The sequence below is a fragment of the Caloenas nicobarica genome, chromosome Z (genome assembly GCF_036013445.1).
Source record: "Caloenas nicobarica isolate bCalNic1 chromosome Z, bCalNic1.hap1, whole genome shotgun sequence".
In the NCBI taxonomy this organism is placed as follows: domain Eukaryota; kingdom Metazoa; phylum Chordata; class Aves; order Columbiformes; family Columbidae; genus Caloenas; species Caloenas nicobarica.
The window spans coordinates 6,611,285-6,683,373 of record NC_088284.1 but is presented as its reverse complement, the minus strand read 5'-3'; positions in this window follow the sequence as shown (position 1 = coordinate 6,683,373).

The window sequence follows — 72,089 nt, the reverse complement described above, 5'->3', positions numbered from 1 at the left end:
ACATGTTAAAAAAGAAAAAAAAAAAAAAAAAGGAGAAGGAAGAAATCCTATACATCCTAATGCCAAGGCCATTAATGTGAGGAAGCAAGTTAACTCCCTGACATCATTTGGAAACAGAAAAGCTGTGTTTTGTTTTGTTTTGTTTTCCCAAAAGACAGATCTTAGAAGGATATATCCATTACACTGCTGAACTTAATATCATTCAGCATAAAATATAGCTAGTATGGCTGACGAAAAACAACAAAGCAGATTCTTAGTCTTCCTTCTTTTTTTTCTCCTAAACAGCACATTATTTCTTTTTACTACTTCATTAAAGGCATAAAAAGAACAATACAAATTCCTACAGCTGGAAAATCAGAATTAGCTAGAGAAAGAAACAAAAATTTCACATTAACTATGTTTTACTGTATCACACTTTGACAATATTATACAGACTTTAGACAGACAACCTTGGATAAGTTCATAACCTCCCCTTCAGAATCAATCTGAACAGACACTAAAATAAGAGAAATAACCATGCCATAACAATGACTTTATGAAAGGGATTACATAGTATCAACAGTCATAACTCCATCTCCTTGAGAATGACAGTTTCAATCTTTCAGAAGTAGTAGTAGTAATGCTGGAGTAACACTTGGGTATTGTAATATACAGAAATAACGCTAAAAAATAAATTTGTCTTAAGGAAAGGCGGTAAGCTATCCGTGATCTGAAACTTCTAAAAACTGTTCTCAAGCATCCTACATATGTTGACTTTACCTGTTCTGAAGCTGCTTTAAGAAAGCGAAAGCAGCTGATAGTCAGCTCTATCCAGTTTATCCATCTACAACGTGTGCTGGGCATGCAATGTCTGACTTTATATGTTGGATTTTTTTATGGAATTTTACACTGCTCTTTACAATGATGGTTGTTTTTTCTTAAAGGAGCTGCAGGTGTATAGATACACATTGGATGATAGTAATTTCTTTCATACTCAACATAAAAGTATACTTTAGTGGCTTTTTATGTAAAGTTCCCATCAGAATTACATGTAGTCTTCTGTTTTTTTCAACAATAACTGTGACAAGCTTCTGTGGTGGACGGTATGCCAAAGATATTTTCAGTAATAGTGGTCAAGACAAATAACAATCAAGAATACACTTACTTTGCAGAACTAAACTTGTCTTTCGGCTATTCCAGGGCTTAGTAAAAGCAATGCTCTAGATGAAAATGGCAGATAACTAGACTACAGAAGATTAAGGCTGGAAGCATTTGCCATACCAAAGTAAAGCTTGAGTTCAGCTTTGAGTTCCTGGATGGATGCCAGACAAATGTCCATAATAACACTTCATGCCTGCAAATAGTAATAACATTGAATGAATTAACATATGTTAAATGAACTCCACTGAGTATGAAATAAAAAAATTATCTGAAGAAGCAATCAGTTATGATGCACAGTCCATCATTCCTACATCCAAACCAATTAATCCCAGGTTAAGGTCAAGGATTTGGTCCTAATTCTCATAACTCTCCATAGAATTTGTCTGAACTAGCACAGATACCCTCTTGAGCTGTGTAAGCATAACACAATAAAATCAGACGAGATGGAGTTATCCAGGTTAGACAAGAGTTTGAGACAAATATGCCTTGATAGTTACCAAAGGGATCTGAAAAGAGCATTAATTTTCATCTTTTCGGGACACAAAAAGAAAGCTCTGAGTTCAGCATTTTAGCTTTCCCTACTGAAACGAAAGTAAATTAAAAACATACAATCAAACAGAATAAAAACATCCTGATCAACATGAACAGTTGGAAGGAGAAATAGAAAAGTCTCTTTACAAGTATGTGAAACTCTCAGGTGGTGAGAGTGTTAGAATGGGTTCCATCATTTGTTCTCCCAACACAAACAATGCACCTCGGTTTTCTGTCTAGGCCCCCATCTCCCTGTCTAGCTAGATGTATGTGTGAGATTACCACAGCCTGTCTGATTATGTATTGGGAAACAGACACAAAAAGAGAGATACGTAACTAAGTTTTCCTTCACCATATCCACAGTAACTTCAAGGCTTGCTCTGCTGGATGAAGATAGGGCAGAATAAAAAGGAACTAAGAACATCTAAAGAAGCAATCTCTAAGATGGAAGTAAAATGAAGCAGCAGAGGAAAATCAAAGACTGTCATATGAATCAGGTAATGAGAATAATTCAAGGTAATTACTTCCTATGCCTATCTAAAAACCCCACCAAATATTAGAGTGATTATTTATCATTTTCGTTATACTGATGGTATAGGATATGACTGAAATCAAAGTCTTTTTGTGCTGACTACTTTTGAGCATACAGGTCAGATTCATCTCTCTGAGTTTTGGAAGTCTGAAGTAATCTGACCTATTTAAACAAGCCATTTTAGGATGAAATGAACAGCCCTGAGGAGTAAGCAAAAATGCATGTATTTCTTACCTACTTATAAAAAGAGTTTAGAATGACTAGTTCACATTGAAATGTCTAATTTAGATGTCTTAACCTGAGACAAATTCTTCCCATTCTTTTCAACTAAGTTTATCACTCTGAAAAACATGCACCTCATCTAAGCTAGTTGCCTAGAATTCCTCCATAGTCAACGGAGAAAAATAAGTACTTCCTGAGGGAAATTAATTCCACATTATTTGGACATCTTTCTTTTGAGAGGACTCTCAAAAGAAGCTCTCTCTGGAGGACTCTCTCCTCCAGAAGTGTTTCTAGCCACAGAAGAAGCCAAGTTGACTGGCTAAAGGCCTTCTAAATTTTAGATGAAGTGGGTGGCATAGATCAGAATCTTACTGAAAGCACAGTGTCTTTTCCAAAGACATTGCAATTATATAAAGTAACAAAGTCAGGGACATTTACTGTTGACTTCAGTAGAGGATGGATTTTGCTCTAATGGCTGGTTATAAGCCAGATAGGGAAACATAAAGTAAGAGTGAAAGAACAATAAAAGTGAGTGAGAGAGGAAATATAAGAAATAACTTTTCCAAACCCTGTGAGAAATAAACACATTTACAGCTATTTTATGCACAGTTAAATTGAGATACAACTAAGTTTAGTTCCAAAAACTAAGTCAGAGTGACAGAAAGGGTAAAGGGCTCCAGAAATTCTGGAACAACTGCACCTTGGCTGCTGGGTGGAGAGAACTCCATCTTGTGAGAGTTACAGCCCACAGGAATGGGTACTGGAAAATGCTACAATTTGATAATACTCTGGGGAAAAAAAAAATCATGCATGATAAGATTTTTGTCTGACAGAACTCAGCAAATGGATGTTCTTAGCTCAATTATTCAAATGTACATTAATTTTAGCCTTGAATCTGATTCAGCTTTTATTTAATTTGCTGATAAATTCTGATACTAAATTGATAAAAGCTGCGTAATTTTTTTTTTTTTATTGTTCAGGTGGATGAGAATTAGATTATTTTCCTTTTTAGTCTTTATTTTTCCTTTATTTCCCCTCCATTGAATCATTCTCACAAGCTGCTTATTGAAATCCAAGCCAAATAGCTGCTGCTCCGTTCTCATGATAAGGTAGTGTATGTTCTTTCTGAGTTAAAAATTTAACAGGGCAGGTAAGCACGGTACTGTCTTTGTTTCTGCTAGAGCATGAAAGAGAGAGGTGTGCTGCAGTTTCCCCCATACATACGTATTAGCCACCCTTTTCTTCTCTTTTCAATTTACAATTCAAACGAGTGCAGGTTTGAGAAGAAGATACGATTTGAAGCCAGCAAGACTCACCCCTCAGGAATTTTCAATACTGTAATATGAATGAAAAGCTGGTCTGATGAATGACAGTCACACACAGGAATCACACATCCAGCATCTGTACACACGCATGTGAATACAGACACGTAATGCCAGTCACTGCCAAAAAGGAGGCATGATTCTCCTGCAGGTCTTCTCAGAAATAAAAAATAATCTCACAACAGCTTTACTTTTTGTGTCTTCCACATTATAAATCTGCTGAAATGAATGACACTGTAACACTGTGGAGTATCTGACATTCCTACCATTAAATTTTGGTAATCACCTGATAAATCTCCTGTAAAATATAGCTGTGTTTCTAAAAATTATGTTGGCTTAAAAAATCCCTCATTTTTCCACCCTTCACCTTTCTTATTTGAATATGTATTTAAGGATGCAGGTTTTTTTTTTTCATGTGGTTTTAGAGATTTAAGTGAAGACTCTCATTATGATCACAGAACAATTCTCTGTACTATGAGGCTTCAGTCAACAAATAAAACTTTTTCTTTTTTTTTTCCTGTATTCACTTTATTCCAAGTGCTGGGGCTGAGAAATACAAACAAATAGAGGAAAAACAAACAGACAAAAAATAAAACAAAACCAGAACATTAAAATAAACAAACACACAAAAAACTCACACCAAAACATTAAAAAACAAAACAAAAAAACCCCACAAAACTAAAACCAAAGCAAAACAAACCAGACCAAACCAAACCAGGCCAGACAAAAACCTCAACCCAACCCAACCCAAACAGACTACCATCCAAGTATTACCCACTTAAAATAAAATGCAAACAGCTGGAAACAGATTCTCAGCAAAGTCAGTGCAATGTTTGCATAGAGAAGGTGAAGTCAGCTCTGCAGATTTCTTGGAGCAGACCTCCCATCCGTGTAAACTGACACAGCTCCACCAAAGTCACTTTACACCAAATTAAATCTTCTTCTTTATTTTGCTGTATCTGTCTTCACACTGCAGTGTTGCTGCCTGCATGGCCCAGTGGCAAAAAACAGCAAGAGTCGCCTTGCAGACGTTTTTATATATTTGCAGGTCAATGCCAAGTGCCTTTAGAGGTCTGAAAGAACAGCCCACAACTATAGGTTACTTTTTCTTTCCTTATGGGCAATAAATTCCAACACACAGTTCTCTGCCATGCAAACAAATAATAATAAAAAAGGGAGAGAACAATTTTCAGTTCTCTGCTGTGTGGGTAATAGCTCTAAGATCAGGCCACTAGAGTTTTTCAGAAAAAGAAGGGAAAGAAAGGTCTTCCAAGTCTTTCCAAAGCTGACCACTGTGTTAGGACATAACGCAGGCAGGTAAAGCTGAACATTTCTTTGAAGCTCTTCCCAACATAAATAGTTGTACATTTAAAGCAATTTCCAGCTAATATTTTTTCTTTCCTTTCTTCCTCAACTCTGATAAAAACAGGTTTGTTTTACTTAGCAATAAATGTTGTAACCTGCTTCCCCTTCTCCTTCTCTTCCACTTTCCCCTTCTGATTTCTCTTTTCAGTTTTGCTTTTCCTTTCTCCTCTTTTCTTCTTTCCCTTTTTGCTCTTCCTCTGTTAAAATAAAAAAATTGTCTTATGGGCAAAGGAGAAAAATATGAAGATACAAACTTAGTATAGTTGAAATATGAACAGTCTAATCCAAGAATCATTGTTAGTCAACACCATATTATTACAGAAAATAAAGAATAATAATAGGCTTAAAACTGTAACACACACACACACACACTTAGTTTGTACCCCTTGCCCTGCTGTTATGCTCACCTTTCCCTTACTCCTCTGTGTCCAAAAGTTGATTTTTTTTTCTGGTGATGGCAGGGGATTACGCTGAGTTGCCAGCATCTGGAGTCCTTTGCCAGGATGAATATCATGCTAATGATATTCTCCCTGCAGGATCCACTTGAGGTCACTTTAACATGCTTCCAGACATGCTTTTTGCACCTTGCTTTTTCTTCATTGGTCTGCACCTCCACATTACACCCTAACGTGCTATACACATTCCCTTTTCTGAATGTTGGATAATATTTCTTTGTTGTCTTTGTTACCCCTCCAACTAGTTTCATCCAGCTCCAGGTCTGTGTTTCTTTAACTGACCATGGATGAGTTGTTTATAGCTGTGGGGTCTCCAGTCCAGCCTGTGACCCACCTATTATCACCCTGCGCCTGCACTTCTCTGAACTACACTCCGGGTTCCCATTTTTCAAGGCTTCTGCTACAACACCAGATCTGTATTCACTGTGTCATGGTGTTAAAAGTCACAAACATCTCCTTATATGTACAGTAACTGCTTATTGTTGCCATCCATATATAGCTGTGGTTGTACCAAACAAAGATAAACAAAAGTAAAACAAATGAGTCATACTGACCTTTTAATCAGAAAAAAAAAATAAAAAGGCAGTTACAGCTAAACCAGATTTAAACAAAAGTGCATGCAGGTCACAAAGGTTCAGCTAGTGCAAGCTTGGAAAAGTCTCAGACCTGAAGCCTTGTAAGCTCCTGCAACAGTCTGTGGCTTGATTCTAACAAGGGCAATAGTGTAACACAGCAACAGAAGCTTCCAGACTGAGGGACCACTATGGTCAAGCACCCGCCCCTTGGTTAACAGACAGGGCCCTTGACCAATAAAACACATTGGTTGAAGGAAGTTTCTGGACCATTACCATAATTGACCACAGGTCAGATTATGCCCGGGTATAAATAGAGCCTGTGGGAGACCTCTGTTGAGTTGGTCTTGGTTAGAGGAGGGGATGGGTGGTGGGAGGTGTTCCTGAGATGGTCCATCTGAGGAACGTTTCTTGAGGACTGAGGTAACTTAATCACCTGATAAGCAATCTTCTGGGTACTCCTGAGAGTCCTCACTTTGTAACAGAGTGGGAAGATGACCACTTTGAATTGTCACTGTAGAGTTTTGTGATCTGATCCCCTTGAGTTTGAGTTAGCTGTATAGTAATTGACTCCTGACTGAAATCCAAACCCATGTGTTATTTTTTGTTGGAGTGCTGAATAATTTTGGATAAACCCCTTTTGTAGTTGGTTTTCTGCTAAACATTTCTGGTTAGAATAAAGTCTTTTTGGAGCTTGTTGCCTGCCTAAATTGATTTTTGGAGTGCCTCCATGACACATGGTTAAAGAGTAACACCCCTTCTTCTAATTCCTCATCACTCTTCCTTCATATCCGTTTTTTTTCTTCTTTACCTTCCAATTTGTCCTCCTTTCTACCTGTTTCTCTTCTGCTTTTCTTCTTAATTTTCCTTTTTCAAAATTATTTTGCCTTTCCCTTTCTTTCTGATCTTGGATCTTAAAAATAATTACTGCAACATTTACATTCCAGCAAGCTCTCCCTATATTTCGTGTGCAGCTTTTAAACCTCCACATCGTTCTCTAGCTTCCCAAGACCAGCCTGCTAAAAAGGCAATGGTTTTAAAATATAGCAGACACACTAGCAAGGAATCCATGTGTATTCTACTGGCATTTCCTTTCTTTTGCATCTCAAAGAAGAAATAAAAATTAGCAGGTTTGTTAAATAGCTCCCTACTTTTGTAAAGTCCTGCAGTGAAAAATGGTGTTTCTCTAAGAAAAATTGAAAGCCAAATCTTGGCATACAGGCTAGTTTCTCAAATCCCTCATCTCTGGTCAATAGAGAATGGATTATATGGGTGACTAAGAACATGGGCAAGAAAGGTGATTAGTCTCTAATGACATTTTTTTAGTAACATTACTTAAAATAGCTTAAAAAACATTACATAAATATCACACTTAGTCCCTGCCATGACCAGAGAGAATGTGAAGGGAATTACTTAAGGTCCTGTGAACACTGAACAAAGACCAGGCAGATTGGAAGATCACAAAACTGTTAAAATTGGTGTAAGTAGAAATGAAGGATACTGAATAAAATTCAGTTACATTTCATAAAATACTGCAAAATAGAGAAGATTAAATTTGATTGCGCACACACTGCTACATATACAGAAAGATCTTAATGATAAAAGTGTCATATAATTTTTAAATACCGTTCCAGGGACATTTGAAGTTTGAGGATAAACGCGGTGACCTAATAATATTTTTTGTCTAGTTATAACTTAAATGCCAACTTGTCTTCTTGAATTAAAGCTGTTCTTCTGCTTTTCAGATCAGAGGAAAACTTCACATCGAATGTAGTTGATATCAGGATAGCTTTATGAGTATTTAAATTTTCATATCTTTAAGTATTATGAGTATTAATTATCTGCTCAGGCCATATGTAACAGACAGGGAATTTTGTGTACATAAATTCAAAAAACAGATATATGTGCCCTGCTTTGCAAGATACTGATAATCAGCTCTAAACTCCTGATTTTTGCCTATAGGTCAATCCGCTAGATGTTAGCAAATTAACAGAATGGAAGCATGTATGACACAAAAATAATGAGATTTTGCAACCAATGGGGGATGATAAGGTTTTGAAAAGTGACTGAAAAGTAGAGAGTAGTGCCAAACTGTATTGCTTAAACTTGCAGGCTGTTTGTTAGCTTCAATCTATATGAGCTATTTCAATTCTATCTTAAGCATGTGAGTTTTTCTTATTGTATTCCTAGCTACAGTAAGAGTAGAGATTGTCCTTAGGTTGATGATACTATGGAGTATGGTGAGCTGAAACTTATTTGTGGTGGGAAAAGTCATGTGTTTGTGCATCACTGTGTCTTTCTTGGAATTTCTACATCCTCAATCTAATTTTTTAAAGTTCCTCTGTGCAACTCAACATAGATCCTATGTCAGAAAATTCACATTATAACATCACTCTTCAACTCTATATTCTACATATAATTTTTACCAATTACACATGTGTGTTACCCTTTATTGTGATGTCAGAGCAAATATCAAGCAGTGATAGTCATGTTAATCCACTGTCACAACTGGACTTCTGCACACCTGTGTAGATCCAATGTTTTGCAATAGGTTTACTTTCAAAGGAGCTGTCTGCTAGTCTATGACTCAGAGTGTTCTTCACCACTTGTAGCTTTAAAGAAACTATTCATAAATGTTGAAGAGTGGGAAAATCACTGTATGTGTCCCTGGCTAGACTGTGGTTTGATTGTGATCATCTTACCTTTTTTTCCCTGATATCAACTGCCTTTTCTGTCAAATTATATTTAGATTTCCAAATTACCACTTCTATACCCAATTTCCCAACAGCAAGAACAACAAATCCATCATCAAAAAAGTGTCATTTTCCTCCAATTATATTAGAAATTTCATTAAAAGATACTATTTCTCCCTACAAAAATTCACTAATTAACTCGTTGGACTATCACTGATATAATAGTATCACTATAACTGGCACGTCCTCTTACATTGTTCCAGCTCAGTAGTCTTCTTATTATTCCATCTGTAGAATTTTTGCATGCTCTTAAATATTTACTTCATTTCTCCTCAGCAATTACAGTCTGAAGTGATCCCTGTTTACTTTATTTCTTATATATGCTAGATACGAACATTTCCCCTGTTTTGTTTTTAATCTAGGGATAAGAGAAAGTGAGACAGAATTACGAATATGTATGAAATAGGAAAGCAAAGCAGGGTGGGGGGAACCCAAATATATATTAAAACAACAACAAAAACGACAACAAACGCTTGCAAATTCTACACTGCAGTAAATTCTCACTGTTCAACATATCCATTTACTTTTATCAGACTGAAAAACTCCAGATGCTGCATTTGGAAATTATGGACCATGTTAATTCCTCAAACCTCTTTACTGGCTTGATTCAGGTCATACTATTAACAGATTTGGCCTGAGTTCCTCAAAGTTTTGTAGAAACATATTTGAAAGCTGATATTTTTTGCAGTTACCCTCAGTCATCACCCAGGATTTATCATGCCCGACTACCATGCCTCTCACTGCCATCATGAAGGGAATAGGTGGAGAAGGACATTTCATTATGGTTAGTTTATCTCTACAGGCAGGATGCTTCTGAGAACAGAAGAGAAAGTGTGCTCCATCTCAGCAGTAGTCTGATAAAACCCTTGTCATCTGCAGTTTACCTTTCAGAATTTTTTCTTATTTGGGAGCATTTAATCTAAATCATCACTCTTTGGGCAGTCCTGTTTGAATCATAATCTTCTCTGATACCACTATCAGTGGAAATGGTGCTGTCAACTTTTATGTCAATGCTGGGGCTGTAGTTTTTTGACAGTAATGTTCCTTGATATAACACTCTGTTAAACCTGGTGTAAGCTCCTGCTTGGTGCTGTCTCAGAGTCCTGTGCTAACCATGCATGTGGAAGGCTGAGAAATAACAGCGTTGTCCACACCACATTTGTTGGATCTGGTAACAGGTCTTATGCTTATTTAAAAGAACAGCAATGCACCTAGCCATACTTTCAAATAAGAAAATAAAATTCACTGATATCAGAGGTGGTTTGGGAGGAGGGGAGAGGAATGGAATTGCTCAGTCATCAAATTTCAGTTTTGAATTTATAGGCAAATGTGCACTTGAAGTTAAGCCTGCAGAGGTCATCCCTGCTTGTCTCATAAACAGCATATAATTTTCCTACGTTTTACAGAAAATTAAAGTACTTCCATAATTTAAAACAAACAAACAAAAAACAAACAAAAAACCACACCAAAAACCCAGGCAAAACTGTCCCCAAAATTATGGCTTGTCATCAGGAGAGATTAGGAGGATCAAGAACATTACCAATGAACTATTTTCTAACCTTCAACATAGTTCTTCCTTTTAAGGGCAAGAAGAAAAAAATCATATGTATATTTGCCAATTCCATGTGAAGTTTTAATATGTGAACTGTGAAATCTGTGAAATGCCAGATGTAAAACACAAAGTGGAACAAATGCAGAAAAGGGCTACTTAGAAGGTCAAGGGAATGGAGAAGCTTTCTTAGCAGTCTAGAAAATGTGGTTCCTTGAGCCTTCCAAAATGAAAGAGAAATGAGAGAGGATTAGATTGCTATCTAAAATAACATCAGGGAATTTTTTAATGGGAACAGGAGAGAAGGAAAGCACCTATTTAAGCTAATGGGCAATGTTTGCACAAGATAAAATGGATATGAAGTGCTGAAAATAAATTTAAACTAGAAACTGGAAGAATATTTTCACTCATTAGAGAAATTATGTTCTGTGAAAACCTACCAACCAGAGATCTAGGCGCAAAATGCCCTCATCTTTTTTAATATGGAAAGTGAAAGACTTCATTCTACATAGTATTTGCCATAGCAGAGAAATTTAGAACTTCACTTTTCTCTTCCCAGTTCTGTAATTATCTGAAAAGGATGGGAAGATTCACTAGTCTGTTTATTCATCTCAGTTTTGAAAATAATATTTGCCGTAGCAAGTAAATTGAATATACAGTTAAGTGACACAACATTTTTTCAAAAGGTTTAGTAGTACTCCTGAGGGTGGCATGGACTTCTGGCCTACTAGAAGAATAAATCAAACACAGATATGATATAAAGGCAAAAGAAACGTGCTTGCAAAGGTAGAATGTATGCTGTAGCAGTTCAAGTCTAGCAATTTTCACTGATTGGTTCCAGCTTTAAGGGTTGGGGTGTTTTTTGGGAAATTAGGCAAGCTCAGAGTAAAGGGAAGAAACATTATATCTTTTACAACATGCTGAGTAATAAAGTGATGTAATTCCCTGTTTATTAAAGGAGAGTGAATCTTTGTTGTAAGAACTATTTGAATAAAGTTATACAAATTATGAAACTGTCTACACTACTAGTTAAAAGATGATCTTCTTGACTTAATCTGAACTTACCCTTTCTTCAACCAAATAGCATCCCTCTATTAGCTGTGCAGGAATTTCTAAAAGACATCTGATGAACTCTGTAAATAATCAGTAGATTGCCATCATGACCCAGAATGTTTTTATTACCGTAATAGTCTCATTTTTTCAGGGTCAAACTGGAGTCCTTACTTGATGACGAGAACAATCAACCTGATAGATTTATATTCAATATAAGAAGTGTCGCTAGTCCTCAACTTGTGGAGACACTGCTCTCATGCACATGTCAGTAAATTTTAAAACACTTCTTAACTAGAATTCTAAAATTGTGGCAAAATTTGTCAGGTGGTTTTATTTTGTATGCCTCCTTTGGATGCAAGTATCTCAAGTTTAACATTCTTTTGTTGTGTAAAAAAACCAGGTGTCATATTGTAAACATTAATGAGCAATTAATGTATTTCATGGCCTGGGATGATCATGGATTCTCATTTACTTCTCTTGTCCCCCATTTAAAATACTGCTGTAAGTTTCACCTGAATAAAGTGTTGGCTTATGTGGTCTTTGATCATCACTTGATGTCAAGTCATCAATTTATTCCATAGTGGTCCTGCAGGATTATGGATCTCCATGTTTCAATAGTCTTATATGCAGCACATGCAAATCTATTTCAAACGGGCTTCCTCTATGAGTTGTTCTTATGTTCTCTGAGAATACTGCACACAGCTTATGGTGACTGTATTCCGTGTATGAAATATGATGTGCTACAAGCTTCAGTTCTAAGGCGTGGCTTGCCTTGCCACGTATCTCAGGAGAATCACTACATTGGTTTATCAATCAATGACTGCAAGCTATATCTTAGAGAACATTTTTAGTAGCTAGCTGCATTTTAATATTGCCTCAGAATGATGTTAATATTTGCAACACTTGGCCACATAGTTCCAGTGTAATATGCCTACTTACCCTCAGCAAGTCTGTGGATGACACCAAGCTGAGTGGCGCAGCTGACACACCTGAGGGACAGGATGCCATCCAGAGGGACCCGGACAAGCTTAAGAAGTGAGCCCATGCAAACTTCATGAGGTTCAACACGGCCAAGTGCAAGGTCCTGCACCTGGGTCAGGGCAACCCCCAGTATCAGTCCAGGCTGGAGGATGAAGGGATGGAGAGCAGCCCTGCTGAGGAGGCCTTGGGGGTGCTGGTGGATGAAAGACTGGACATGAGCTGGCAATGTGTGCTTGCAGCCCATTAGGCAAATCATATCTTGGGCTGCATCCAAAAGATCGTGGCCAGCAGGCTGAGGGAGGTGATTCTGCCCCTCTGCTCCGCTCTGGTGAGACCCCCCTGCAGGGCTGGTCCAGCTCTGGGGTTCTCAGCACAGGACACACATGGACCTGCTGGAGAGGGGCCAGAGGAGCCCCAGAAATGATCCGAGGCTGGACCAGCTCTGCTGGGAGGACAGGCTGAGAGAGTTGGGGATGATCAGTCTGGCGAAGGGAAGGCACTGGGAAGAACTTACTGTGGCCTTTCGGTACTTAAAAGGGGCCTGTAAGAAAGATGAGGACAGATATTTTAGCAGAGCCTGTTACAATAGGACAGGGGGTGATGGTTTCAAACTAAAAGAGAGGAGATTCAGGCTAGATATGAGCAAGAAATATTTTACAGTGAGGGTGGTGAAACACTGGAGCATGTTGCCAAGAGAGGTGGTAGATGCCTAGGAAGATGTCTAGGAAGAATCAGATTCAAATTGTTGGAAATAAGTCTGACAGTTTTTTTCTTTGTAAATTCTGAAAGACTTTGGATGTGATCATATTACAGCTCCAGATACCTTCCTCTTCTATAGTGCTTTTGTCACTCCATGTTCTGTGGTATTTTTTTTTTAATTAAAAAAAAAAAAAAGTTTCCTGAAGAAATAAGGGACTCACAGTTCTGATTCCTATATGTATATGATTTCTCCTCATATCCCTCCCAAAAGCTTTTGACATGTTTCCACTTACAGGTAAATTTGATAAGGAAAGCTAGGCCTAAAAATTAATTCCTAGAATTTCACTGATAATAAATGTCTGGATAGAAAACAGAAAATCCCTATAAAGTGTCACTGAATATGACCTCACTTCTTTGTAGACAGTAAAGAACCTGTAGAGAAGAAAGCTTTATGAATTCCACAGTTCTGGGAACGTTGTGTCTCTGGTAAATTGGTCATATGGAATGCATTGCAGTACTGGATGGCACTGAGGTCTCTCTTTCATTTTGTGACCTCAGGAACGAGACATCACCGGTTCCCAGGGGAGATTGCTGCTGTCCAGCCATATCTGGCATGTGATGGTCATGGACCAAAAGGAAGGTTCTGATGCTGTGCTGAAAATGAGTGAAATACACGCCTCTCTAGGAGGGAGAGTGAGACAGGCAATTAGGTGAGTCTCACTTCTCTGCACACACAAAATCTTTGAAATGGCTAAGTTATATTGAAGAAACAACACTTTTTAATGTGGTAATCTTAAATATTTCTTGAGTTACTTGTGGATACCTGAATTTTAAGTTCTGTACAAGAAATATTCATTTTGTCTTCATATTTGTTAGTTCACGTTAAAAATAGTAACAGCAATAAGTTAGTACAATGGGCTTTTTGGTTGAGGAAAATAATACTCATTGAACTCTGTCAGCAAATGTTGTGTTGTTTTTACCAGTGTTACAAGACTATTTAATTTCCAAAATTTCCTCCCTCTGGACAAGGTCATATGGCCAGCTCTCTACCTAGCCTCAAATCTCATTTCCATGTTTGTGCATAACTTCATTGAGATGAAATAGTGGAGGTAAAGATCCTGAGGGAAATGAGGAAAGCAACTAGCAGAATAATGAATGACTCTTGCCTTCAGGAGACCAGACTTTGGCTTGTTCAGGGTACTGTTTGTGAGATCTCATGGGACGATGCCCTGAAGGGCAGAAGCGTGGGATAGCTCATCAAGGACAAAATCAGAGCAAGAGAAAGATCTATTCCAATGTGAAGAATGTTGAGCAGCTCTGGCAAGAGGATGAACTTGGTTAACTGAGTGCAAACATAAAAAAATCAGTGGGAAGAAGGTGAAAACCACTATGGACCACCAGAAGGAATATAGAAATTTTGCCTGAGCATGCAGTGATGAAATTAGGGAATTACAAGTTCACCTGGAGTTGAAATTGGTAATACATATGAAAAACAACAAGAAAGACTTCTATTCACACATTAACAGCAGAAGAAAGACGAAAGAAAATTTGTGTCCGCTGCTGGAAGAGATCAGTGACAAAGTGGCAAAGGACATGAAAGAAGGTCAGTGCCTTCTTTTGATCAGTCTGTGGTGGTACAGTCTGCGTTCCAGCTCTGCAGAGCCCATGCCTAGAAGGAGAGTTTAAAGTTTTGCAACACTATACACTATATGGAAGGACCAAGCTGTAAATCACTTAGGCAAACTTGACATACACAGATCCGTGGAAGCAGATGGGACACACCTAAAGGTCCTGAGAAAGCTGTAAATTCCTTTTATGGCAATTTCCATTTCAACTGAAGCAAGTCGTAGATTCATAGAATGAGTTGGAAAGGACCCACAAGAATCATCGAGTCCAACTCCTGTCCCTGCACAGGACAACTCCACAGTTCACACCATGTGTCTGAAAACGTTGTCCGGTCTCTTCTTGAACACTGTCAGGTTGGGGCCGTGACACCTCCCTGGGGAGCCTGTTCCAGTGTCCAGCACCCTCTGGGTGAAGAACCTTTTCCTAATGTCCAACTTAAACTTCCCCTGGCACATCTTCCTGCCATTCCCTTGGGTTCTGTCGTTGGTCACTAAAGAGAAGAGTTCAGCGCCTGCCCCTGTTCCTCCCCTTGTGAGGAAGCTGTAACCGCCATGAGCTCTCTCCTCAGTCTCCTCTTATCCAGGCTGAACAAGCCAAGTGACTTTAGCTGCTCCTCATACGGCTTTCTCTCCAAACTCTTAACCAACTACATAGCCCTCTTCTGGACACTCTGCATAGCTTTGTATCTTTTTTATCCTGTGTTGCCCAGAACTGCACACAGCGCTCCAGGTGAGGCCGCCCCAGCGCAGAGCAGAGCGGGACAATCCCCTCCCTGCCCGGCTGGCCCTGCTGTGCTGGATGCACCAGGACACGGGTCCCTCTTGGCTGCCAGGGACACTGTTGGCTCACGTTCAACTTGCCGTCAACCAGAACCCTCAGATCCTGTTTCCGCAGAGCTGCTTTCCAGCATCTCGTCCCCGAGTCCGTATGTAGAGCCAGGGTTGCCGTGTCCCAGGTGCAAAACCTAGCACTTCCCCTTGTTGAACTTCATGTGGTTGGTGATTGCCCAGTTCTCCAATTTATACACATCCCTCTGCAGGGCATTTCTGCTCTCAAGAGTGTCAACAGCTCCCCCCACTTTTGTGTCGTGAGCACACTTACTAAGCAATCCCTCAAGTCCAGTCTATAAGAGGTGCTTCGAAATGCATGATCTCTTGGCAAAAGCCCAATGAAATGTTTCATTTCATTAAAAAATGACTTCTTATCACCATTGGCACCCCTTGTCTCATTCAGAAACAGTTTTATTAAACTGTTTAGAAAAAGGAACAAACAAGCAACACAGAACAATGGATGCTGAAGGGTCCCCTAGGTGTCTTCTTGTCCCACGCCCCTCCTCAACATAGGTGACATAGAGCAGATTGCTCAGGTCCATGCTGAGAAGTCTTCTGAGTATCTGCGAAGATGGAAGCCCCACACATTCTTCCTGGTGCTGTGCATCTTGTTGTTTCTGAGGGGCTTGGGGCCGCTTCCGCAGAGATGATTTGTCACGTTCCCTGCCTTGGCAGGCAGAGGAGCTGGGCTACTTGATGGAGCAGACTGAGCTGGAGTGTGGAGGTAGCAGCAGGACCCAGCAGGGACACGGCTCTCCTGGCCCTTGAATGGGAAGGTCTTCAGCACCCACAGCCTGGCTGGGGTTCAAAGGGGCTTGGACAGTCCTGCCCCGGTGCTGGAACGGCTCCCAGTTTTTATTGGTCTCTCCTTCCAGGGAGCCTAAAGGCAGAGCTCACCTCATCAGCTCCAGCCTGACGACGAGGTAGTCACGTTCAGGGGTGGGGTGGTACTGCCCTAGAGCCTGCCGAGCCATGGCGTCGTGGGCGACTAGAGTTAAAATGCGCCTTGCTGCACCGTCCCTCCCCTGGGGCGCCCTTCTCTCTGCTGCAGGCCTGCTGTTGGTGGGCCTTGGGCGCAGGTTGTAGCGCTGCTGGGGGGATCTGCTCTGCACCCTGGTCCTGGCCGCATTCCGCTGCTGGCGGGCGGACGAGCCGACGGCATACTCCTGGTAGTCATCGTCGGCTCTTACCGTGTGCAGGACTCGGTCAAAAGGCTCCCTGCAGAGCGGGCACGTAGCTGTCGTGCTTGCCCAGCGCCGGATGCAGCGAAAGCAGAAGCGGTGGAAGCAGGTGGGCACACAGGCTGCGTTGCGTATGGTGCCCAGGCAGATGGTGCACCGGGCATCTGCCGCTGTCTGCGACTGCCCTGCCTGCTGCATCTGCCCAGGGGCAGGCATCACTGCAGAGCCGCTCTGCTCCACAGCCTCTTTGCCACTTGATGGCCTGTCCTGCCAAGAAAGACATGCAGAGTTCCTGAGCTGTAGTCGCATTTTGAACACGATAGCAAAGCAAGCAGGAGAAAGTAGTGACAGATGGGAGGTGAGGGCCTCCCGTAGGACCTCCTTGAGGGCTGGAAAGCAGCGTCAACAGCACCTTCAGCAAGGTGGGTCAGCCAACTGCAAAAGCTGCCTCCACAGTTGCCTCGGCTGACCCAGACATGTTGCTGCCCAGCGCAAGACCCCGCAGAGCCCTGCGCTCTCTCCAGACCGCCACCACCAGCTCAGCCAGCCCAGGGTACCTGCAGGTTCTCAGGGTCCTGACAGCCTCCTTGTGCCAACAGCCTCAGGACAGCCGCTGTGCAGGACTGCAGCAACCGCACCAACCAAAACACTTCTCAGAGGCACCCTCCAAGGGGAAGACCAGAGCCCTGTTGGAGCTTGCACGTCACACGTGTGAACTCACGGGATCTCTGGACCAAATGCCGTGTGACAGAGCCTGCGTTGCTACTGAGGAGCAGTGAGGTCACAGCAATCAAAGGCTCTACCCAGCGACATCACAAGGGTTTCCAGGGCTGCCTCTCAACTGCTGCCCATGCAGGGATGCAGACACCAGAAAGCAGGGAAAGCCTGCTCTGTAGGGCATTTGCCATCTTCTCATGGTCTCGTGGGGGTGGTTTATCCTCAGGCTGGAAAGGTGCTGTGGTGCGAGGCTTGTGGCCCTGAGCATTAAAGCCCAGCAATGGGCAGCGCAGCAAAATGCAGGCAAGGGAACCCTGGTAACCTCATTGGTGCAAGAAGAGTGCCCTGAGTAGGTTCTCCCAAGGGCTGTCACAGGAGAAGGACTCGTCTCCTGCAGTGCTGTGGGAAAGCTCCATGCAGAGATCCCAGAATGGCTGGGTTTAGAAGGGACCTCTGGACATGACCTTGTGGAAGCCCCTGCTCAAGCGCGCCAGTTCCCGATGACTCTCACAGTAAACAAGTGTTTCCTGATCTCTAGGAGGAAACTCCTGTGTTCCAGTTTGTGCCCAGTGTCTCTTGCTTTGTCACAGAGCAACACTGTGAAGACGGTTACTGCATCTTTTTGCACCCTCTTTTCAGGCATTAATGCTCACTGAGAAGTCCCTTTGCTCGAAGTGCTCAGCGGTTGGACTAGATGATCCTTGTAGGTCTGTTATCACTGAATGTTTTCTATTTCATGCTCCTCTACTGCAAAGAGTTGTAGTTCTCTCAGCCTTTCCTCCAATGGGAAATGTTCCAGCCCTGTCATCATCTCCGTGGCTCTTTGCTGGGCTCTCTCCAGTCCACCACTGTGTCTCTCATACTGGGGAGCCCAGCACTGGCCACAGTACTCCAGCCGTCGCCCCCCTAGTGCTGAGTAGAGGGAAGAATTACGTCCTTTGACCTGAGGTCCCACAGCCCTCCTCATGCAGGCAGCGACACCATGATCCTTTGTTGCCCCAAGGGCACATTGCTGGGTCATGGTCTTTTTGGCTTACCATGCTTCCCTTAGAGATATTTCTGCAAATGTTCTGTCCAGTCTGTCAGTCCCCTGCATTTTTTTGGTGCATGGCTTTATTGCTCCCCAGATGTCAGTCTCTGCAATTTCCTTTCATTAACCTTCATGAGTTTCTGACAGCCCATTTCTCCAGCCTGTTGAGACGCCTCTGTATGGCAGCAAGTACCTCTGGTGTATCAGCCACTCTTTCAGGTTTTGCAAAGTTTCTGCCTCATCAGCTAGATAAATAAAGAAGATCTACCCCAGCATACACAGCTAGTGACTTTCTTCTAAGTACACTTAGTTCTACTGATCACCACCTTCTGACTTCTAACTGGACTTTGTTCCACTGAACGGCCTGGCTACTCAGCCACTTTTCCATCCACCTCACTGGCTTTTCATGCAGCCCATATTTCCCCAGCTTCTCTATGGGGACCTTGTGGGAGAAAGTTTTCAAATCTTTATGGAATTCAAGTTGCAGCACCCTTGGTGGGTCCATGCTGACTTCTCCTTTTGTCTTTACTGTCCTTCATGGGCCTGGAAAGGGTTTCTATGATAAACTAATCTATCACCTTCCCAAGATGAACAGCCTGACCATCTATAATCTGTGGGCCCTCCTTCTTGCCCTTTTTGAAAATAGGAGTGACTTCTGCTTTATTCCAATCCTTAGGTATCTCTCCCAACTGCCATGATCATTCAGTGAGTATCAGGTGGCCTCACAATTACTTAATCCTGGTCTCTCAGCACTTGTGGGTTCATTGTTTCAGGGCCCATGTATTTATGTTTGTTTAGTTTGTTTAAGTATTCTGTAACATGACCCTCTTTTACCAAGGGTAAGTCTTCATTGCTCCAGACTTCTGTCACTATCATTCTATCATTCCTCCTGTGCTGTTGTTGTTTCTGTCACTGAATGATGATGTTTGTGTGTTAATTCCATCCCTGTCCTTTCTATGAGTCTCACTAGACTGAACTCTATGCTCTAGAATTTTATGATTTTGCTATGAAATGAGACCCCACTCATATTTTCTTTTTTTTTTTAATTATTATTGCTCCAGCATATTCAGGGGGATTGTTTTGCTAACATTCCAAGCAAACATTTACTTACTTATTGAACATGTAATTCTCCCTCTAGCTTCCATGATAGGCAGTTAAGACTTTCTGATTAGCAGGTATTTTCAGCCGATTTCATATCTGAGAAATCTGCACATTTCCATTCAGTCACACTTACACCATTGTCTCTACAGTGAGAAGCAAGCAGAGGCTTGGAGACCTGTTCCATTCAACGAAGACCATATGAGATATTTTCATGTGGGGCGAGTAATTATGTATGCTGGAATTTGGGCTGGTCTTTTATGACATCTCTTCCCCTTTAACAAAAAAGTACCATTGAAGTTTAAATCCCTAGATTGTCATAAACTACACTAATATTCTTTCCAATGAGTTTACTGTCATAAGCATTTGAAGAGAAGGTCCATTTTAAAAGAATATTCATGAAAAACGTATTCTGAATACATAATTGGGAGAAATGTGACAGCAATTGTTAGAGTTACACTTACTAATTAGAGAAAATACAAAATAGCATGTGATTTATGTGTTCCATCAAAACTGAACTAGGATTTCTGATATTGTGTATTCACAATGAATTTTGCTTGTGTTCAGTATACAGACCAAGCTTCAATTGCTGAAATCACTCACCGAATCATCAGGATGGAACAGATGCAAGAAAATTGTAATCATCTTGATGAGAAACAGTAAAAAAAAATTAAAAAGATACAGGCACTGGATCAATTATTCACTGCAAATAACACACTTGGCTACCATGATCATTATAACCCCTTCACATCCTGTTACTCTACACTCCATTATTTCTGCTTACCCCTATGGAGCCTGCCCTTTTACCTTCCTGACACTCCCCCCTTTTCTAGCTGTCAAACAGTGTGTTTCATTCCCCATTTAAAGGATTTCTTATTTCTCCTTTGTGTGCTGCCTGTTTCCTGCCATCTCTATCTCTTCTTCTTGCAGCTCCATCAGAGTAGTGGCTTTCATGCCTAAAATGGTGGGGGAAACGCTGGTTTAAAGACCATCTGATTTCTATTCACAGGGACACTATTGAAAACCAAACTGGTTTCTTAAAGGTCCTACTGAAGCGCAGAAAACTGTTCTTTTTATTCCCCTCCTCCTTTTAAGCTGAGGGATTTTTTTAAAATTTTTTCCAAAGTCTTCAGACTGGTTCTTGAAACCTCTGCTGACAAGCAGGAGCCCTGCATGGCTTCCATAATGAATAGCACTAAATAATTTTTAACGAATCCTTTCTTTATCAGCAGAGCTCAGCACAAGAGAGGATTATGCACGGTGAATTTGATATAGAGGACACAAAGGTACTGGCTTATGGGCTAGTTGTTAATTTGTTGGGGCTTATTAATGATATTTCTTCAATTTACCATTCAGCTGTCTAGCATGCCTTTGCCACTCATATACTGGAGAACCTAAATATCATCCTTTCTATTGCTGTGAGGTGAGGCAGTGTCACTCTTTCTGTTTTAAATTTATCCCACGAATTCAAGTGTCTTGGCCAAAATTGGGCAGGAAAGAAATCTCATAGCAAAGAAAGAGGAAAAAAACCCAAAGTGTCTCACAATCTATGCCAGTACTTTAAGTATTAGATCCCTTGTCTTCACAAAGCACAGAAGAGCTTTCTCTACTGCAGGACTCTAGATTTCATAATCTCTTAAATTGCTTCATGCTCTTAATGCATAAATTTACTTCTTAAGGATTACTGTCACTGGGGAGGAAGGTGAAGGCAAAGGCATATAAAAAGTTTGTGTTGAACTCAGATTAAATGTTAACATTCTGATTGGTAGTTCCCATAGATTCCTGCCTATTTGCCAGTGAAGTAAGTGCATATATATTCTACCTATAACTTAAATCCAGATTTGTGCCGTTTTCATCAAAAGGTGTTACACATACGGTTGTTCATATGGTCTGTGGTAGAGCCTGAACCAGCCATCATTTGGGAGCATGGCAGTGGTACAAAATCCAGTTCCATCTCCAAAACCATGAAGGTTCCTTTGGTGTTCAGATCAGATAGACCTGGTTTAGGACAGGATCCTCAGCAGCCTCAGCTCTGGAACAAGGTCTTACGTGATGATGTTCAGGATGATTTATGCTGGGAATGTGACCAAAGAACTTTTGCTTTGAATGTTAATCCATTCTTCCTTGGCCCAGTGATCACCTCAGGACACATTAAAGGTATTTAAGCCACATGCCAAAAGGATAGATTTCATGGTACTGTGAGACTGCATCACCAGCTTGCAGTTTAACAAGTTGAAAGCATTTGTGCTCTTTATTTATCCAGTCTTCTCAGCCTGTATACTCAGACTGGCTTATCTCTGTAAAGAAAATAAGTCTGAAATGAGAATGTAGAAACACAGAAACTGCTATGAACCTGCATGGAAAGAGTGGAAGAAGAAACAGGTAATGACACCCTTGCAGTAGAAGAGGAGCAGGAACCATTCATTGGATTTTCCTTTCCATGAAGTGATAGCTGGGACTTATTTTGCTTTCATTGGCTTCAGATAGAAAACAAAAATTGTGTCTATCCTGTGCTCTTGTGTTAATGTTGGCAAATGTACCTTACTATCTAAAAGCAGCAGAAATACTAGGGCTTCCAGGTTTGCTTGCATTAAATAGACATTGTGCATGTTATATAGTTATCTAATTTTAATAGAAAATGTAAAAGAAAATAAAAAGCATCTATGTACTTTGCAGATTTTGGTTCACTAAAGCCTGTGAAAGTATGTCTAATTTAGGCATGAAAACCATTGCATTAAAATCAGTAGAGGATGGTTGACTAGAATGTTGGCCTGATGCCTCCAGTGTTGTTTTCATCTTTCTTTCTACAGAAATAATGAATTCTGTATCCTACGTTTGGGAAAATTACAAAGTTCTATAATATTTTCTGACTTCTAATTTCCTTGTATGAGAGAATTTCCTTATGGAACAGTCCTATTTGTAGACAGCTCAAATGTTTTGAGAAATACTTCTGAAATGTTTCTACGTATTATAAACAAAGATATATAAAACTTCCATTGACAGAAGCTAACTCATTTTAAAATTAACTAAGACCACTTCTATAATTTGGCATTAAATTGCAGATCCCTGTCTGAGAAATGTGATGAATCTGTAAAGAACTCCACCTAAGACCTTTTCAGAAAAAAAAAAAAAAAAAAAGACATGCCCAGTAGGACTAGCCAGGAAATTCCTTCTGAAGGTGTCATCCCATGTGGGAAAAATGGAAACACCAAATACAACCTTTTGTAGGCATCTTTGGAGTTCAGGCTACCACCCTGAAGCTCACACAATACAGAGACAGAAAAGGAGCTTCTTCATTCACTCAGTACAAAGTACTCTACTGTTTCCAAGGGGAAAATAGCCAGACTCTTAGAGAGAAGGAAATAAAAAATCTGGATGAGCTTGTCATTGATCCCCAGATCTTACTGCAGTACAAACACCAAAGGAAAAATAAGAAAGAAAAAGAATAGTTGGCTTCACTGAATATACAACTAGTACTGAGCTTTGGCACAGTGAGTCGAATATCACATGAACAACAAAACATTCTTGGCCAGCTGTACGAAGTAAATCCAAACCCATGGTGACAATTTTAGAGAACGAGTTATTTTGTAGGGCCCAAGAAGACAAAACCTAAGTAAACATTTTTCATCTCTGTGGATACCTTGTTTGTTAAATAGGTAGCTAGATACTAATATCTCATTTGCAAAATCCTCTCCTTACAGCTCCGATTCCCGCTCAGGGACACAGTCATAAAAAGACACAGGTAGGCTGGTTTTTCGTGGGACTATTCTACCCCTCCTACAGTCTGGAGAACAGAGCCACTCAAGGGGTTAAATGGCTGCACTGAAGGTCACACAAAGTGAAATCCAGCGGGCAGAAGGCTTTCTTCATCCTGTACGTACCACTCAATCCCTGTGCTGACATGTTTAAAGGGATCTTCAGGGAGGTGAAGTTAGCCACTGCGTCTAGGCATGAATACGTCAATGACAGCAGGAGGACTGACTGTTTTCATCTCCTTTCTAATCGCCAGGGCACAGCCACCGGTTCGCACACACAGGAGCACCTGCATCGCTTCCTTATCAATGTTCCGATCACGTGAGTCTTAAATCTGCTGGAATGACAGCTCAAGGCTGATGTACGAAATCGTAGTTAAGAAACCAGCAGATGAGGGAGAGAATGGCTCTTCTTTGGGTGTATATATATATATATATATATATATATATATATATTTCTTCTGTTTGTAAAAATTGTGTTTGCTGTTCTAAATTGCTGGCTGAGCAGCATGAGTGTTGCAGCAAATTAGGGTTTTACATAAAAAAACCCAGGTCAGTCTAGTCCTCCATTAAATAAAATTAGAGATTTCTTTTCTTAAAATACATAGAGAGAGAGAGGTAGATAAAGAAAGTGTCTGGACTCGTACTTTATATCAGTTGTCTGGTGATGGCGACAGGTGCATTTGTCAGGCCCCAGGGAGCAACTCTGTTAGATTCACTTTATTAATTGAGCAAATTACGTGTTTTAGGAGATCCATCCTCCCTCTTCCTAGCCCCCCTCCTTTTTCTTTGACATTCTATGGTTAAGGCAAGGAAGGGAAAATAAACTTTCTCTTGGCTTTATCAAGTTATAATTAGGCATGAGTGGAGTGGAAGGATCTAACAGTAATGCAGAGGGCGCATAACACTGACAAGGTCAATTATCTCCTGATAAGTCCTGTAGCAGCAAATATTAACAACATGAATAATATTAATTAAATGTGATTTTGTTGAGTTTTCGTTCCCATTTTAAAATTTTCTTCCATGTGATGCAGACAGAACACCGATGCAAGTGAGAGGCTCATTGATTAAATGGCCTCCAGCCCTATGGGATTTCTTACTAGTGTGAGGGTCCTTACAGTATTTGCCTCTTATCAAGATCTTTAGGATGAAGAATGCAGCAAGCAGGAATGGAAAGCTGGGGAAACCTTGTTTCTCTAGGATTTTTGATGTTTTCTGTGTTAAAGTGATTTCAGCATATCCCAATCCCTGAAAGTCAGTGACAGAGCAGTGGAACAGTGTTGGGTTCAAATATCCCAAGATTTTCCAGAACTGTAGGTGTATCATACATCGGGAAGTGAGGCTGCAAAGAATGGCTGAAGTCACTGAGTCAGAATTCCTGACTGGCACAATCATTAAGATCTTCACAGGAAACTGCAGCTCATCCAACAGTTAATGATATTGCTAGAGGATTTTTTACTTTTTGCAAGAAGAATTCTGGTAGCAGATACAATGAGCTCCTTCCATTTCAACTGTGACTGAAATACAATTTCAAATGTTCTAGTCTGAGATATTCTGAACACATGGTTTCTTTTAGGGATTTTGACTCAGCTGATCAAAGTCCAGTTGTCAGCTGAAGTACATCGTACTAAATCTAGAATATCTTCGGCGCAACCAGACATCTCAGTGCAGCTCGACAGACCCATTCTGGCATCTGTCTGAAAACTGCACCTCAGGAATGGTCACAGACAGAAGCAGCGGCTCTTATGGCAATTTCTGTTAGCTCATGAGCCCTTCCTGCTGTTGATTATAGCTTATAGTCCATGTTATGTGTTTGGGAAAAAAATTGTTTATTTCCTTAGGACATTGCTGAGATACTATTCTATTTAATTTTATCTGTTTATCCTATTCAGCAACAAATATAAATTAAAAACCTGTTGTACTTCATTGTGTCTGTAGCATGCTCCCACATTTACAGAGTACTAATACGGCTAATTAGTGCTTCCTTTAACTCATTTCTTTCATTTTTTTATGGTGAAGCCCAGTGGGTGTACTGAGATATCAAATTTGAGCTTTTCCTGGAAAAGCTTATGCTTTCCAAATGACACAGCTTTGTGTTTTATTCTAGGTAGAATCACAGGGACTAAGCACGCCTAACCAGTCAAAAGGCAATATATTTAGCTTTTGCTCCAGAGAGCCTGAATAAATAATATAGATAGTTAGATTGCCCACTGCCACAAGCATGCATTTTTCATGGAAAATTTATGATCTAAGTACACAAGATGTTGTGGATGTACAAAAAAAGGCCAGTAATCCTGAGCCTCTGGAAGATGACAAAAAAACTATTTAGATTCATAAAATGTGCTCACTAGTGGGGGCAAGATTCATAGGGCATTGTGTGCACAATGTAGTACAAATATTGACTAGTAAAAAGACTGTTTGCTGCTGAAGAGATGGGAGACTCATTAGTGGCATAACAGAACCATAAGCTGGCCTCCTCCAGAGGCACAGAAGTTAGTAGCAATGAAAATGACGTCTGAGAAGGACGGTGCCATCTGTAAGTTTACACATTGGATGGCTTAGGGGGGACAGAAAGGCATGAAATTATTCTGAAACCCTGATGAAAAAGTTCATAAGAAGGAGAAGCAAACACTTGGGAAATAGGTGGAATATAATCAGAAAATGCTTTGGTTTTTTTGATAGAGCATGGCAGTTAGTGAGGAAAAAAAAATCTCATTTTTTTGTTTATGTTTTGCTTTCACATGCCATCTTTTTATTTCCCATGGGAATTATAAAATGTAAATTTACATGTTGACAATATAGTTCTGTGATAAACAAAGTGTCTTAATGATTATGCCTGGGCCATTTTCCCCCAAATCCTAGCCCATGTGAATTGAGAAGTGTGATATGGTGAGTGACAGCAGACCAGGGACAGAATATTAAAATTTGAAGCCTGCAAGTCGTGTTCAATAAAAATACATCAAGAGGGATGAAATCTTTACAATTCACCAGCACATTTTACACTACAATTTTCGAAAGGAAACTAGCAGGGGTCTCAATCAAAGCATGTTGAAATGTTCTATCAAACACATTTTTTCTAAATGTAGCCTGACAGTGCCTGTTTCCATTTCCCATCTTCTCACTTAAATGGGTAACACATGTGTAAATGATGTTTATTTTATTGTAAATAGAGTGTTGTCTCTGCCCTTTAATATCATGGCTCTGTGGTTTCACCCTTGGTGTCTCCTGTAACTGCTAATGCAGTCTTCTATACACATTCATCAAGGCTGGAACGGAGGCCTCTGACCAGCTACCCCATCTCCCTGCATAGTGGCAGGATTGATTTCGTAGACTTTTCCCATCCCTAATGATTCAGTATCTTGTCCTTCCTTGAATATAATTTCCTCGTTTACACACGCTCTTCTGGCATTTTATTCCATTGCCTGAATTGTTCCTCTGAGTCTGGTTAAAGCTTTTATTCGTATTTAGCCTGTAAGTTTTCTGCTGAAGTGTAGTGCAGAATGTCATCTTGTTGAGAAAAGGAGCAAAACTTATTCTGTGTTTTCATATATCCCTTAAGAAAGGTGTAGTATGCTCTTTATTCCCCATTACCCAGCTGTGAAACGGGGACTGGTAGATGAAGATGAGATGGGGCTGCCTAATTGCACAGGAGACAGCTTCACCAGTAACACCCACATCAAGAAAGCCACCACCATCCCACATATTTAAGACTTCAGCTGACATTTGGGAGCACAGAAACTCTGGATTTTTTCAGAGACATCAGACCAGTGTTCCCTCTAGTGGTAGTTTCTGTCTGAGATTACCAGTTCCTTCAGAAGAAGCAGTGGACGATTGTATCCGTACAGAGACAGCTTCTTCTGGACCGCAGTTTTTCATAGCACATCAACCAGAGCCTAAGTGTGATGTCTGATTTCAAACTACCTGTTAGGCCGTGTTGTCAAACCCTCGGTCGCTGTCTACTGATGGCTTATCTCCACCCTGAACATCTACCCTAAGCAAAAGCCTATTTTGTGTGTGTGTGTGCTGGCACTCTTCAGCTGAGTTTTGCTTTATGTCAGGAGACAAGCACTTTTCGCTGCCTGCGGAGTGCCTGCCCCAGCAGCGTGAATGCAGCCTGCTATGACTGGATTTTGATTTGGATTAGACTTCGCATATCTGTGGCATTTGCTCCAGATTTCAGCGAACATAAGCATTCGGAAATTTACTGGGTGCCTGTGACCAGGGGTGGGCTGCAGGGGCGGCCTGTGTGGGGAGAGGCTGAGGCTGCCGGACATGGGCAGTTCCAGCTGGTGCTGCAATGGCCGCACCACAGGGCCGAGCCTGTCAGCGAGGCTGGTGGTGTCTCTCTGAAAATGAAATGGCAAAAAACACCGGGCAGAGAAAAGGAGGGAGCAAAAAGGGTGAGGAGCAGCCCTGTGAACCCTGGAGGAGGAGGGTGGGGAGGAGGGTGCCAGCCCTGCAGCACAGGTCTCCCTGCGGCCTGTGCAGAGGATCACCCCGGAGCAGAGACCCGCACTGCGGCCCTTGGAGGACACCATGTCAGATCAGGTGGGTTATTCCTGAAGGAGCTGAGGCTTGTGGAGAGTCCAGGACGAAGCATGGGGAAGGTATGAGGGGGAACAAGCAGCAGAGGGAAGCTGCTGGGTTTTGACTGTGCTCCTGACCTCCCTGTGCAGCTCGGGGTGGGTGGAGGAGTCTGGAGACTCTGGGGAGGTGAGGAGAAAGATACTGCTGTAAGGTTTGCCTTTTTTATTTGTTTGTTTCCCACTACCCATACCTTTTTTAATCAGCAATAAACTTCAGTTCATTTTCCCATCAGTTTTGACTATGACAGTAATAGGCTGGTGATCTAGAATAGAATCATAGACTAGACTGGACTAGAATAAACTAGACTGGAAGAACAGAATGACAGGTTGGAAGAGACAACAAGGATCATCTGGTTGAACCTTTCTTGGCAAAATGCACAGTCTAGACAAGATGGTCCAGCATCTTAAAAGTGTCCAGTGTTAGGGAATCCACCACTTCCCTGGGGAGATTATCACCCTGTCTTCATCTCAGCCCACATGCTTTCTTGTTTCTGTTTTACCTATTTTCTGCCCCTGTTCTTCTGATGGGGAGAGGGGACTGAGTGAGCAGCTGGATGGGAGTTTGCTTGTTAGCTAAGGTGAACTCATGACCAGGAAAAAACAAATGCCAGCAATCAGCCAGATAGGAGTCTCAGCTGTAAGGTTTTTTGCATGGGCTTGTTTTTTCTTTATAGGCTATAAAGAAGTAATTTAGGTCGCTACAAAGAAGTTAAGCTGGAGCATAACCTGATCAGCTCTGTACACCCATTTTAACCTGTTAATTCATTCTTCATTGGTTTAGTATCCAGTTCTATGAATATTTCTTTTAATAACTTTACACACATGAATAGACCCATTAATCACAGCTAAGGAGACCGGAAAGCTCTCAGATGTTTGCAAGAGGGCTATTTGACTGTTGAAGTCAGCTTCACACAGCTTTTCTGGACGATATTTTCCTCCATGATGTTAACGAAAAGGCATAAAAGGTCAGGAACGTCAGCTTGATTATTTTGGATGCGAAATGGCACCTAGATGCCTTTACAAATATAAACTTACATCATTTATACTGGAAAGTTCTGCCAGGTTAAAAAGTATAGTAGTCTTGGATTTGTAAGGTAGCTCCTAATTTGTAAAACCAAGATAATTGAAATTAACATGATGGTCCTCTAAAGCTATGTAGAAGTGCTATCTAGGCAGTTGGGCAACTAGGTAGTCACTGCAGCTATTTTTGAGAATAACACAAACATTTGTATTTTTGCATCCCTTAGGCAAGATGTAGGCAGCCATAAAGCAAGAGACATGACACGGGAGGGCAGAGCTTAGCTGTGGTTGTAGACCCTTTGGACTCTTAGTTAGCCATGCTCGGATGTCATCTAGTGCCACAACGTCTTCCTCTCTCCCGTTCCATTTGTGCTAAAAAAAATAATCAGAGGATTGTAATTTAGTCTGACCCATTTGCAGTGGAGCACTGGCCTCACAGAGCAGGTGAAAAAACACAGTAAATGAAGGTGCTCTGAAATAGCTGCAAAAAGAGAGCAGTGTGCGAGACTGACAAGCTCCATCTGTGTTTGTCTGCCATGCCAAATTATGTTTCCATGCCTATCCTGGGATATAAACCCTTCTGTGGTCTGTCCCAGTATCCTGTTGACAATGACCTGGAAGAGTCCACAGACAGAACATACGCAGATTAATACTTTCCCAATATTCCCCATCTTCAGTCAGTGCACAGCCTTGACACCCAGAATGTTTACATCTTTGTCTGTCCTTTAGAAAGGACCTTCCTTTCATTAGTTTGTCTAATTATCTTTTGAATTTGCTTGATGCCATGGGCATTTATGAGTTACTGTGACAACAGCTATACAGTTAATTCTGCTTCATGTAAAAGTGCTTTCCTTTATTTGCTTTTAGAACTTCCCATCTGATAATTCTGTTTGACTACCTATACTTTTTGTGCCATGAGAAACAATAAATACTCATTCACTATTTCCTTCACAATTTAGAGACCTCAATCCTTTCAGACCCTTTTTGTCTGAGCTAAAGATCTGTGATCTATTTGATCTTTTCTTATATGGAAGCAGTTTTGTATGTTCAGTCTTGCCTGCATCTTTCTGATGGCTGTTTTATTCTCTCTGAAAAGCGAAAGAATGCACTTCATGTTTGGTGTGGATGTTCCATATATAAGAATAAGGATTTTGTCATTGTTATTTATTTATTTCTCATCATTTTCTGATGTGCTGTTGCAGAAACACCAACATAAGTGCCTATTATAGATGCAGTTGTGCCAGCATAAACTGCTTTGTGATACATGGGAATGGGAACAAGCCACAGCAGAATCAAGGAAGAACATTCTGGAAGTCAAAGTGCATCCACTAAAAGGGCTGCAAAATATCAGTAATAACAATAATAGCAATGATTCCTCTCTGTCTAAAATAAATTGTACCAATAGTTCTGTGTTTAGAGTCCATGCTCATACCAGCCATAAAACAGAGTCTCCCAGGAAAATGTTTCAGTGTATGCTTGACTTCAACCTGTGAATAATTCTACAGATATTCCTTTTATTTTGCTGGGAGTACTCATCTGCTTTTCATCTGTACACATGCTTTGCTGGGTCAGGGCCCAAAGCATTTGAACAAATATTTATCAGATATTTCACAGAAATTTCCAGCTCTACTGGGAGCCAGATTCGTTACACCCCTCCGTGTTCTAATGCCAGGGGTGAAAATGAGCCTATTCTCTTACACTTTGAAAAAGAACTGATTTATCTGATTGGAACCAGAAGCCTGAATTTTAAGCACATTAGTAACTCAGTTCTGTGTCTAGTCTGTGCATACAATAACCAGATTTATATTTGAATAGTGAAAAGCTTTTCATCCTCATGGCTTAGTATGCAGGTATAATCCCCTACAGAATGGATTACTTTTACAAGCTGGATTCTCTAAGTAAGGCAGTGGGCAGCGTTTATGCCAGTCTACATTGACTTTGCTATTCTGGGCCAAGAATCATATTTAGGTTTCTTGTATTCCCGGACCCACACTCCCTATGCATCTGTAACATATCTGTTGGCTCCCCAAGATCAAGTTTGTTACAAATCCCATCTCTTCTTCCACCACAGGATATTTTTGTCCTTCAAGGGATGCCCTGAACTCATGTGATTCTGCGACAGTCCCCAGTAGGATAAGTGCAAGTGGCCAAGACAGGCTCAATATGCACTGCTAATAGTTTCTGTTTTTTCAGTGGAGGTTTGAACCTGAAATTTCTCCATCATAATTTCCTGGACACTGACTCAAAGCTACCCCTGACAGCAGACTAGCATAACATGGACACTAAGTGATTTTTGGACACAACTTTGAGCTTCAATTAGCATTCCAAATGTAGTGGAGAAGACAGCTTAGATTAGTTAGTTATCCTTCCATGGGGAGCTCTGGATACAATCCAAATGTGTCTTCAAACTTGGGCAGTTATATAAATGGGCAGATGTATATGTATTTTATAGACTAGCTCACTTTTGGCACCCTGTATCTGGTGTAGAGTGAAGGGCTGGCTCCTGCCTACCTATCCAAAATATAATGGGAGTAATGGTCTTGTGTCTTTCCTGACTCATTAATGACTTAGAACTGCATATATTTGTTAACTCCAACTGTCAAGTGTACAAATTAGATTTTAGCACCCATCTGCCCATTTCGTTTCACTTAGAAAGTGAATCATTCACATCCCTTTTAAACGTTTTTAGTATCTCCTCCCTAGCTCAGCTGATTATTCCCTGTAATATCCAGAATTCCTTGCATCTGAGATAATATTATTATTTAAACTCTGTCAGGTTTTTGCTGGAGTTTTCTCATTGTCTAGTGACACTAACATTTTACTTATTTATTGTTTTTTTTTTTTTTGGTTAAACATGGGTTTCATTTGAACACAATTAATTATGTTGAATTCCATAATCCAGTTACTTTCCAGCCGTCATTAGCTTGTGTTTTTGCCCATTAAAACGGGCCTAAATGCTCTCTAGCCAGTTTCCATGGATGTATTCATACAAGTCCTCTTAGTCTCCCTGGCTTCTTTGGCTACCAGTGATTTGTAATGCTTTATTCATTTATTTATTTGCTGCTATTATTATTTCCCATCAAACCTTAACAGATTTTATACTTGTGTGGTTGCTGGGCTATCAAAGGAGAGCCGCAAGACCTTGCTCCAGTAGAAAAGTTGACCATGTTGTTGATGAAAACTGGAAACAGAACTGTTGCTAGGATTCAGCTGAGTGAAATGGGATGACAAGACTGGGGGGATTTAAAAACAGAGAGTTTAAGATATTGCCAGAGGATTTTTGCCCGCTCATTTGCTTTCTGAAGAATGAGTTAACCGTGAGACACAAGGCTAGAAGTAATTTTTTTATTTTTTCTGTAATGTCTCGAATTCTGGTTTTCAAACTGAGAAGTCTCAAAAGATGACATCACGAACAGAGTTACTGATTTGTGGCTGGGGTGTGATAGCCGAGGAGCTTTGCTTAATCCTATGTTGTTAATAGAAATGATCTGATTTAGTTCCCAGTTATTGCTTCCTTTACTTAAATGTAAAGCGCCATTTTCTTTTCCCTCAAAAGGCACAGATCTTCTGCTCTTGATTTTCTTTAAGACTGTGGGCATGTCCTGTGCAGGGACGCACTTTTTTTTTTGTTGGTTTTACACCCCTTGATGTGACGAAGATGAGGCTGGAATCTGGTGACAACATTTGTGAGACTTAATGTCAGCATTTGGAATTGCTAATTTCCAGTGTCAGGGAAAACATAGATGGATAGGTAGATAGATAGATAGATAGATAGACAGATAGATAGATAGATAGATAGCCCCTATACAACAGCATAGATAATTTAATTTGGTAAACATAGAACTAGATGTAATATAAATACATAGCAGTTGGCTTCTTCAGTAGATGACTTTCATGACAGAACAAGGTAATGGAGGCAGCTGGAGCAAGTCAGAAAGCAAGGTACCTTCCCTTTGAAAAACGTTATCAACAGTATTTAATGGTTGTGACACAGAGTGGACTGACAGCCAAAGAAAAGAGAAATCTTCAGCTAAACCCGACAGTCCAACTACATTGCAGATGCAGAACTGCCAGAGGAACCAATTACAGTGAGGTTGTCTCCTGACCCACCTGCTTACAAACCTGCTTCACTCTGTAGTATGGACAGCAACTTCAATAGGATTAGATTTGCCTGAAGCAAATGGGACATGGTCAAATCTTAAGCTCGGTGACAGAATGTGGTTAAAGTTGTATTTACCATCTTGGCCTGTTATGACAAAAGATGACTTGATTGTTTTGGACTTATAGCCCCTGCAGTGTTGATGGACCTACCAATGGTCACACAAATCCTGCACTAAAGCTGGCGTTTTTTTGAAAAAAAGTCTGAAGACACAAAGGCTTTCCTGAGAACATGTGTATTTCCAAGGATCATACAACCATACTAAATAATTGCTAAAATATCCAGGCTTCTGGAACTCTTGCCTCCCCTTTTAAAATAAAACACTTGGGAAAAAAAATAATAATAAAAAATTCTATATATATGCTATATACTGGCATGTTTCAGTGCCCAAGTGTAGCATTCAAATTTGTGCAAAAGGTTACTTTCCCAGCTTCAGATGGCATTCGTATTCAGAAAAAAAAAAAAGTGCTAAATGATATGCTGTATACTTATCCATCCCTGGTTGTCTCTTTCACAGGGTACTTGACACGTGCTGTTGGCTATTGAGCAAGAGTCAAAGCCAGAGCTCAGCCTTTGGGGAACCACGTTTCTTTACCTGTAGAGTCATCAAATGATTATTTTGTAACTGTCCTCCCTTGTTCTTTGGAATTGCATTACTACATCTGGATGAGGTTTTTTGTTTGGTTAGATTTTTTTTTTTCTTTTTAATTTGTTTGTTTTAAAGAGGATGCTGTTTCTGTTCTATCTGAGTTTTTCAGTTAATGTTTGGAGATCTAGACTAACATCAAACTTTTTCATTGTGGATGGTTTTTATTGGAGTCATTTAACACCTCACTTTAAAAGAGTTTTTAAATAGAGTTCATTTCTTACATATGAACTTTTAGTTATTACATATGTGACTTTACACATTTTCCAATACAACTGTTATTTTTTTCCTGGCAATGAATTGTAAATACTAAGAAAATGATACTGAAGATATTCTCTTTTTTGGAGTTACTGATTCTAATGGCAAAGATAAGAACTGTCTTTGATGCATCTGTATCCTGTAATTTTCATTAGCTGGATGAAAAGACGAAAGATAGATTGCGAAGTCAGTTATCTAAGTGAAACTTCATTGTTTTCCTTTTGCATAACTGAACACAGAAAGAAAAAAAATATCCCAACATCTGATTTTTAGTCTATACTTTTTCTAAAGATTGCCTAAAATTCCAACAAGAAGCACATAACCATCTGGGGTGTGCTGCCTGTCTCACATTTTGTCTCTGCATGGAGAGAGATTCAGATTTTATGTAAGTCATCCTCATAGGGGGAACTCCTTCTACCTGCTAGCACAGTCCCCAGTTCTTAAAAAAATTAAACAAAATGCTCTGTCTTTAATGTCGTTCACTGAATTACAGATTGGGGAGCTGGAACATCTCTCATTTTATTCATCCTAATTACAATTGCCCTGTCACTGAGATGCCAGCCTGACTAAGAGCAAATCAGGTAGTGACTCCCCAGGGACTTATTTGTAACATGAGGGCTGTCTCTAGTGGCTTCAAAATGACAATTTCCTCTCTTTTACTTCAAAGTGGAGTGTTTCCCCTGGACAGTTTCACATTTGATTATCTTCACTAGCCTCTCTGTCTTGAGTTGCTTGATTAGCATCTCACTCACCTAAGAAATTAGACTGTAGTTTGTACCTTGGAGAAAAAAAAAAAAACCAAACCAATGATAAAGAAGCTAATCAAAAATTGTCTTTCCAATGGGAAAGGAGTTAAGGGTATGGGAGAAACAAAGCTCTGTTTTGCTGCCTTAAAGTGCATCTCTTCTGAAGGAAGGACTAGCTTCTTCGAGAAGTTTACTTTACTCTAAATATTTCCCTGCAGATAATTCATCCTCTTGTTTGAAAAACTGTTCATCTATTGTTTTGATAAGTAGTTTCAAAAATTGCGTCATCAACTCTAGGCAAATAAGTAGAAACAGAGTCTTTGGCTTCACTGTATCTGTGTGACTATGTATTTATTCAGTTGCATAATAGTAGAACCTCCAGCTTTAAGATGCTGCTTACAATCTTTCTGTGTTGCCATTTATAGCACAAGGAGAATATGTACATACAAATCACAGAAAAAGTTGTGTACAAACAACATGGTGTTTTGATATTTCTTGTTAATGGTGTGTGTGTGAAAAGCCAGAGTTCAGCCTAGGTACCTGTGGCACCTGAGCCTTGCTGAGGTTAAAACTCATGGTTCTGCCTCATCAATCTGTCTAATTTATCTCTTTACACTTTCTAATATACCTGTTACCCTAGTTCCTAGACAGCAGATACACGAATTAACATGGCATAAGGGTTGTCTAAAGAGACAACAAGTGATCCCCTTCTTCGTGAAACCCTGACAAATCTGTGTTCCTCAGGGTTGTCTTTGTTGCTTTCTTTTACATGATGAGGCCAGGAAAGGAATGAATATTTTGAGAACAAGATAAGAGTTTGCACTTTATCTTAAAGTTCCTTCCACAAGCATTATGGAGGGACCTTCATCTAAACTCTGCAATAACAAACGGAAATATTTTCTCTGGTTCTAGTGGTCATTGGATTAGATTTGAATTAAATTACATGATGTTGTTTAAATTTCTGTACATTTCTTATCCTTACCCAAAAGATTTACAAAAATAAATCTGGAAGGAGTTAATATCACATGCGTGCCTCATCCTGAAGTGACAGATGGAATATTTTGCAGTGTCCAGTTGCACTTGATCAAATGATTACCGTCCTTCCATCTGCTTGTAAAGCATTCCCACCTTTCGCTAATTCGACTAAATTTCTGCCATTCCAGTCAAACTGGAATTTATTACAGCCTACTTACCCTGATTTACTTGTGAAATGATTTGCATGGCTTCTGTCAATGCTATTTGCATATCTTTATTATGAATACTGCTTATTTGGGGGCAGATTTGATTTATGAGTGTTTGGCATGGTATGCCTAGTTATTTAGTTTTCATTTCTGATTTACACAAAGGGAATGAGAGAGGCGATAATTCTTTTTCTCTTGTTGCAGAGTGTATGCAGGACCAATAACACTTGAATAAGAAATTATTGTATTTTGTTGTATTTTGGCTTTAGGGTTAAGTTCTCAAATGTAAACAATTACATGTCTTGTCAGGCCTTTACAGCAAATCAAAATTAGTCTTTACGGTGTTCAGCTCAGTTCAAAACTGAGCTAGAAACTTGAAGAAAAAATGTAATTACTGAAACAAATGCCAGGAGGACATAAAAACATCACCAATTGGGAAAACAAAACAAAACAGACCAACTTTTTTTCTGCTGTAGCATCTTTGTCCTCACTGTGAATAAAAGGCCTATGATCTTCAATAGAGACACCATGACGTGCTGCTTGATGTGCCTTTTCCTTTCTCTCATTCAGCCTTATTCGTATGCTAAAAACCATCACTCACTTTTGCTCACAGGGAAATAAAGCAACAATTCTTTACAATTATGTGTTTGTGCAATTCCATACTAATAACTTTTCTGCCAATTTTTTCAACACGTTAATGGAGTAGTTGGGTGAAAGATATCCATATTTTCCTTCTCCTCTTCAAAGTGAAAGACGTGATTTTGTTTCCTTGAGCAGAAAAACATTTTGATGTATCTTGAATCAGAGCTGATTTCACAATCCAACCTTTAGATTCAGAAGCAGGTTTTGAGACCACAGACTTCTGGTAGTAGAACCAGAAATGGTGCAATACAGCATGGTTACTACTTTATGTCTTATCGTTTCTACAGAGTTGTGCATTGCACACATGAAGGATTATCAACTGAGATCTATACTCACCCCTACTTGTTTGGGTGGTAGTGATAGTAAGAGTCTGAATTGACACTTCTAAAATAGTTCGCAAATCAGGTAAACGTGGGGGTAGAATTCATATAATTTAAATGTAGCCATCTCAACGTTACATCTCTGATGAAAAACATGGGATTTTAAAGGATTCATTTTGAGTGGGGAGGAGGGGAGGAGGATTCATTTGAGGAGGGAGAAGCATTTCTGGAAAGTAAGTCATTTCGTCTGTTATAGAGAAATATCTCAGGCTGATTGCAACTCTGGCTATTCTTAAACAAGCACAGAGACGTATTCCCAGATGAAAGATGTAATTAATAGTTCAGCCTCTACTAAATTAGATAGAGTATCCTGTGTACGCTACTGTAATCACTTAATGTAAAAATATAGTTACTTCAGTAGCTTTTATTTAGGTTGAATTGCAGTAGCAGTAATACTGCAAAACATGGAAAATACTAAGCTCTTGATTATTGTGTAGTCAATGAATGATCACTTACCTGAAAATCCTTCTTCTTCATTGTTCTCCATTATGGGAGATAGTCCTCACAACTTACTGCAGCAAAATAGTATTATTACCCTTTTACATATGAGGATGGGGTATACAGATCTCCTGAATATTACTCAGTAAGATTGTACCTGAATAACAGTAATATCCAGGCCTCTTAAATATCAACGCTATGCTGAATTTAATACAATATTGTTCTTTAGAAGTCACCTTTTCCATGGTGTCTAGAGAACAATGCCATCCTGCAAGCCAGCCTAATATGACCCAGGAAGAAAGGCAATTTTATAAAGAGGTGTTTGGTTTAGGACTCCTTCAGCCTTCACTTTTTCTCCTCTCCTGTTCCTGCTTTTATTCCCTGGTATGAGATAGATTTTGGCCTGAGCGAGTGGCTCCTAAAAAGACTGAGAATGGCACTGCTAATGCAGTAGAACAAGGTTTACTAAGTTGACTTTGTTCCTATTGAAGAAGGCCACTGTGAGGTTATGGATGAATCTTGTTTCTCTGAGTGCAGGATGTGGTCCTAAAGTCTATCTCACTTCTCACTAAATAAGGATACTGGCAATGATGTTATTTGACACAACTTGTGCTTTTATGCTGTTCATTTTAGAATGCCATTGTAAAAATTCCTCATTCTCATTAGCTGGTTGCTATGTCATTAACTCACTATAGAGCCCCCATAATGTCCCATTATACTGTACTTTCAAGCTTTTGGCTGTTAATTAAGCATGGAACATTCTCGTTTATTACAGGGCTGAAATTAAAGGAAGGAAAATTTAAATTATGAATAATACTGTTAAATAATAATAATAATAATAGGATTAATGGACACCCAACTATGTACATAATTAGCCTAATTCCAATGAGAGGGTGATGGTGAATGTTTTATCAGTGTCACCAAGACCCTGTAGTATAATTACAGACCTATTTGTTCAGTGCTTAGCATGTGCTATTCATTATATTATGTGACGAATTGAGCCTCTGTTCGGAAAAAAAAAATACAGGGGAAACATTTTAAAACTGATTCAGATAGGTTCTTTTATGTTTCGTTTGTTGAGAAAGTTTTTTGCTTATTTCCTTCACTTGTTCCTGTCCTCATTTTTGATCAGTAATTAAAATGTCAGCATAACTTCTACTGATTTCATGAACAAAATAAGTTACAGTATTGAAAGAACGAGTGTCCCAAAATGAAAACAAAAAAAATCCACTCACTCTCAATCCCAAAAGTATCCCCAAGTAAAGATTTCTAAACTAGAGGTGATTGTGTTATTTCTGGATCAGACAGATATATTTTAAGCAAGTCTTCAAACCTTCCACCCACTTCTTGGTGCAGCACAGGATCATTCCATGAAGGTGCTTGTTATGCAGGCCAGCTATATGTTCAAATAGAATATATGCCACTTGCACCTCTTGTTTCTATGTAAAGCTGTCTCCAACTCTGTTTATGTAATTTTCAAAGGTGAATATGCTACTTGTATTCCTTTAATTTTAATTATTTGTATTTCATCTTTTCTGTGTTTCCTTCTTATGCCATTATGACTTTATAGCATTGACCATTGAGTATATTTGGATCAGAATCTGACTGCTTGTCACCAGAAAATGACTGTTTAAGTCTAGACATCTCAGGTTTTTTTCCTTTTTGACAGCCCCTGAAAGCAATGGTTCCCAGTTCCTTAGGAACACAATAATTTTGGTTGGAAAAGAACTTTGGTGGTCATCTGGTTCAAAATCTAGCTTCAAAGAGTGTGAATTTAGATCAGGTTCTTAAGTTCAACAGTTCACCTGTGAAGTATTGGTTTGGATTACTACATTTTCTTGCCATTTTCTTCCACCATGCCCCCTCTTTCCTCTAAAATAAATTTAAAAATAACCATATTGTTTCAAAATATTCCCATCAAACTTTCCTATCTCTTCTCCACAATAGTACCTTGAATGAGGTTCAAATCTAGGCAGACCACATAGAACACAAACCACATAGTTAAAAGTTTAGTGTGGATCAGCTATTTATCTGGATTTTATTCTGTTTTTTTCTTTTACTTCTTTGTAACTAATTTTGGAAGTGCATGTCACAGTGGCTAAAGACTGTCCTTAATAAAGTCTTGTCATTGGAAGGCAGTAACCTGTAGAACATGGCATGAATACAGTAGTGCTGTCATAGATATTGGTCATAGAAACAACTGCCTTAGTTTGACATTTTATCTTACACATCTAGAGATGGAACCTACGGGACACTGGTTAAAACTATGACTGCTTTTTACCCTAGATTCTGGTAACCAGGAAACCATTTAAATGTCCTTGTATAACACAGAAATGTCAGAGACCTGTGAAATCGAGTACTGATCCTCTGACCCATGATTATGATTTTTCCGCTACATTCCTATTCCATTGCAGAATACGTATAATCTGCTTTCCATCACCTCCAGACATCTGCATAGCTCTGTCCAGAGATTGTCCCCACATTCTAAATAACAATGCTGTATGTTACTTCCTTTCCTTGCCGTGGCTACTGTAATTTCTCAAGTATTTCTCAAAATGTGTTTTCCACACTATGTTTTAATTCTTCCAATATCTAAGCATTCTTTGCAGATGTATTTCTCTAGTTCCTGGTTTATTTCCAGACCTTGGCAATTTTGTATCATTTGGAAAGTCAGAATTTTCAAGGTCTTTGTCCTTACCCTAGTCCAACAGCTCACTGAACAAGGAGCTTGATTAGGAAAAGATCTAAGTTCTATGTTTTGCTTTTGTCTAGTAACAATTATTTATAGTGAGTATTTATATTTTGGCAGGATCATTATTATTAGCACTGCTGCATTTCCAAATACTGAAGAAATGATGCTGGAAAATGCAGTTTATTTGAATATTAAAATTCTATACCCTTAATTCTTTAAAAAGAGTGGTCAAGGGAATAGATAACCGTGACAAAAACATCCATTTAAATTCATACAATAGATCTAAAACTACCAAAATTTATAGTGCTGTTCAGATCTGTCCTTTATTTATCATGATAATAACAGTAACTTATTTTTATAGAACAATGTTCCATGAAACAGGGTGAAATGAATAGGACAATAATCCTTGTCCTAATTTTTTAATAACAGACCAAAGCAAACAGCTTTTCAAAGGATAAAATGCCCTTTGAAAATCTGTGCCTCTGTCCTTCTCCTGCCTACAACCTTTGCCTTTGGAATGTTTTTGAAACCTTCCCTCTCCCCAGCATCCAGTGGCAGTTGTCCCCTCTGTGCCAGCTTTTCTGCTCTTACGGCTTTCTTAAACTCCAGAGCAGGTTGCCTTTAAATTAATTCCAGCCTCATGCTTCCCCTGTCTGCAGGGTCCCTGATCTAAAGATCAACCTCTTCATCTGGAAGGACTGTTTCGCTTTGGGAAGGTTTTTCGTTTTGTTCTCTTTGTTAGTGTGTGCATGTGTGAGGGTGTTCTCAGATGATTTCCAGCACACAGACTAAAGTCAAGTCCCACACCTGAGGGTAGTGAGTAGTATGTAGTTAGCATGAGGGGTCTAAAATCAAAATTAACTAGAAGAACTTCTGTCTGTCTATCTGGCTTGGAGAGATTTAAAATCAATTTAGACTATAAAATCTGTACAATTCTCCTCCTACAACATAACATTCCTTGCCAGGCTGGAAAGTCACTTAGCATCCTCCGAAAATCCTCATCATGTTGTGTTTGCCACATAGGTAACTGGTAGCTTGGTAATTTGGGAACTGAGTTAAGATCTTACTTTGAAACTCAGTGATTTTTGAGAAATGGTATGTTCCTTCAGCTTACAATAGAGTCAAACTAGACAGATAGCACTGCTGAGATACATTAGGATTCATTACTTTTCAAATGAACAGGATGTTTAGGAAGCTTCAGATTTGTTTGTAATAACACAGACGTACTAATGATTTTTGGGGTTTTTTTTCCCATTCTGGCACAAAATATCAGTGTGATATGAGAGGGCTGGCTGATGGAATTGCAAAGCACCCTCCATCATCTTGGAGAACAGGAGAGGTGCCTAAGGTCTCTTAGAAAGTCAGTGTCACTCCAGTCTTCAAAAGGGCAAGAAGGACGACCCAGGAAACTACAGGCCAGTCTGTCTCACTTCCATCCCTGGAAAGGTGATGGAACAGCTCATTCTGGACATCATCTCCAAGCATATAGAGGAAAAGAAGGTTATCAGGAGTAGTCAGCATGGGTTCATTAAAGGGGAATCAAGTTTGACCAACCTGGTAGCCTTCTATGATGTTATGACTGGCTGGGTAGACAAGGGAAGAACAGTGGATGTTGTCTACCTTGACTTCAGCAAGGCTTTTGACACTGTCTCCCACAGCATCCTCATAGGCAAGCTCAGGAAGTGCAGGCTGGATAAATGCACAGTGAAATGGATCATGAACTGGCTGGATGGCAGAGCTCAGATGGTTCTAATCAATGATGCAAAGTCTGGTTGGAGGCCTGTAGTTAGTGGGTTCCCCAGGAGTCAGTACGAGGTCCAGTCCTGTTCAACCTGTTCATCAGTGACCTGGATGAAGAGACTGAGTGCACCCCCAGCAAGTTTGCTGATGATACCAAACTGAGAGGAAGGGCTGACACACCAAAAGGCTGTGCTGCCATCCAGCAAGACCTCGACAGGCTGGAGGACTGAGCAGAGAAGAGCCTGATGAAGTTTAACAAGGGCAAGTGTAGGGTCCTGCACCTGGGGAGGAATAACCGCAGGCATCAGACTTGGGAGTTCTGGTCAACAACAAGTTGACCATGAGCCAACAATGTGCTGTTGTGGCCAAGTAGCCCAATGGTACTTGGAGTGCATTAAGAAGAGTGTCACCAGCAGGTTGAGGGAGATTGTTCCTTCCCATCTACTCTGCCCTGGTGATGCCACATCTGGAGTCCTGCATCCAGTTCTGGGCTCCCCAGTTTAAGAAGGACAAGGAATTACTGGAGGGAGTCCAGTGGAGGGACACAAAGATGATGAGGCATCTGGAGCATCTTTCTTATGAGGAGAGATTGAGAGCACTGGGTCTGTTCGGCCTGGAGAAGAGAAGGCTGAGAGGGGATCTCATCAATGTTTATAAATAACTCAAGGGTCAGTGTCAAGAGGAGGGACCAGATGCCCAGTGATAGGATGAGGGGCAACAGGCACAGACTGAAGCACAGGAGGTTCCATCTGAATATGAGGAGAAACTTCTTTACCTTGAGGGTGCCAGAGCCCTGGAACAGGCTGCCCAGAGAGGTTGTGGAGTCTCCTTCTCTGGAGACATTCAAAACCCACCTGGACACGATCCTGTGTGACCTGCTCTGGGTGAACCTGCTTTAGCAGGTGGGTTAGACTAGATAGTCTCCAGAGATCCCTTTCAACCCCAACTATTCTGTGATTCTGTGAGTCAGAGAAGTTGTTTTGGTTTTTGTCTTTAATAGCCATTCAATTCACCAGGGAACAGCAAAAATCACAGGTCCCTCACAAGTGTTTAAGTTAGTTCAGTCATATTCTCCAGTCATATATAATTGCAACAGGAGTGGATAAACCTAAAACTTCCAGAACCGCATGATGAGGGAGAGTGGGAGCGATTGCTCATTACAACTGAAAAACCCAGCTGTTCCCTAGAATATAAATTAGTCAGATCAAGTAAGACAATATCCAGCTGATAGATGCTCCTCAAAAGCACTGGCAATGACTCTGCAGATCTGGAGACCATAGGTCCCAAATACTGAACTGAAGATTGTGAGCACATGATGTAAAGGGAAAGAGGAAAGTGGAGGGCATGGAAGAACATTGGTAGCACATAATACAAAATGAAGCCATACTGGAAAAATCATTCTTGGTCTTTTTGACATTTTTTGTTCATGATGAATTCCAGTGTCCTTTGGGATGTGTTAAAGGAAAATGATTAGCACTTCAGACACTTAACAATGAAGATCCCTCCATGCACACACCATCTGCAGCATGAAGAACATTACTTCAAACAAGACATTTCTGACACTTAACTAGAAACTCTGTTATCTAACAGCAGTAGTAAGCAATTATCACCTTAAAGACACCAGAAAAAATGTCAAAAATTCCTCATTTCTTATTGAAAAAATCAGCAAAGGCTATTTCATTTTGGTACAGTAATATTCATATCAAATTACTTTGCATGATCAAATTGAAGTTAGAAACTCTCATTTGTTACCCATTGTAACTACCAAACTACTTCAGTATGTGGTCAAATATGGACAATTTTGACTGCATGTGGCATTAAAAACCATATTCCTTGTTGAGTCTGCTGTTTTTGCCATGTGTTATTTTGCTATTTACTTTCCTTCTTTTTTTTTTTTCCAGTTCTTAGCATTTTAGGTGTATATATATACACACACATCTATAAAATACCTTTTAATCTCTTTGTGTCAGTTTGGACTGAAATTAAAAAATCAGTGATAAAAAGCTCACTTTGACAAGAAAACCTATTTTTTTTCTAACTATTCAGTGCTTTTCAATATGAGGTTTAAAGTGTTTTGCAGCAACTGTCCAAAATTTTCCAGGCATTGGGATGTAAGGAGTTCTAGTCCTAGGTCTGTAACCTCCTTTCAAGAGAGTAATCCAGTCATCACTGAAACTTAAAATTTCTCTTCTTTATGAAATTAGCTTGTTTTGAAATGTTGCTTTTTCCTAAATCAGAATTTACTGTCCAAACATCAACATTATCAATAAAATTTGAGTTCTGGCAAAAAGAAATCAACATGACATTATTAAAGCATTTAATTCCGATAAAACAACCTGCTTCTTTTCAAATATATGCTTTAATTCTAATGATACAAAACTTCATAGAAATCGTCTCAACAAGGTTTTTGGTGAAAATAGCAGTGAAACTGCTGTTGGTGCAGTGTTTCATTTGAAATATCAGCATTTCTGACAGAAAATTGTTCCATCATAAAAAAGTTCTTTTTTGCTTTAATGTAATTACTGCTCAGAAGTTGGCTTCTTTTGAACAAAATGGAATTGATTGTGAATAACATTTCATTACATTAATCAGATTTTCTAGGCAGATCCATTACCTCCCTGTTTGTAGACATCCTTTGACTTCCCTGTTCACTAGAGATTACACTGTTTATGACAAACTTTTTAATGCCTAATTCGTCTGTAATGCTTAAATCATCTTTAATGCCTCAAGCATCTTTGCAGACCACTGTCTACAATGGCCAAATGAGAACATCCTGGTTTTTTCATACCATCGAGACAAACAATTTTGTGACTAAGTGCCTCCCTGTGCTATACTGGGACAGCAGCAGACGTGAAAGTAAGAGAGAAGCAATCATCCTGTGGGAAAACTGTGATTCCACAGGCTATTATTTGGATCATTCTGCTTTATTTTTTTAATATTAATTGTCCAAGTAAGAAGATGTCACAATTGCTTCGCTTTTAGTTACATTCTGAAATGCCTTAAAAATACTTGAGAACTGTCAAGAGTTGGCAAGAATTTGCAAAGAACTTTGTGTTGCTAGAGTTTGGTTTGAACAGATTTTTCTTTTCCCCTTTTTTTTTTTTTAGGGAGAGTGAGGATGTGGATGATGGAAAAAAAGCAGTCTTTTCATTTATATGATAATACTTGTCTTTCAGAGACAGTGACAGGCCTACAATAGAATGTTATTAGGTAACCTCCTGTCTACAGAGATGCTTTGAATACAATTCTTTTCCAGCATTATTAAGTTACTGCCTTTGTTAAGCAACCAGTTTTGGTCAGTCCCACAAAACATGCCTCAAATAAGGTGCGATTGTACAATAGAACATTTCCTGTAAAGTTTAACCATGAAATGGTGCATTTTCATATTTAAAATAGGGACGGATGATCATTAATAGCCTTAATGCTTTACCCAGGCATAGGAGAAAAAAAAAGGATGAAGAGGAAACTTTTAAGAACATTTATAATAGTTCCTTTATTCTCCAAAGTAAAATCACAAGTTAGAATTATTTTTACTTGGCTCTAGCTACCTGAATGTTAACCTTCTAGTTTAAGCTGTCATCCAGAAACTTTGTGTGTCAATGGAAAGTGACACTTAGAGATGATGATTCATCCCACCTATCTAGGCAGCAATCTTAAGATGGGATGAATCATACCCAGAGCTTCCATTATTTCTCCACTGACTATGAAATGAGACTGAGCATCTAGTTTTGACTAGATACATAAGCCTGTTACAGGTACATGAGGTAAATCCCTCTTCGAGTGTGATGGAAAACAATAATGAATTCTCTGAGTTGCTTATTAATATTACTTATTTCCAATTTAAACCTTGGTGTTCTGATGGAAGAACTTGTCCAAAATCCTACAACAAGCATCAGAAGGCTGAATTTTGCCAACTTCTCTCACAACCAGAAATGACCACTGCAAGGTTTTTGCTCAGCATTTTGCTTCATATTGGCACCTACACATGGAAGTTTTTTTGGTCACTGTTTAACTAATATTGCTGGAGAGGGGTGTCTTCTTCTTATAAAACTGAATGGTTGATGTTCAAAAATTAATCGCTGGGCTACACTGTCTTATTCCTAGGGGCTGTGACAGGCAGCTGTTTCTTAGTTGCATAAAGAGTCAAGAGAAATTCAAAGTAGTGGGGAAACAGCCCTGGAAATATTGTACATACATAACTCCGTGTCTGGCTAAAACAAAGTATCAATGAAGTTAGCCAGAATATGCTTCATCATTAAAAGTCTTGCTTCAGAAACTGTACAATGACAGCTAAAACTTTTTTCTTCTCTTTTTTTTAAAAATTTATTTTTATTTTTTTATTTGAATGCTCAGAAGAGATAAGAAGCCAGAAGAAGAACAGATGTGTTAGAAGTGTGAAATGGATTAACATCAAAGCCCCCTGGGAAAATCTGAAACATGAAATGAAGGATCCTGAATGACAAGAGCTATTCAGAATGCATTAAAAGCTCTGCAGTGCATTTTGGTGCTGTCTGTGTGAGCAACGTGAGGCCCTGTGTGCTAGGGAGAGATGCTGATAACGAAAACTCTGTGAACTTCAGGGAAATTCAGTTCATCACTGAGAACTCACCTTATGGTACAATTTGAATGAGATAGAAAGAGCACCCAAACTAGTGATTGCCAATATTTATTGTCCCCAGTGATATGAAATAAATAGATAATTTAAGGCTTGGACTAACAAGGCTATAGGTGAACCAGTAATAATTTAGAAATCAGAGCCTGTTTTAGTTATCTATTCTTTGGGAGTTTAGAGCTCTCTATTAATATTCAACAGTTGACAGATTAGCATGGACAACATATTTTGATATGCTTAAAATCAGAAATTAAACAAGAAAAAACAATGTAAGAGGTATATTCTCTATTTCTTGATTTTTATATGTTTGTAAGTATATTATTTATAGCTTATTATTTATACATGTATTATTTATAGCTTATGCAAATTCATGTTCATAAATGGTTTATGAACTGACAGGCACTGGTATCCATATAGTTCTCAATGGAAAGAGGTCACCAGTATTCAAACTATGAAAGAGAGTGTACAGGTTACCACTGGGTTTTTATTTCATCTAAACTCGATGAAAGTCAAAGGAAGTTGGCCAAATAATACAGAAAATATATCAAGATTTAGTCTTCACTTTATTGCAGACTGAACTTACAGCAGTTTCAGACTATAAATCTCATACCAGGCATTTTGGTCAAGTACAAGCCCATCTAAAATTCACAGAAAAGGGGAAACTTTCAGTTGGCTACAATGGACTTCTGATGAGGACTCAGAAAAACTTATAGTGAAAAGCTGCCCAAAGTCACTTCTAGCATATCATACAATACAAATTGTATTCATTCCTGAATATCTCTCTTGTGCAGACATCATCACAACTTGAGTGAAAATCTCAGGCCTTTAAGTTCCATTCCAAGTGCTGTTTTCATCCCACTGCAGATACAGAGCAAAGGGTGTTCTAAGCCAGACAGCTTCCCTTGACAATGTGCTGCTTTAGTCATCTGCAGGCCTAAGACTTGGCTAAATAAATAAATAAATAAAGCACAAAAGCAGGATTTTTCACAATCCAGGAAACAGACCAGTCCTCAGAGATTAGTATCCTCTGGGTGAAAAGGTTTCTGCCTCTATTGATGTCTGCCAGTTTGGGGACAGGTGCATCAGGGTTTGATACAAGTGAATTTATGAAGCAGACAGTTCCATAATTTTTAAGCCTTGTCTGGCAGTTAAGTTCATATATTGTCCAAAATATGTCATGAGCTTTAGAGAATTTCCAGCTTCCTTGTGCATACTATCAAGAAAACCCACTACTCATGGGCTGAGGTACATCCACTGCATCTGCCATACATGCAATTGACTGATTCTTTTGAGATTCTTTTCTGCTCCTTTTTTTTGAAATGGCAAGGGATTAACTTGGAATGACATACCTCTCTTTTGCTCTCTGCTGGCAAAGCTTTTAAAAATATAAGCAGAGGACAATTCATTTTGATTCTTTTAAAGTAAAATAACATCCTACAGCATGAAAGTATTCGAAGGATCTATTCTAACAGAATCTATTAGTTTGTAAACTAATATGCCCTGTTGATTAATTTCCTAATAAAAACTGCATATGTCTTTATGCTCTGTTCTACTGAGTTCAGTTGTATTATTGGACAAAACAACAAGATTCTTCCACCCTTATTTATGTGCACACAAGTAATCCCATTATATGTTCAACATAGCAATTGTAAAAATGAGTATTCTCAGAATGTGTATTCCAGCACAGAAATTTTTGGCACATACTGAAGTTAAAATTTTAAATAGCATGCGAAGAGTTGGACACACAGGAAGACATTGATCTTACTTAGTTTCAGTTATATAGCTGAACAAGTCATCTTTGCCTCCTTTTATAGTCAACAGAGAAAAATAAGCTGTACGAGAGAACTATTTTCCTGACATTTTAAGGATCTATTTAAGCATGAAATGAAGTAACTATACAGGGAGTGGCTAATTTAGCTGCAGACACCTAAAATTTTGATGATAGCTTTTTAAAAACTTCTCCTTGTATCCATCAGTTTTAATGGAAGTAAACATTACCATGTCTATAGTATAAAACAGATAGGTTACCCATTTTAGAAAAAAATATATATATATTTTTTGAATAAAAGACTCCCCCAAATGATGAAGCATTGAGATACAGAGTTCAGTCTACTGAAATGCAAGTGAAGGCTGAGTTAAACAATGATAAGCACTCCTTCAAAATGATCCTTTATATAAGTTTACCATGTAGCTGACACATATTTTCTTCCAAATCGAAAGAGTTGTGCCTGTGGGTATATCTAAGTGCCTCATTATCTTGTTGAAGATGAAACTTTCTCTGTTGTCTTTATGAATCCCTTCTCTGCAGCTGTACTACAGTTTTGTGGTAGCCAAAATAAATACACTAGAAACTTGAAATTTTTAGAGACTAGAACTTGGCGTCATGCTTCATGTAATAAAACTTCAGTTGTGCTTGCATTCATACCAGAGGCTTCTTCAGCTTATTATGAGACATCTTGTAGGCTAAAGAATAATACAAGTATCCATGACAGTTTGCAGGTAGAGTCCAGGATTTTCAAATTAACTATTTAATCTCATGAGATCAGTTTGTAATCGCTATTTCATATTCAGCCATTTCTGAAAATCTTGATGGACAAAGATGTTTCAGCTTGGTTCTGCAAATATGGAGGCATTCACTATTTTGAAAATTTAAATCCACCTTTTCCAATACAGCAGTGAAACAGAGAAAATGTTTACAGAATTAGTGCAGTTTTTGCACATACTGGGTAAATTATAAAATAATTAGTCATGTTTCAGTTTAAATAACATGAAAAAACTCCTTTAATTAAGATTCTTAATTAATAGTTGAAAGATTAATCAATCAATGATTATAACTATCATTATAGGGTGTAATTGTGCTTAATTGGAGGGGCTGATTAATGATCAGAATAAAGCTTTCCAATTCTCGCACTTGAAAATGGTGGGAAGTGTTGGATTCCAACCCATAGAGTTAAGAAAGAATCCAAGGATCATAGAAGATACATGTTCAGCTCCTTGGCCACAAATTGAAAGCATATGACTAAAGTGCACAAAAGATTTCCATTGCTAGACATGTACGCTATTGTATTACTAATATATGTGTAGTTTAATTGATTAGTGTGAGCAAAATATCCCTCAGAAGAAAGTAACAAATACCTTTTCTGAAAATGGCAAGCTTTGTTTTCTTCATCCGAAATGTAAGTACAGTTTTGTACACCACTGCTTGGATCCTGCCCAGCCCTGTGAGTAGCTAACATTTTTCTTAGAGTTCAACAAGAACTTGGAGTCATAACTTTGAGTAGGACAATGGCTGTACCATACATAATAACTGCGTTAGGTGTGCTGTACCGTGCGTAATTGCGTAATGCATTCCAGCTGTCTTTTACGTCTGTGGGACTTGTCCTCAGCTGAAATGTTCGATGGTCTTGTTCTGGCAGCAGATAATAGAAGTCTTCAGGAGAAACAAATGGAATTGGGTAAGGTTTAAACACATTTTAAAAGCTCCAACTTTCTTCTTTTTTGTTGCATACATTCAGTAGCCTACAGATTAGTGCAGTCTCTGGGGTGGCTGCCTTCAGCCCAGGGTGTGGTGGATCCAGTCTTTGACAAAGGTGTTTCAGTCTCACACCACTCCCAGGAATGTCTACAACAGGCGTGACCTGCTTGCGATGCCATGTGTGAGCAGTAGCACCGGTGGACTTTGATTAATGCACCCTAGTGACTGAGGACTCATCAGCCATGGAAGAGACCTGTACTCTGGTTCCTGCTCTGGTGGCACTTTCTGATTTTTTTCTGAATGATGTTTAATGCCACTGCTTCTCCCAGTCTAGCACCACTGAGTTAATCTGCTCAGTCATTTGGGGATGAAGAAAAAAGTGGAAACGTGAAAAGTTAAAACTATTAAGTGAGTCTTTAACTATATCCTTTATTCCTCCTAGCTATAGTAAAAAGCTCTAGAGAGAATACTATTCTTTAATGCACTGCGACACTGTGTTAAAGACAGTAATAAATGTTCTTTGGAACAGAAAAGCAAAAAACATCCTTACAGAAGTTAGCTGAGAAGGCCAGGATTGCTGCTGTTGCTAATTTCCTTCCTGTCAGGGAAAGCAAAGTGAACAAGTAAAACAGGGGAGTGAGAAAAGTCAAAATAACAGGACATAAGCAGAAAACCACAGTAAACCCATAAAATTCAGCTTCTCTTTCCAATGTTGACTCTACTTTCCAACTTGGAGAAAGACAAACACAGCACATTCCTATTAACTCTCCAAGACCTTGTACTCATGGTAGGCTGTTCAAGATGTTGCTTTAGCTGCCTTTTGGCCATGAGATCACAGCAGTTTTGTGAAATAATTATTTTGTCTGGCTAACTCAGAGTTATTAAACAGAAGATTACAACTCTCTCTCATAGGAGAGAGGAGAAGGGAGGAAGCAAATACGACAAAGAAATAAAGTGAAAGCAGAAAATCAGCTTGCATATTGCACATATTTGGGACTCTGTTGAAACTGCTAGTGGACCGTTCTCTTGAGCCATTTTTCCTGGCCAAATTTGGAGAGGTTTTCTCTGAAGAAGAATATAGTGATGACATAACAAATTTCTCAGTCCCAGAAGTGGGGGGTGCCGATTTGGTGCAGCTTAGAGAAAGTGTGTGCTGCAGCTGCTTGATCTTTGTCTGTTGTGGGGTGAGATGAAACACTTAATCCTACAGGACCATCACTCTGGCACCTCTCAAGAGTCCAACATTTATTAAATATCTTTTTGGAAGTTCTCAGCATAATTGCAGTACAAGGTGTGTTTCATTATGATGACTCTGAAGTCATGATACACGGTTACTCATCCTGCAACAGATAGTCAAAGTCAGCCTTCCATTGGCAAAGATAATTGGATTTAGACCCTTACAGCTCGATCTTGCAAAGCACTAAGCAACCTGGTGAAAACTGGTCCAAAGATTCAGTCGGTGGTTCAAATTTAATCATGGTCCTGTGAATTTCAGTGAAAGCATAAAAATTCACTGTAGCTCAGAGGTTAGTATTCTTTATACAAGAAAACAATGTAAATTGCTTTCATTACAATGCACAGCTATGCGAAAACAAGAACTTCTTAGAAACAAAGGAAAAAAAAAGTCTGACTCCCACTCTGACTCACAGAGCCACATCATTAGTCAATATATTAATACTAGTATTGGAACTATTTTTCTGGCCCTGAGGCAAAGTGGTGCAAAATGACTTGTCTCCATAATGTTAAAATATTTTAGCCTCCAAGAATGGGTGATAGCAACTAAGCAGCTAACTGGGAATGTCCCTAGTACTTACATAGTCCTGAACAGCCCCAAGAATTTTGAGAAATAATAATTTTCCCTGAAACAGCCATAACACAGACTCTTTCATAGTATTTGAGCTCTGATATCTGTGAACGTTCCTGAACACACATTAATTTATTGTCATAGGTAACACCTTAGACTGCTCTTTACACTGGACAAGACAACAGTCAGGTAACTGCTGAAAAGAGGAACTCAGGAATTAAAGATATATCTCAGACTAGACTGGAATAACCTTCTCTGGTATGAACTGTACAACTGCTGAGAATTACTGTTTTACTGGTCATGCCTTTGTGAATCTCAGGGACAGTATCTTCGTAATGTGCAGCAAGACAAGAGGTTCAGAGCTGCAGCCAGGGTCAGAGTGAAATTCAGGAACTTTCTAAGGCTGGCAGAGTTTGTAAACTCAGCTACATGGGAGAAAAGCTGGAAAAGCAAGAAGAGATGCAGCAGTGAGACATGTCTCCTTGTGCTGTCCTTTCTAGGAACTACCATCTGAAGGTGGTAGAGTTCATTTATAGTGGTCTTGCTGAAGTATTATTTGTCCTGTTTCAGGTAAACTTAGACCATGATGCTGGATCAGTAGTACTAAATGAGACAGACTGTTTTTAAAGCAATGCTTGATCTATCTGATTCCAACTCCATTTGATATTTGATATTTGAGAAGTGATGGCAGTCAGGTGAAGTGCCTGGTGACTGGAAAAAGGGAAACATCACACCCGTTTTTAAAAAGGAGGACCCTGGGAACTACTGACCTGTCAGCCTCACCTCTGTGCCTGGGAAGAACATGGAACAGATCCTCCTAGAAGCTGTGCTAAGGCACATGGGGGACAAGGAGGTGACTGGAGACAGCCAGCATGGCTTCACCAAGGGCAGGTCCTGCCTAACCAACCTCGTGGCCTTCTATGATGGAGTGACTACCTCAGTGAACAAAGGAAGAGATATGGGTGTTGTCTGTCTGGCCTTCTATAAAGCCTTTGACATGGTCCCCCACAACATCCTTCTCTTTAAATTGGAAAAGTATGGATTTGATGGGTGGACTGTTCAGTGGATGAGGAACTGGCTGCATGATCACTCACAGAGAGGAGTGGTCAATGGCACAATGTCTGGATGGACACCAGTGACAAGTGAGGTCACTCAGGTCTCTGTACTGGGACAAGCACTATTTAATAGCTTCATCAATGACATAGCCAGTGGGATTTAGTGCACCCTCAGTACATTTGTGAATAACACCAAGCTGAGTGGCGCAGCTGACACACCTGAGGGACAGGATGCCATCCAGAGGGACCTGGACAAGCTTAAGAAGTAAGCCCATGCAAACTTCGTGATATTCAACACAGCCAAGTGCAAGGTCCTGCATCTGGGTCAGGGCAACCCCCAGTATCAGTCCAGGCTGGAGGATGAAGGGATGGAGAGCAGCCCTGGGAGGCCTTGGGGGTGCTGGTGGATGAAAGATTGGACATGAGCTGGCAATGTGTGCTTGCAGCCCATTAGGCAAATCATATCTTGGGCTGCATCCAAAAGATCGTGGCCAGCAGGCTGAGGGAGGTGCTTCTGCCCCTCTGCTCCGCTCTGGTGAGACCCCCCTGCAGTGCTGGTCCAGCTCTGGGGTTCTCAGCACAGGACACACATGGACCCACTGGAGAGGGGCCAGAGGAGCCACAGAAATGATCCGAGGCTGGAACAGCTCTGCTGGGAGGACGGGCTGAGAGAGTTGGGGTGTTCAGCTGGAGAAGAGAAGGCTCTGGGGAGACCTTATTGTGACCTTTCAGTACTTAAAAGGGGCCTGTAAGAAAGATGGGGACAGACTTTAGCAGGGCCTGTTACGATAGGACAAGGGGTGATGGTTTTAAACTAAAGGAGGGCAGATTCAGGCTGGACCTGAGGAAGAAATTTTTTACAGTGAGGTGGTGAAATACTGGCCCAGGTTGCCCAGAGAGGTGGTGGATGCCCCATCCCTGGAAACATTCAAGGCCAGGCTGGACGGGGCTCTGAGCAACCTGATCTAGTTGAAGATGTCCCTGCTCATGGCAGGGACCTTGGACTAGATGACCTTTGAAGGTCAGTTCCAACCCAAACTCTTCTGTGATTCTATGATTGATTTCTGAGGTATATTTCTCAAGGTAGTATTTGAATAAAAATAGGCCTTTGCACCATGGGAATTGTGTCCAACTGTCCTATTCAGGGACATAAACAAACATCTTTCATTTTAGTTCCTCATGGCTTATCTGGACAACAATATCAGTCTGTTACATCTTGCATCTAAAGTGATGAAACTGGATGCAAGCCTACACACAGATTCTAGGCTTAGTACAGGATCATGCAACAAAAAAAGGAAAACCAAGCATTATCTTGAATTAGCTATCTACATTCCTGGTTTCTGTTAGATTCTTGTATAAAAGAGGTCTACCACCACATCTCATGATAAGCTCAATCTAGTAGACACGCTGATGAGCTTGGCAAAGAAAACCTAGGTTATGTATCCCATTAGGAATTTCGTCTTGAAATAGATGCTGGACAGCGCCATATTTAGGTTATATTGTGGCAGAAATACATATACCAAAGGAAATTTATTCAAAAATTTAAGAATCCATGAAATATATACATCATTCCAAGATCAGATGGCCATGAGTCAGGGTAATGAGTACATGGGATGCAGGCTCAGTGCCAATCAGTGCATCGTCTAAATCCTGTTCTGCATCTGCCTTTTAATCTCTTTGGTTTTCAATTCTCCATCTGTGAAATTGGACTAATTACTTATATTCTTTCTTCCTTTGTTTATTAAGAAAAAAGTCACACAGGACAGTGCTATGTTTTGCTGCATCTTATAAATGAAATGCTGATCCCTGCTGGGGCCCCTATGTACTGCTGCTGTATAAATAAATTCATAGCTATGGTTGTCGCAGAGGGAGAATATTGACTGCAGGTGAGGAATAGGTAGCCAAAGCAGATTTACTCTTAAGCAGTGAGTATCCTGTTTTCCAGTCTTTTGTGGGAAGGAAAAAGTACAGAGAAAAAGAGAAAATATATGACACATAAGATTAATCATTTCTAAAGGGAATGGTTTTGAAAATTTCTCCACAATGCATCAGCAGCCTGTCTGCAAGCATCAATTTTTTTGCTTCCTTTACACATTTTTTAGCAAATTTCATGCCAGTGAAGGATGCAGGATTGACATTCTTAAATCTCCCTTTTATCCATAGAAAAGATAAAGCACAGCCAGAAAATATGCAGGTTCCCTCAGTATTTCAGGCCAACATGCCTTTGCTTGACCTGAAGAGACACCTCTACAGGAGGGAAAAACAGTTAAGTCACCATTCTCTTTTATCCTTGGCCCTGATGCCCAAATTACTGTCCTGAGAGTTGAGTGGGATACTTTGGTTTAAGTATGATATGGGCACCTGTTCTCTCTGCTGATGCTGTCCAACTCGTTTCGATGGGCTGTCTTCTGAAAACCTCTCTCGGTCACTTCCATGCAGAACACAATTGCAAGTTCATTACAGCCTGAAATAGTAAACCCTGATTTAGGGGGCTACACGAGCCAGTGCCAGGCTCCCAAAGCCATCCATAACACTGCTGCCTTAGCCCAGTGTGCCTCTTTGAGATATTTTCTAAGGGGCACAGATGATTTTTTTTTGTTTTTTTTTTTTTTTTTGGAGGCCACCAGCTCTCACTGCTGTCAGTGTAATATGGTCACTAAATTCCCAAAGACAATATTACTGCAAATCACCTCAAATGTGCTGCAGGCGGTAGAATGATCCCATAATCAAATAGCTAGGTCTTTGAGGACAAGTTTAATTACTTTAATCTATACAGCCTGGAAAACATAATGGTTAATGGGGTAATCTACTGAAGTATGTGGAATTTTAAGTAGTATAGACTATGCCACTGTATGACACTACTGTCAGCACAGCAGAGATGATAAAACCAAGAGCATAAATGGTGACTGAAGAAAGACTTAGATGTTCATAAATCAATAATTGATAAAATGTACTCTTGTGTAACTAAGTAGAATTTTATGTTGCAGGTAGAATAAACTGATTACATGATACTATAGTGCTCAGTGGAATTATGGAATGAGCTTCATTCATTCACTCTAATTGCTGCGTATTTGTATACAAATGGCTGAAAGGGTTCTATCAGTTTTGTAGTCTATAAAACTGCAAGAAAATCCTGCCCTTAGAGCCCACAGATGAAAGCCATGATATTTTCCCTGCATGGGGCTCTGTGCTCCTGGAAAAGCTGAACATCAGCAGATACATAGAGGTTGATGTTCTCAATGCATCTGGCCATTAAAGATTTCAAGCTCTTTTCTCATGGATAGAAGTGTTAACCCCTCTGTCCTGGCTAGAGTCCAATCTGGGTAAAAAGCCACCTCGACCAGATGCTGAGGGAACTTAAGGATGAAGTGGTCAGGCTGCAAACAGAAATGTACAATCTCTCATTAACATCATCCACTCTAGATGTTTTATCTGTCTTTTAAAAAGACATTAGGGATGATCCTGGGAATTACACACCAGTGAGCCTTACTTCAGCAAAGGGATTGCAATGATAATTAAAAGTAGGATTATAAAAAATCCTAGATAAGCATGATATGTTACAGACAAAGAAATGTGTGTTATGTAAAGGAAAATCAAGCTTCTTTAATTTACTAGAATTCTTTGAAAGTGTCAAATAAATATTGGATAAAGGAGAACTGGCTGACATAATCTATTAGGACTTTCAAGAAGCTTTTGAGAAATTCTCTCACAAAAAGCTGTTAAGGAAACTAAGCCGTCATGGAATACGAAGGAAAACACATTATAATGGGACAAAGACTGGCTAAGAAACAGAATGCAAAGAAGCGGAATAAATGCAGGGCTTGGCAGGAACACTTGGTATGTGCTCAGTTTTTATAGCTTTGGTGGGTTTTTTTGTTGCTGTTTTGGGGGTTTTTTGTTGTTGTTTTTTCCTTTTGTTATTATTGGTTGCTAATTAAGAAAATTTTTTGTTGAAATTTTTTTGTGGCATGAAGCTTAAATTATCCATTAATATTATGAAAGATGGAAAAATGCTTACATTTCAGCAAAGGTAGATTTTAAAAAAGAAGCTTCTCAGGTGTTGGTTTCCAGAACCAAATCCTGTGATAATGCACTATGGGCACATGTGCAGTGGCCACAGTGTTCTAGGTCCTTTTCCAGTTAGAGGCTAATTATTGAAGCAGTAGACGATGCTAGATCATAGAATCATAGAATCATTTTGGTTGGAAGAGACCCTCAGGATCATCAAGTCCAACCATAACCTAACTCTGGCACTAAACCATGTCCCTAAGAACCTCGTCTAAAGGCCTGACTCACACGGTCCTAATTCTCTGATTTGCTAAAGTGAGAGACAGTCTAGGTTTGGGTGCTAGGTTCGGAGATGGCAAGACCCCTGGTAGAGTTGTGGGATTCCTGTAAACCATAATTCAAGTTGCACCAGGGGAGGTTTAGATTGGATATTAGGAAAAAATTCTTGCTGGAAAGAGTTGTCAGGCATTGGAACAGGCTGCCCAGGGCAGTGGTGGAGTCACCATCCCTGGAGGGGTTTAAAAGGCACTTAGAGGAGGTTCTTAGGGACATGGTTTAGTGCTAGATTTAGGTTATGGTTGGACTCAATGATCCTGAGGGTCTCTTCCAACTGAAATGATTCTATGATCCTAACTTCACTAGCTTATGTTTATTGGCTATATTCCTCCTCCACACCCCACCTCTTCGGTTTTAACAATGCCCAAATTTTTAAAGTTGTGGCTTCATCTTTATGTATCTCACTGATTTTAGAATTGCTTCTTCCAAGGTCCTTTCCAGTACTTTGCAGAGCCAGACTCTTTTATGTGGGGCTGCAGCTACCTTTGCTTTCTCTTGCTATATGTGCCTACTTTGCATGTTCATTTGTAAGGCAGTTCTTGCAAAATGAAAGCCTACAGAGAGCAAGAATAGAAGGGTGACATGGTCTCTGTCACTCCGAACAGAAAATGTTCCAGTGATCTTTTTTTTTCACACCTTGTAGAATTTCAATTTTCCCTTTAAAACATGGATTAAACAACGTTGCCAAAAACATATGCTTCTGTGTCAAACATTTCACTTATTCAAGAATCTAGAGGCAGCTGGAGAGTGCTCACTGCCAAAGTGACTTCAACAATTGTCTCTTTCACTTTTAGTTGGAAACATGTTCATTTCAAGCGTAGGATGGATAACCAGTATGTGGCAGTGTTATTATTTCCCTTGCTATTCAGTGTACATATGTCCTGAGTGACCATCCTTAAATAGCTTGAGGAAAAATGATCTGAATCCATTGCCAAAGTGTCCTGTGCTCCTCAAAGTCTGATTTTGCCATGGCACAGATTTCATCTGCTGATTAAAGATGGGAGTGGTCAGCATAAGACATGACCAGTCTCTTGCTTCTTGCTAGACCTGCAGTGAGTTACGCCAGAGGGTTACGGATGAATTCCTGAACCTGAGGGCCTTCTTATTACATTAAGTTTAACCACCACAAAAGGACAATTCCAGTATTTTTTTGCCCTGTGGCTATTTCCTCTGGGTTTTATCTGTCGTGTAGATGGTCTTCCTCAGGTTACAGTGCTCCAGCCAATCTACCTACAAACCTTTCTGCGCAAGTCACACTCTAGTTCACTGTGTTTAAGGAACCTTCCATCATTCCCCCGATTCTTACTCCTTCTTTTTTTTTCCTATGCTTTCTAGTAGGACCTTACTTGAAGACAAAAGCCAATGGATCAAATGTCATAGTTTTTCACATCTTTTTCATTCCCAAACTCAGTTTCTGTGGAGATGGTTGTAGTACTCCTTCCCCAAGCTCCCTTCATTAATAGCTGAGTTTGGTTTGAACCTCGTGTCTGCTCATATTGCAGGAAACAAATTGGAGGAAGATTCTGTAACTGTAATATGAAAAACAGTCTGTACCAGATTTTTTCAAAGGAAAAGGGAACAGAAACAAGCAAATAAAGCTCAGCATGTACTGATAGGCTGATTTTCTCATGAGACACATCGACTCTGCCTTTGAAACTAAGAAAGTAGATAAAACCTGAAGATTGAAGGTTATCAAGTTTATCAAGCAGGACCCACTCTGGGGGTTGAGTGCTTGGTTCTCTCCATCAAATCACAGGTGCCTCATCACCCAAGAGATCATTACCACATGCCTGTGGCAGGGCGAGGCTAATATCTCTGAGAAATGTGCCATGTATTGACCTACATGAGAGACTCAAAATTTGACCTTTTCTACTTCATGATAAGCTGTCACATCAGATGGTGATATTATCCCACTATCCCCTTTAATGCTGGATCACTATAGCACTCTGGAAATAGGTATCCACTTTATTTTTTTCCTTCTTTTGAGTTCCATCCCATCCTTTCTTCTGTCTGCTGTTTCTGCAACAAGTTTTATTTCCCTGCATGTTTTTAGGTGCATTTCTGGTGTCTCCAAGTATATGTATGTGTGCCTTATATGTATGTAGATTTGAGACTGGAGGGTGGACCATGTGTATATTCTGTGCACAAAGAAACCTGGATAGTTTACTAATATTTCTGTATGTTGCACTCAAAGTGTGATGAGCACTTTACAAATATGTAAAAAGATGCATAAACAAAAAGCTTCTAATTAAAACTAGTTTAAGACAATGTTTGAAAGAAAGACAAGGCAGCAGAAAAAGTCTGAGAGAATCAAGGGCAAGGAGTATGGAGATTAAATTATATTGGGGACTACGCTTCTTTATATCCTACATGGAGGGGTTTATTCGAGTTATAAGGCCTGAAATTGCCTGGGCAGGTGCTTAGAAATACCCCTCTATGTCCTCAACAGCCAGGGGTAACGCACATTTTGTTGTTGATAGTTAAATTTCTTTTTAAAGCTAGCATGAGTTTGCTAATGAATATTCTGCTAATCTGTTTTTCTTTGCGCTTAGAAAATCTCAGCACACGATAACATCCAAGATCCCTCTGTCTTATCTGCCACCCCCCATAAACACACACACACCCCTCCCCCAGCTCTTGCAGCGCTGGGTGAAAGAACGAGTAATATTGCCATCTAGTGGGTATTGATCAGGCAGAAAAAGACTTTTCTACCCAGGGCCGCTAAGAAAATTCTCCCTCAAATCAGCAAGTGCGGAGAAACACGTTTGCGGGAAATGGAAAAGGAAAAACTGTCTCTCAGGCGAGCTTTTGGGGAGCACATAAAGTATTTTCCTACTCATTCAGCCTCATTCAGATCTTATGTCTGTGTGACGGGATGCTTTGGGAGGCAGAGATACTTTGTCTGCAAAACACCCCTGAAGCCTTCTTTGCCTCTGTGTTTGGAGCCAGGACCCATGACATGTTCCCCTTTGTTATGCCAGGGCAGGAATGAACACACATGGCTGCAAAAATGGGGAAGGGTGAAATTCATCCTCCCCTGCCTTCAAAACTCCTGCTCCTTTCCCTGCAGCAGGGCCAGGCTGGCACCTTTTCTATTGTTCCAGCTGGTCACTAAAGCTTTCATCATGAGGGGAGTTTCACCATTAGTATTAAAATAAAGAAGGATTATTCATACACAGGCAGGTGGTGTGATCTTATCTGTCAGCCCCACGGAAACGAGGAATTAAATAGTAATAATAACCATCATAATAAAATTAGCCCTTTCTTTCTTTAGAAACCTCCATTTGTAGCCATTGCGCTGGAAGTGCCGGCGCGGCTGTGAGGTACGGGGCCCCGGGAGTGCTCAGTGGGGCAAAATCCTCCTGCTCCAATCTGCCTCGTATTAACGAGCTGCTTGACTGGGATGCGACGCTGGCCGAACAGCAGCTGCTTGGAGCGCGAAGTTACAGGGAATTAGCCGAAAGTTTATTCTTAGCTCTTCCTCTCAGCTCTGGCTACATGTTCAACAGCTTGTGCATTTTGTAATGCCTCCTTTCATTGCCATGGCAACCGCTAAACTTAAGGTGTGTACAACTTGCACGCTCTTAATGCTGCAGGCTGCTGGCAAAATGAAACCCTTGGTCTGCGCTCCTTCTCATTGCTGTTTATTCAAAGGGCCACAGTGTGCTGGGAAGGCAACTGGGAACATGTGTTTGCAAAGTACTTTAGGCACAAGAGTGTGATTCAGTGTTTAAGAGAGATTGTGAACCTGATTTTTGTGTCTAGCTAGTCATTTGAGATGGGGTAGAGGAGCTATCACTTCTGGCTGAGTTGCTTCTCCTCTTCATGTTTTCCTGAACCGGCTCTGGCAGAGACCATGTGTATTGCTGCCTCGTAAACTGCAGCCTCAAATAGTTTCCAAGCAGTCAGGTAATGGGGAGGGCAATAAGAGCTGCACGATCACAGGTAGATCGATAAGATGTAACTTGGTGCTGAGAAACTACTAGCTTCTACCACATGGCAGATTAAGGAGCCATTTCCCCCTTGGAAGAACTTGCTTTTATACCTGAGTTACTCTCTACAAGCAGTCTAATTTCCCATTCAGCTGTTGGCTGCAGTAGTCTACCTCAAAAATTAAAAAAACCAAAACAAAACAAAAAACAAAACCAAAAACAACCCCATCAAACCAAACCAAACCAAACCAAACCGGCTCAAAATGTCACTTGGGTAAAATGCCACTGAACCCCTATACAGCTTTATGTCACCACCACGGCTATATCCAGCCCAAGTTTGGCTGGAGGAGTTACATCAGCCTAGGGCTGTTACCTGCAAAAGCACACCCTGCTTTACACTGAAATCTTTCAGAGTGAAGCCGTTTTTCCTTTCTACAAAACAACTTTGCTGTGAATCAAATCCTGCAGCCACTCATAACTGTCCCTATGGAGAAATCCTACAGAATGGAAAAGGTTTGAAACCTATAGGGTTTATAGAAATTAAATTGGTTTCTATAGAAATTACTCTAAATAGCCACTTAATTTAATAAAGGATGCTACCCCTTCTGTAAAATTTTCACATCATATGATAAATCTGAAGGGAGAATAATATCCCTGCAAATACAATTGTTCAGATTGGTTTAAAAATCCTGTAGAAAACTTATTTCTCTTATCTTAATTTTGCTAAGAGTTTTTGTTTGCACCAGGGGCTTGAAATTGTAAATCTCAAAGCATTTCACAAAGAAAGAGCACATCTGTCTGGAGACCACAGAGCCCACTTAGTGCCACTTTCCATGTCTGGGAAAATAAATCCAGGTAGTCCTGCACTCTGGAATCACCTTTTCAAACAAGATTCCTGTAGCATTTGAAACTGTTCCTTTTTGTTTTGGGAAAGAATGACAAAATATCCCAAACGTCTCCCCTTTCTCCCTCTCTCTTCAAATACCTAATCTTCCCAGAAACAGAGGGCTGTGAGTGATTTTAAGCTGTTTCTTCAACAGAATATCAGCTCAGCGGTGTACCCTACAACCTGCAGAGATTTGGAGGTGATTAGGTTACAATTGCAAAATGAATCTTGTTTTATGCATTCATCAGATTTTTTTTTTTTAAAATAATCTTAAATGATCAAAATACATAGAAGCAGAGAGCATGGATAGAACCAGTGCATTGCTATCTATATTCAATTTCTTTTTTGTTGTTGTTGTTCACTAGAACCTGTTAAAAATGTTTGTGTTTTGATTTGTGTGTTGCATTCAAACTGGCATTTCCAGCTGCTATATATTTGGTGGTTAGTAATCTTTTCCATTACATTTTGAAAGGAACAGATTTCTTCCTGCCTAAAATAAGCAACCAGCTACAAGGAAGCAATGGCTACGCTGTGGTTTGCTGGTTTGTTGCATGCTTAAAATGCCAGTGCTCTGAGAAAGCTGCAGGTAATGCTGAAACATGGCTGCTTCTACCACTAGAAATTTTAAGCTGAGCCCTCATCTAGTGAATTTCAGCATAGCCGTACTGATTTGAGTAGGATTACTTTGATTTACACTATATATGAGTCTAATTTTTTGTTTGTTAGTTTTATGTTTTGTTTTGTTTTGCTTTTTTCCAGTCCTTATTTTCTACTCCAGTGCATGAACGAATTCGGGGCAAGACGAATCTCCTGATAGGGAACAGTGGGTTGGTAGTACAATGTTTACCCTGCTGTGCTGGGAGGAGGGGGAATCTGCTCTGTGCATCATACCCAGAGGGGTTATCCCGTGGTGAGATGCTGTAGAAAGCACATTGGCTTGAAATGCAGCCCTAGGATTGTTAAAGACAATACTATAAAGCTAAAGAGATGGTAACGGTGATCAGAAATGTCAGCCTAGTCTGTTTGGAGGATGTCACAAAGAGAGACATAGAAGGAAAATAGAACTGTCACAGAAAATCTCTAAAAGAACAGCACTTCAGTAAATTTCTTTAAGAATTCCCACTAATGCTTGTAATTAAAAATAGATCGCAAGATAACACCAGCAGCAAAGACTGTCCTGAACTCTCAATCTAAATTGATCAGGGCAGCATTTTCTTAGCTTCAGAAAGGGAATCTCAAACCTTCTGTACCTGAATATGTGTGTATATATACACTTCACTGGCAGGTTATTTTCTAGTCGCCTACATGGTTTCACGAAATTTCCTCTGAATAATCTGAGTTGAGCAAGTGATCAGTTGCAAAACACAGTCGTAGCACACAATACTCCTACCCACCAGCTTATCTGAGAACCGGAGGGAGAGGAACCACAGCTCTGGCAAGTCTTAAGGTCTTTTTCTGTTTTCTCAGACTTACATGGAGAAAGGAAAAGAACGTTTCAAATGCTGTGGACAGACAGTTGCTCTCAGTGCACTGAACAGCTGACTGTGGCCCTGTCTGTAGACTCATTATATAAAAAGAAGATTGCCACAATCAGGACAGCAGTCAACAGGGATAAGAAAGGAAATAAATCCAACATCCATTAGAAATAAAACTACAGAAGCCTGTTTTTTAACAGCTATCCCATCACCCTACAAGTTGGTCCTGAGCTATGTGCTTGGTGACTGCTGGACTGTAACACCTGGTGACAACTGATCAGACATCCTTTCAGGCAGAACATCCTTTCATGGGCATGCTGTTTTGGGAATCAATCCCCTAAAAGATTGTCACTTTTCCAAAAAACGCTTAAGAACTTAAATACAAATTTTCACCTCCCACACTTAGCTGAAACTAACTAAGAGCTCCAAACATTTGGCAAGGAGAGAGAAATTAGACAGAATGATCACGATCACAAAGGTTTTGTTTCTCTAGGAAGTCAGGAACCAGAATTTAAAAAAAAAAAAAGTATATTGTATTTATGTTGGCAAATACAGGAATCACAGATCTGAGTCCTCACCCCTTATGAAGTGTAAAGCCAATAACAGCACAGGAGAAAGGCTGTAATACTCTCTGAAATGTTATGGGGTCTTAATATCTGCTCAGCTTTCATGCTGCTTGGCATAGACAAGTATAAGTTGTTCAGGTCACAAAACAAGCACTATAGCCAGCACGGAAATCGATAAGACTGTGCCTGAGAGCGAGTCTTCACTGTAGAGATAAATAACCACAGCAGTGGCTTCTTGGAAGCTGGAGGGCAACTTCTGAAGGAAAGCAAACACCAAGGAGAGACTGGGACCAGCTTCTGGCTGTCCTATTCCCTGTTTGAGTGGTCATCTTCTGATTTGCCACAGGTTTTCTGTCCACATTAAGGAGACAGATTGTTCCCATGTAAGTCAAAGAAGCATTAGGACCATTCTCAACAGAGACCTTCTTGCAGAGAACAACAGGCAGTATGCACTGGGAAGCCAGTTTTATTTCTAGGATTCTGCATTGGGTCAGATGACCCTATTGCTTCTAATTTTTATTCAAAAGCTAATTTAATGCCTACTTTGCTGGTTCCGTGGCTATATATTTTTTTCCAGGTCAGCAAAATGAAAGAGGATCCTTCAAGGGCCAGTCCTGAGCAAGTCTATAGGTGCAGTTTCACCTAATGTAAGTCTATGCAGGTATCAAGGACGCATGAACATGTGTTTTAGTCTATTTTCAATGTGCATTAAGACCTCCTCCCCATGCCAATACTAGCACTTTTCCTAATACTCTTTTTTCTTTCAGTAGGGTCTGTCTGATCACAAGTCTATCTTGAGTGCTAGTGCTGTGTCACAGAAGATAGCTGTCCCCTTTCATAGCAATGTAGTCTTAGTTAGTTTAAAGGTGACCACACCCTGATTTAAGTTGAAGACCTAACCTAATTAACATCCTGAAACTAAGGTGTGTGACAGCTGAATGCTCACTTATGTGACTGTCCGCACCATTCTGGTGTTGTCTCAAGATACTTTCTTTTCATGCTGTTCCCTAGGTCATGCTGGCTCAAAGGAGTTTTATATGGCCACTCAGTAAACTGGATCAAAGAACCGAGCCAACTCAAAAATAACCTGTCCGGAAAAAAATGTTAATTTTCCAGTTCACCCTTGTGGTTCACACTGACCATGCAAAGGCATGAGGGAAATATTTGAACCGGTGCAAAGCTGAACCGTGCTCTTCAGGAGTTGCTGCTCTGGATGTGAAGTATTGCTTTACTATAGGAGTTCTCAGCCATAGTGCTTCCACGGTCCCTGTGCTAGAAGAGATGTGAGTAAAAGACCCCTACAGAAAGTTTAGCACCAGAAGAATTTTTTTAATGAAGATTTTTCAACTGGTAATGACCCTTTTATGCCACCCAAATGTTTTCAAGGATCCCAGAACTGAGCTTCAGAATCACAACCATTGCATGGCTTTAATTAACTGATGCTTGTACAATACACTGAACATAAACAGTGTATCTCTAAACACTAATTGTTGTTATTGAACCCCCATGCTTCCTAGTGCAGTAATAACCTGTACAAAGCCTAACTTACTAGTATACAAGATCCAATTGTGTATCTTCCTCAAGGGATATTTATCTTCACAGCATGATTGCTAAGATAAATGCTAAAGTTTAAAATTCAGAAGTGCTTACTTCAGGGCATTATGACAAGACAATGAAAATATAAACTTGACAGAAGAAAAGCTTATGCATATAAATTACATGTCCTTTTAATTGAAATATATTTCATAATAGATTTCATAGCCAGCAGATTATTTTTCAAGGCATTTATTTTTTTTTTCTTAAATAATAATAATTTGTAAAAGGCACATTTTTGCTCCCTGTAGCTTTACAGAAATATAGACAAAAATTCTTGAACAGCAGAGCATTGCAATTTTAGCCATAATAGTCAACATAACAATTAGAACAGTTTGTTACAAGGACAGGGAATAGGACTGTCGTCGAGAAATGCGCTACAGCAAGTGCCGTTGACTCACTGGCGTTGCACAGTGCTTCTTTTCATCTGAAGGGAAACAGTGCCACACAGCAGCTGTTGCAGGAATAGCAGCCAGACGAGACGTCTTCAGCAATGGTAAGCCAGGCTGAGAGGCTTAGCTTTTTTTTTTTTTTCCCTTTTGTGTATTGTTTTCTTCCTTAGCAATGTTGTGATTTAAAAAAAAAAAAAATTCTCAGGGCGTCCTGTAACCCAAAAATAAAGTTTAATGAATGTTTCGTGGCAGTGCAATTCTCTTGTGAGCCAGCTGCCTGGGTCCCGTGGAAACAGGACTGATTTTGCCTGTGAGATTAAAGGCACAGGCAAGAGCTGGCTTTAGCATGCGTAGCCGTGACCCATGTATTTTCCGTATGCATTGCCGACTGTTGTCCTGCCTGTAACGTAGGCTTTCAATACTCAGACCTTTTTACTTGCAGAAAGAGCTCTTCTGGTAGCCTCAATTCCACATGTGCCCTGTCCACTCTATTTTCACCCAAACAGGATAAAATAGGAGTGCTTAAGAGATCTCTCTAAATATCCACCTGGATTTCTGGGTAAAACATATGGCAAAAAAGTCAAACTTCCCTTGGGAGTAAGTTTGGGTCAGCGCTTAACTGACAGACCTCACCCAGAAAGAGAGAGCTATCAGTTCTGCTTCTATAAATTAAGATAAATTAGATCAGCAACAGCCCTTCCAGCCATTTATTTGAGGAGCTCTCTGCTTTTGTACCTGGCAGCTCCCCCTCTTTCCAGAGATGCTATTTAGTCTAGTCACCAAGACACATCTGCAGTTTTATTTAGCGTGTTTGTGTCTCTGTTGTTTTTCCTTCTGCGTGTAGCACACTGAGCACCAATGTGTATTAGGCCCTTTAGAGTGAGCACATTTGCTTTAAATGTAATACCACCGGGCCAAATTCTGATTTTCAGTAATTTCCCTGTAGTCCTGCAAACATCAGCAGGACCCTTCAGATTCACACTCCTCTCACTGAGAACAGAATCCGGCTCAGGGTGTTTGAAAGCCTCGTTTTCCATGAAGCAGCCTCTCAAGTTGCTTGGTGCTCTCATTTTTACCTTGTTAGTGGCAAAGTTATTTTTCAGGCTGGTTTTACCATTGCAAGTTGTAGATCCCAGCACAGTCCTGTGTGCTTGAAGCTGTTGTCACCTATGCAGAAGCATAATAATAACAATAATACTAATAATAGTAATAAGTATCAACAATAATGAGGGCAATAATAACACCCAAACGGCTGATTTACAATAAATCTTGATAGCAATAAATCTTACAAAGACACTCAGGATCACTTATTATGGAGACAGGGAAACTGAATGGTAGGAAAGTTAGTTGACTGAAGCCACACAGAGAATGATTATGAAAAATGAGGAGACAATCTTAATCTCCTGTCCTGTGCTCTGTCCACAGGACAGCAACAACTGTCTCTCCTCAATGTTGAGTGCAATTCTGTTATTACCTACCTTTTCCTGATTACAAAGCAAACTAACAAACAAACAACAGCCCAAACCCAACAAACAACACAAACAAAACAAGACAGAGGATGGTCAGAAGGACAAATATCTTTAGAAAGCGTTTTCAACTGCCTCAGTGAAGAACAGTACCAGATGCCTCAGGTTCTGTGGACAGGGGTACGTCCATACAATGTGATGTCTTTTGAGGGTATGGCTCTTCCTATTCTCAGCTCCAAAGTCTAAAGCCTCCAGATTTCAGATTCTTGTTTCAACTGGAGGTAAACCTAGAGGTAAATTGAGTGTTAATCCTTTGCCGTGGAGTGAAACCAGTCTTCACCAGCTGAAAATCTGATCCATTCACTGCCATAGGTTTGTTTTCAGATTTACTCCAACAAAATCATTATTTGTACTTTCGCTCCATAGTTCTCTCCTGTGGTTTACTGAGCTATACATCTGTCTGCTAGTCTGTTTTACACTTCTGTCTGACATTATAACAAAGAACAGTAATAAAATAAAAATCTTGAAATGCTAATGATCATCCTTGTAAACAAATACTACAGATTAATTGCAAAAATTAAAAAAAAACCACAAGTGTCTGGAATTTTTTAGCAGTGAAAGATCTGACTCTGAAAAAGGAAAGAAGAAGGGGTTAAAACAGAGTGCTGATGATCTTTCAGAAACCACAGATTTAATTCCCAACACTTCTGATTTCATTAAGAACTGCAGCCTTTTCCACTGGCAGCACAATTCTTGAGCTTGACAAATACAGATGGGGAGGATGGTGGAAGTGGTAAACTCCAGAAGTAGCACTCTGTCTTCTAAATCAGGAGGTCACACCTTCAAGTCTTGACTGAAGAACTCAATCTTCCCCAATCGCACAAACCCTGTTATACAGGTACTTGCTTATATGGGTCCCTGAGTGACAGATTAAAAAGCTCCCTCCTGGTGACTTGTTCCCAGAAAAAGACACAGTGCTCTGGGAAAAAAAAAGAAAATACAAAAAACCTCATCAGAATAATGGAGGGGAGCTACAGCATTCCTCAAGTGCCATGTAATAACCTGTGCCTGCAAAAGGCTTGCAGCTGGCAGTGTAGGGTCACAGGGAGAATAAAGACTGTTTCACTCTTCTGGCATTAGTAACATAGCTACCTGTTTCCTTCAGAAATCAGTATTAACTCTTTCCACATCCAGAAACCAGTACCATTCTGCAGCCACAACATCATGATGCTTGGCGGAAGGAAATTACGGTGCTGAGTCTTTGTGATTTGGAGCATATGAATGCATTGTCCAAGGCACTTAGAACAGACTTTGGTTCTCCCTGTGAGCGACATCCCTGGGGCCTAGGGAGGTGGCAGCATTCAAGAAAGAAAACAGAATTCCCTAATTCTCAAGCCTCCTGATCCCTAAAATGAACAAAAGCAATTAATGGACTTCCTTAATCTACTCTGGATGTTTTTTTTATTCTATAGTTAATAACAATTCTCTGCAAGAAAAAGTAATTGTGCAAGTCAACTTTTTCTTCAGTTTCTCTCTAATTGCAGTCTTTCCTCCAAAGTTACTTCTCCTCTGACTCTTTAGGACTATGATTCTTCCAGTTATTTCAGGAGAGGAGTGACTGTTTTATTTTGCATGGATTTGGCTGTGTGGTATTGCAGTATGCAAATCTTGCTGATGTTTCTTCAGTTTGCAAAATATTCACTCAAGATTTTGAACGGATTGGGTTAGGTCTTATCTGAAAATAAGAATAGAAGGAGCATCTGTCTGGAAGGCTGTTCAGTCAAAAAAGAAAAGTGAAGTCAAAAAAGGCAATCAAAAGGATAGCCATTCGGTACATTTTTATCATAGACATTGGTTTCCTTACATGAATCAGTATTAATTGGTTTTCCCCAGTTATGCTTTATTTACAGTTGTCAGGATGAGTGGATTATGCTCAGTGTGACAATACTGGACAATTGTGTGAATAATCTGCTAGATGTTTTAAAGCAACTTCCTTCAGAATTTCTTCTGCCAGATCCTAGCATCACACAAGAGCTTCCAGAGTCTCACTGTGGTATCGGAACAAAAAAACTGATGCTGGTTTATGATTTGGCTCTGTTATATGTGGCTTTTGGCTGCTCTCTAGCAAGAATGGTACAAAGTCAGTGAAGATATTGTTTCCATCATACATTGTCATCACATCCATAACTTCTTACAGCAGAGGATCAGTCCTACTTTAAAATACTTAGCCAACTGACTCCAAATTAGGCAGCTCTGGCTAAAAGGCGATATACCAAGACTTGCAAGCCTCATGAAGACCCAGTCAGGCTCTGCAGAAGGCATTTAGGATTTTATCCTCCTTTTTGGTGCAGAAATTAAACAAACTCAGTTTTGACTATCAAATGTACATGTGGCCTTCTTGTATCTGTATACATATGCTTGGAAAGTTTTCAGAATCCGAAATAGATCTTCTGAAAGTTCTTTTTTGACAAAGAAATGTATTGAAAGTAAAGGAGAAATCCTTTCACCTTGTTTTGAAAATGTTTGATTAATAATTTTCTATTTGCATATTATAGCCTATATACAGGGGTGCTTTACTGTGGGTAGGAATATATTCTTTAATTTCTAAAGCATACACATCTCCTGTTGTATCATCATAATAATAGTAGGGATGAATGACACCTCCATTAAGGTTTCCTATGTAATTAATGAAGACAAGACTTGCAGTCCATAGCTGGTGTTTCAATGGATGAAATTTGTATTGGTGGCTCAGATAGTGATTCCACCATGTTGTGCTTTATGCTGTTACATTACTAATGTAACGAAAAACACAAAGGAAAGAATAAATCTTTGTGAATAATAGGAGAAGGCAGGGAAATCCATTTGGAAACATGAGTTGCAAATTACGTTAAGACTCTGGGGCTACATGTATGCATGTTTTTACATGGTACTCAACACATGCTCGACGGAGACGCTTTTAGCCAAGTAGGGCCGTTTTGGGATCCTTGCACAATTTCCTAGCGTGGCAGTTTCATAGGCTGATGGGAGTATAGCCCTGCTAGATTAACAGATGGAACAAAGGTGCTGCGAGGAGAAAGGAAAGTCATACCTTCCCCATACCACCAGGCTTTCTGTGCTGGAGGGAGAATTCATCCTTCAAAGGGCAAACGGCATGTCTGCAGGCAAGAAGATTTGCAGAAGAAACAGCTTTCAAGCTCACTGGAGGTCCTTGAGAGATGTCTCGGTGCCTCCCTTGGCTTCATCCTCTTTTTAGCGTGTGGCCTGCCTTTCTGCTCTATCGCTTTGTGTTGCTCTCCACCAAGAGATGACTTGTGTCTATGTCTGAGGCCTTGTACAAGGTCCTGGTTCCTGAGGCTATGAAAACATGAATATGCATAACCCGCTAACAGATCAGAGTATAGCCTAGGGCTGGACATGGAGAGGGGGAAGACAATTCTCAGTTTCGGCTTAGCGTGTAACCTTGAGTTATCAATTTACAGCCAGATCTAAACCAGCATATTTGTATCCAATATATAATTAATGTGATTTAGGCACTTAGAAACATTCCTGTTCATGGAGCAAGGCACATGCTGAACTGTCCAGACACAATATTGCTCCAGTCAGCAGGCCACATAGCGATGTTAATAAAATGCTGAGCCTAAGCCAGTAAACCTTATTAAGGAGTGAGATGAGCTATGTGCAGCACTTAACAATCATGATAAAAGGGCTTTCATGAGGAATATGAGCTCTCAGTTCTGCAGAGCAAGTGTAATCACCTTCGGAGTCTAGGTGGCCTTATGAAACAAGTCATTTTTTTTGAGACAGAGTTTGCTAAGCCTCCTAAAGTTCTGCTAGTGTAGATCTGATGTTGCCATAGAACAATGCTGCTGTCCTAGCTGAGGTAGCTCGTGAAACACCAGAAGCTATCCAGGACTCGCAGATTTGGTGTCTTAAATCCTGAAAGGCTTTGAGATGGGTGGTACCATTTCTACACATTGGCAGTTACTGTACATATCCTTTATAGCGCACTATAATGGCACATAGTCTGCAGTCCTCTCACGAGTTGCCACAGATCCCATGTTATTCCTGTCTGTTTGTCCTTCATCTGTCATCTCCTGCTTTTCAACTACAGGAACATGCAGGTTTGAACCAGGGATACAGGAACCAGAGTATCATTCTTTTCTCTACCCTCTCCCCATGGATGTCTTTTTTTTTTTTTTTTTTCCATTTTAAACCTTTCCAGCTATCTAGTATGGACTGTCAGTATTCACTCACAGTCTGAGCCCAACTTTCCCTGCTCAAGTAAAACTACCATGGGGATCGTAGGCAGTATTTTCTGCATCAGAGCTTGTATTTTGCTTTAACAGCTTAATTTCCTTTCCTGAAATCACTCCTTGCATTATTAATCTGATGAGTTTTAAAGCAGGCGTTATTCTTCTGCCTTTTGTGGTGTTTCGTTTGCATTTATTTCTTATTTGCGTTACAGCAATAGTGCCACAATGAAGAGTAAGGCCTCACTGCCCTGTGAGCTGTATGCACAAACAGTGCCCCTGGAACAAGTTACATTGCTCTGGTTTTATAATACAACTAGACTTCTCGGGTTTATATCCTGCT